The sequence below is a fragment of the Apium graveolens genome, chromosome 7 (assembly GCF_009905375.1).
Source record: "Apium graveolens cultivar Ventura chromosome 7, ASM990537v1, whole genome shotgun sequence".
NCBI classification, from domain to species: domain Eukaryota; kingdom Viridiplantae; phylum Streptophyta; class Magnoliopsida; order Apiales; family Apiaceae; genus Apium; species Apium graveolens.
The window spans coordinates 214,608,847-214,680,935 of NC_133653.1; the positions used below are offsets into that span (position 1 = coordinate 214,608,847).

Here is a 72,089-nt window from a genome sequence, read left to right on the forward strand (position 1 = left end):
TCCATAATTGGTGGAACCTACACAAATATATCAAATTTTCATTAATTTTATGAATTAACAGCTCTAATCTCATGCAAAACAAGGTTCTTTTATATATATATATATTATTTATAATTTATATTTATTTAAAATCTTGAAATTGATAATATAAATATTTTATATTAATATATATTTGAAATAATTCGAAAGTTAAATTTTTTATTAATTAATATACTTTTAGTTATTATAATTAATGTTGTTGGTGGTAACAAACCCTTGATTTTTTTATAGTACTTTTAAATTATTCATATTTTTGTATTATATTTAATATAATTTATTTGATGAGTAGGAATTGATGAATTGATGGAATTTGCGGATGCATAAAAGCTAAAAAAAGTTAATTTGTCGTGAATAGTAACTAATTCTATTGATTGAATTGAAGAATTGATACTCTTAACGGATGCATATATATGTTCCGTGAATGCCAACTAAAATTTCACATCTTTTTTAATCAAAATTCTTAGAAATTGATACATAAATTGATTTGATCAATTGTCTTTCAGTTGAAATTAGGAGAAATCTATGGGCCTGTTTGGCCATTTACTTATAAGTTACTTATCTGATTTAAGTCCTTAATTACATATCGAGAAGTATTTGTCGACCCAATCTATAAGTCGAATTTATAATTTATAAGCTGATAAGTTGAATGTTAGTAACTACGTACTTTTTCTCAACTTATTTTAATTTTCACATTTTTATTAACATTAGTTTTAAAATACATATTTTAAATGTTAATTCAATTTAAAATTCACGAATTAGCTAATTAAATTGAAAAATTATTTATTTTAGCTTATTTAATAAAAAAAATTTATGACTTATAAGTAAAATTATCCAAACATTCATGTAACTTATAAGTATTATCTATTTATCACTTATAAGTCACTTAATTAATTTAAATTATAAACTACTTATTTTAAGATTTTCAAAACGTGTACTATATAAATTTCTAACCGATTTCTAAAATTAACTAAAATGACTTGAACAAGCCACATTTTTTCAATTTTTGGAGCTACTCACAGTCTCACACACAGGATAGTGAATGTACATAATTAGTTATATGTATAATGTATGGCCAAATCCGCAAAGTCCATAGACCATGGTACTATATGGAATATAATAATTGCCAATACAAGTAGCAGGTCACTTTTCTGATCAAACAATGAAAACTTGCATACCCTAAGAACGAAATTATTGTTCATATTTTGTTTCAATTTTGTGATAGACACAAAAATAGTTAAAACTTTGAATATACAATAACGTGGATCGTGTTTGTTCCGATTAGAGCTGGTCAAATGGGCGGCTTTGAACCGCTAATTCGGGACCGGTTCGTACGGAAACCGTAAAAAATTTGGACCGAATCGTACCGGTTCAAACCCGCCCAGCTCGCTAAATTAGGTGAATCGAATACGATTACTAATTTCAGAACCCGGAACCGCACGAGCCCGCACGAGCCGCACGGACCAGGCAACTCGCACAGCCCGCACGAGCCCGCACAGCCCGCCCGCAGGTGTTCCTCACGCGCCAACATCTTCCTGCTCTGCTCTGTTTTCTGTCATGTCTATGAACTGTGTCTGTGATTCTGTGAATTACAACGTTAACCTATAAGTTAACGTTACAATCCACCTCTAAGGCTCCAACGACACTCTGATTTCCTTATAAATATATACATACAAAAAACACTTTTATTCACAGTTTCTTCAACCTCAATTTATGTTTCTCTCAATCTCAATTTCTCTGACCTCCAACTTTTTTCTCCTTTCTCCATCTACATTCTACATTCATACATACATCCATAATCATACATTAAAATTTACACTTCACAAACATAACCCCGTCGAATATAAAATTCGAATCCCCATTCGCAATTTTCAATTCAACAACAAAAATTCGAATATAAAATAAAGGTAACAAAAATAGACGAACAGAAAAATGGAGCAGGGAAGAGGGAGCATTTCTTCTCAAGGTTCACCCCGTCGGCTTCGATGCTCTCGCCTCGACCCGGATCCACGTTTAATACCGAAGAAGGTATGTTATTTTCCTGTCGATTTTAACAAAAAATTATGGGTTTCTGCTTCTGTAGTTCCGTGATGTTAGATTTTGTGTGTTTTTGATTTTGTGTGTTACATTTTGGGCTTCTGGATTCTGTTTCTATTCTATAGATTAGGTATCTCCTTCTGTTTTTTGGTTAACTGAATCTGAATTCAACTACTTTTATAAGTTTTGTTCTCTATATATTAGGAATTTAGGATAAATGTTATGTACTTGTTTATTCGTTTATTATAATATATTGTTTATTCGTTTTGTAAATTCATTTTTTTAATTGATGATTGTAAATTCCTTTACTAATTTTATTCGTTTTTAAATTTCTGTAGTGCTACGAGTTCGAGACAATCATCGCATGTGTGGACATATTTTTCGAAAGAAGCTATGTCGGATAATCCGAATAGATTTAAAGTACATTGTTTGATTTGTGTACAAAATGGTAGACCACAACCACCATTTAGTTATGCTCGAGGGACCGACACGGGAACACTAAGCCGACATTTGGAGAATATTCACTCTATTACGAAGGCGAGTCACGAAAGCGGAGAAGCACGAAGAGGTCCACAACAATCACAACTCGGTGGTTTTATGACATCAACGGGAGGTGGAGGTATGCTTTTTTCCTATAGTAGAGATAGAATGATAGAAAGTTTTGCTACTTTTGTTACACTAGACGAGTTACCATTTTCTCACGGTGAGAGTGATAATTTATAATATATAATGAAAACTACGATAAATCCGGCATTTAAAAAAATTCCTAGAAACACACTAAAACGACACACAATAACACAATATCATTGCGCTAGAGCACAATTAATTGAATTTTTTCGAGAATTTGATGGTATGGTTTCGTTAACTAGTGATTGTTGGAGTTCGAGTCAAGGTGAGCTTTATATATGTGTTACCGTTCATTGGATTGGTGTCGATTACATGTTACAAAAATGAATTATTGCATTTGATGTTATGGACGAATTATTACAAAAACGGTTATAATATTATGTCTAGAATTTTAGATACAATTAAAGAATTTAATTTGTTTAACAAGATATTCACAACTTCCTTAGATAATGCTGATAATAACAACAAATATATTAATTATATTAGGACCGAAATTCCTTTAGTTTTAGATGAAGTATTTTTACACATTAGATGCTGTGCTCACATAGTTAACTTAACGGCTCAAGTAGGAATTCAACAAATAACTAATTTATTAGAACCTATTAGGAAGGTAATTAAGTATCTATGTTTGGCGCGTAAATATAGGTCTAGGTACAAGAAATTGTGTAAAGAAAATGGACTAAGGCCGAAAAAATGGGGTATCGATTGTCCTACAAGATGGAGTTCGACATATAAATTACTTGTTGAAGCAATTAAATATAAACCCATTATTACCATCTTATATAATGACGATCCAATTCACCAATACAAAGGAGGAATTATTACCGAGGAAGATTGGGAATTAGCATCTACTGTACGTGACATACTTTATTGTTTTGTGCATGCTACTAAAGTTTTTTCTTATGTTTATGAACCAAATGTACACCATTATATCATTGAATGTGTTAGTATTGTTACTACTTTAAAGGAATACGAAGAAAATGATGATTTTAGTGATATTATTAAGGATATGAAAATTAAATGGATTGAATACTTTACCGAATTTCCGTATATTTATGGTATTGCATGTCTTCTTGATCCCGGTGTTAGGAAGGAAGGTTTAGAAAATATGTTAGAACATTATTATGCAGTGTTAGGAGTTTCATATAATCATGTTTTATATGTAAATAATTGTTTAAATTTGTTGTTTCGTCTTATAGATATGTATGCTCCAAAAACTCAAAGTACTATACCACCAAAGAGTAGTAATACTTCTAGTAGGTTTAGTAGTGCCATTTCATCTATACTAAATAAAAAACAAAAATGTAGAATTTCTGAGTCATCTACCGTACCTTCTTCTACCACTAGTATGGTTCACGAATTTTTTTCATATAGTTATGAGTTAAATGATGATTTTGATATACTAACATGGTGGAAGAATCATGAGTTACAATTTCCGGTTTTAGCAAAAATAGCAAAGGATATTTTAGTTGTCCCGAATTCTACAATTGCGTCCGAGTCCGCTTTTAGTGCAGGCAGATTAGTGTTAGATGAGAAGCGATCCAGTCTTGCGCCAGACGTTGTAAAGATTTTAGTTTGCAAAAAAGATTGAGATCAAGCCGATAAAAGACAACAAGGAAGAAAAGAAGACTCTGACGATGACGACGAGCCATGGATGACAATGGATACTTCATCCGAATCGGGAACCTCAACTAGCGAACAACTTTAGATCAAATATTTAATGTAATTTTTTTAAAGTTTTAATATCATTTGATTTGTAATTTTTTAATGTTTGATGCAGTTTGTTCCGTTTTTTTAGAGAGGAGTCCTCTCACATCATTTGTAATTTTTTAAATTAATAAAATTTATAAGAGGTACTGTTCTCTTTTTAACCAAAAATTTAAAATAATAAAATTAATTGATTACAATTATAATATTTCGAATAAATTATGTGACATAATAGAAAATAGTGTTACATTTTATTAATAATATTTTAATAAACATTGATATACTAATTTCGAATTTTATATAGTAAAAAATATTTATTATACATCTTCAATACATGAATTTAAAATTAGAATACAATTCGAATATTAGAATACAATTAAAATTATGTGACATAATAAAAATATTTATTATACATCTTCAAACATTGATATAGTGTAGCAACAGAGGGTGACGTGGTTAAACACACAACACAACTACACAAGTGCTACATATTTTAAACACACACTGACAAATTGACACACATGTGACATGAGCACATGACTGAGTACATGACACAAGTACACAAACACAACACAAGAAGGAAAAGGACAGGCTGTATCTGTTCAACCCGCCAGCCCGCGTGCCAGCCCGCGTGCCAGCCCGTGAACCGCCTGCACGCTGTGCCGAATCCGGGTTACCGTCTGTCAGCTCAAACACAGCCTGACCCGATTCGCTCGCCTTCTAGTGTCGGTTCAGTGTTCATATTTTTCGGTCTCAACTCGTTACAAATCCGGCCCGGCCCGCACGACCCGCACGGATGGCCACCTCCAGTTCCAATTATATAATCTCCATCATGCATGCGATGCTTCCCTCTTACTTCGCTATAATAATTACTACTATTCAGGAAAATCTCACTTTCAAATGTGACTCCAAGTAACTGTTTATGTTTTCTGGTCGTATTGTCATCTTCGCTACTGTACTTGCTTGCTTATTTACTTCTTAAGTGTTATAAAATTTCTTCCGATTTTTTAAATCATATTACAATCACTTTATCAAACTTCCGGGACTTTAAATCTTCGACATCAATTAGCTCAAATAAGTTAAATAATCCTTATCAATGAGATGGTTGATTAGAGTTTGAGTTGATATGTGATCCCATAGGATTCATTTAGATTTGACAGCTCGTTCTTAAGATTAAGTGATCGTCCAAAAGGCGAATTGATCGCCATCACAATAGATTTAGGATACTGATGAAAACTTCATAATTTGTTGACAAATATTTTATATAGTTCAAATGTATTAAATTGAATATTAAAATTTGGTTATAAATGACTGACTTAACAATTTTGAATAATATAATTGATAAGATTCATATGAAAATAGGGATACACTATTTTTCAATAATTTACCGGCAATATTATACGTGCTTTTTGAGATTCATTCATTATTTCTAGTATTATTCTATTTCAAATATATCACTTGCTGATATATCCAAATTATCTGCGAATATTCGGATTTAATAAATGTCTTTTTTTTATTTAATAACCCAATCTTTATAAGTAAGGCAATAATATTATATTTACGGGGAGTCTTCGGTGAGTCTAGTCTAAAATTATCTAATTATAAATGTAAAAGTATTATTGAATCTTTGACCTTGAATCTTGGTCCAAGACTTGTATAATTTTAACTTTTTTAATAATAATAAAAAATCTCTCCGGTGAATATAAATTAAAAATGATAAATTTACGAAAAAAATTGAAAATATATTTGAAACCAGTGTGCACATCGGCTGAATTGAGTGATCACCCGATGATATGAAAGCGCAATATTACACGCACGCGTGTTTCTATATGGTTCATTAGTACCGCATTAGATATGTTACAAAAAGTTGGATAAAGTGAATAAAGGACATGACCCTCTTCTCTTATCTCATTGATTTGATGGACTCCAAACCTCAGAATGCTTCCATCTAATTAATTGACTTTCTCATTGTTCTTTCACCAACTCTTAAGATCACTTTTGCCATCATGTATAGATGTCATATACCATTTTTGCTGCTCAAGAAATTATATTCTTTTCATGAATGTTATCCAGCGTCGTTAAGATTTAAAACCCCCACTCTCTAGATAAATCAGAGAATTGGTGAATGTAGGTTATGCTCGCCTATTTTGCTTATGACGGCAGAATAAGAATATAATTTAGAGGGGATCAAATTATGATGTTCAGGCATATCGATTCAAATAATATTATTTTTTTTAAAAAAAATATATTAAAATTTTAATAAGTTTTGGTTGTTGCCGGAAACAGGCTCTTCCAGTATCCGGAATTTCCCTCCAGCTCGTGTATGAATAAGTTTATATTTAATATTATATGATAAAATATATATTAAGAAGTGGTAAAGTTAAAAGCCCATTTACGGAATTATCATCGGCTACAAATAGACGTACAACTACAAGTTATGTAATGAAAATTCGCAGCAGAAATTTAATATCTGCATTGATTTTAATTTTTGTTAGTTTGCCGTTGTTCAAGTACAATGCATGTAATAATAATGGGATATTGGTAGGGTTTTAATCATTGAATATAAATAACTACTTGCATGGTATTTCTTAGGATTAGCGACACTGAATGCACAAAACCTAGCTAACATTTTTTCTAAATTTCCAATAAAAATACAAAGATCTGAAATCCAAGGTAGTGATGGACTTTTATGTCTTATCTTATTAATTAAATTTTAAATCAGTCGGATATCGCAGTGTCTAATCAAAGTTTGTTAAGAACTTACTATCATCATCTTGTGACATGTTGGAAAACAACAGTGCGGCCACAGGTTACATGCAACTGTATTGTACTCTCTGTCTATGTAATATTTGAAAACCTCCCTGAGACAGAGATTTTGAAATTCATTATGGTGTTATATATTTTCGTATATTATCGGATCAATGTCCTGAATTAAAAAAAACAGTGAATGTTAGAGAGGTGTTAATTGTCAGAAACTTATAAATCCTGGTTGTACATATATGTAAACACAGGGATGCACGTACAGCTAGATAGCAACTACTCGATAATGAGTGCATGGGAATGACTGCTACATCTTAACCACCGATGGTTCAAGTTTGACGGATAATGTTTTTCAACCTGAAGCCTGCAGTGGGTTCCTGTTTCTTAATTTTTCTTCAATATTGCATTTATTCTAGCTGGCTGTTGCAATAATGCAATAATGCAGAATGCGAGACTCCACTCGACCCACATATTTATTTAATTTAGTTTTGACAAACAATATAAGATTGTACTACATAATCTCGCTTCTTATATATAGCAGCTTCGTCATTATATGTAAATTTATATATGTATTTTATGAAGTAGGACGATTGCCCATGCATTGAACTGAAATTAGAACCATCTATTCTCCCCTTTCTTTGGGACTGTTGGAGGGTCTACTTTGAAAATTTATATTGTCTTATTGCAGTTGATGGTGAAATATTTGAATATTTGATACATAATATGCATGAAGAAGAAAAACCATGTACCAGTTAAAGCCTGCCTGTATAGGAACCGATTTCATGGATATATTTTATTTATTTACTGGGACATTCACATACATACACCACAGGTGGTATCTATGGATAAAGGTATGTAGAATATTATTATATTAACATAATTATAATATTTTAATGTAATTAACTTTGTTTAATATATGACAAAAAGAATTTGTCAGTTGGTTTGATATCTTTCTTCTCATTTTCATGATCATATGTCATCTAAGTTCTCGCAAGTTTTTTAGTGTCAAATTTGTATTTATTATCATTTTTTTTAAAAATATTTCGAAGCATAATTATCAGGAAAAATAAAACTATTTTACATAATTTCTCCCCTTTTAAAGCTGGGAGTAGGCATGGGTAAAGGCAGCTAGGTTCCGTGGCTTGTAATTTGTTGACAATACAACTACTGATGATAAGTGAGGTTATGATAAAAAAATCATCAATATATATACTCCACAAGCAAGTAGTCAGGTCAAACAAAGAATCTGCTGTCCCAGTTAAGAGCTAAACTAACAATCAAGCTTTCTTTTTCATTGAAAAATTCGACAGATTCGGAGGTGAATTATATATTTACTTAACCTGCATGCATCATATCTCATACAACATCACACTTTGACTTTTTTAAAGTTTTGAGACATTACTATTGTCAAATATTTGGACTGCATGGATATCTTTATTTTTTTTAAGTAAAATTAAAAGATAACAAAACATTCTAGAAATTATCATAAAATTGCCGTGTCGTTGAAATAATAGTATGTAATATTTTAATTGTTGATGCCAATACGAATGTACGTGGATCCATTGCCTCATGGCCAATCCAATAACATGATATGTGAAATTTTTTGTCATCAATTTAGAAATACTATCCAATTTCCTTTGAAAATAGGATGTACCAAAGATTACATCCAATTATTAATTTTATTAATTATTAATTACATTCAATTAACATGGAAAATTTAATTCTTAATTTTATCAAGTTACATAACCAATTTGTAGTTTTCTATTTCATATAAAACTTTAAAGTGTGATTTTGCAATGAAAATACGTTTTTTAAATGTGCCAAGTCAACCAATCCAATACATACATATTTAAAATAAAAGTCCAAGCCCGTTATTAAAAAAGGCCTGGCCTGGAGGGCTATTAAAAAGGTTCAAGGCCCAAACTGGCGGCTCAAATATAAGAAAGTGAACCACTCCATTTGATTCAATTTGTTTCGAGGTTGGAACACCCGCTAAACTCGTTTATTGACTCACTTTATTCGAGGCTCTTGGTTTTCAATCACTTTCTCTCAGGTAATAGTTTTGTTGTCATCGATTTGTAAATTAATTACATACATGTCTTTACATTTACATTACTAATTTATCCACTGTATGTATGTATCTATGAATTGCTCGGCTAAATTAGGTTTTCCAAATTTAAATTAACAATTCTCAGGACAGCTGTTGCAAGTAACGTGTGTGTAGTGTTTCCTGTAATTGAATTTAGTTCTGGTTACTTACTAGAGCATTGTCCTGGCCTCAAATTATATGTAGTTACTCTTTTCCGATTTCGTATTTACTGAATTGTTGCGTTTCTCATTTCGGTATATGTGTGTATCGTTGAGTGTTTTTGTTTATACGTATGAATGTGTTGGGGTATGTAGAGTAGAATCTGAGTGTTTGTGTTGTTTAATATTTTAGAAAACTTTGGTTTTTTCAGTTTAATAGAATTGGATGTTTTTGGAATTTCGTAGATGGATTTTGATGAGTACGAGTACTTAGAGAAGACTGTGGAAACTTTAGAACCTGTAAATCTGAAAGAGGAAGTGAATGGCGATGAAGAAACTGTTAAGTCTGGAGGGGGAGACGGTAGGCGTGGAGGAGGGGGAGACGGTAGGCGTGGTTCGAAGCACAAAAGTGAGAAGAATGATAGTGATACAAGTCATCGTTCGAAGCGGACAAAGACTGGGGAGGAGAAGGGTGATCGTGACAAAGCGAGGGGTCATCGGGACAGGGAGAGGGGTGATCGTGACAAGGAGAGGGATGACGGTGACAGGGAGAAGCGATCCTCACGCTATCGTTCGTCTTCAAGAGATGTAGAGAGAAGTGAGAGAAGAAAGAAAAGTAGTCGTGAACATAAAGATAGGGAAAAAGATACGGAAAAGGAGGAGAGAAATGGGAAGGACAAAGACAGACACAGGGACAGGGACCGGGGAAGAGTGAGAGAAGTAGATAAAGAGGAGAAGAGAGTGCGTGAAAGGGAAGATGATGAAGAGAAAGACAAGGGTAGTGGGAGAGAGCGGTCTCAACGGAGTAAAAGCCGCCTGGAAAGAGAAAAGGATGAGCCAGATAGAGAGAAGGATCAGAAGAGAGAGAGGAGTCGAGACAGGGAATTAAGAGAAAGAGAAATGGAGAAGAAATTAAAAGAACCAGATCCTGAGATTAGGTAATAATACCATATCATTTTTCTCCATGTTTCTATTTACTTTTTCAAATTTGAAAGTAGTTTAAATATTATTTCTATATTTCTGAGTTGTGAATGTTAATCGATAACAAATATTCTAATTGCAAAATCTGGAAATGAATTTATGTTGTTTTTAGGGAATAGTATAGTGTTACCCTGGAGGGGTGCTGGTGGAATTACATTAAGGGACGAGGGGCTGTGGCTCCTTTTATTGATTCCCATATTAGAAATGCTTTATTTTATTCCACTATCAGGTGTTTTGGTTCACTTGGTAAGTGCTTAATATGCTTGACAAGTTCAAATTTCAAACCTTCTTAAGTAACAATTTAATTTTAAATTTTTGTGGAAATCCTTAGAATAGTTGAAATGCTTTTACCACCAAACATTAAGTTTAGGCGTAACATTTGAACCATTATACAAAATGTATATTGTTAGGGTTTTATATGTCGGCCTTGCTTAATTATTTTAATTGGGTAGTATAGTTTCTAACTTCTAAGACTGGCGTCTCTAAGTATGTTTTTTTTTGGTGTAATTGTGTTTTACGTAAGAGTGATATTGTGGTACACTAGATCCGGTACAGTCTAAAATGTCAACAACTCTGCAGGTTGTCTTGTTAACTTTATTAACCTGCACCATCCTCTTTTGTTCTTGTGTTTTTTATGACCATCCTTTATAAAATGGATGTAGACTTGGGCTTTGTTTTTTTGTTTTTTATGTTCATTATTTTTTACAAGCCAGTTTTTTATACTAGGAATTAGGAAGCACTGTCCACTAATCAGAGGACTTAAGTTTTGCTGTTAAAATCTTCACTGGCTATATGATTACTCTGTTATATCTTCCAAGATGTTGCTGCAATATAACTATTTGTTACCCGCTTTAAGTCGGTCTCTGTTGACTTCACAGCATAATAAATTTCCCCTGTATTACTAATTCTAGAAATGAAATTCTTCCTATAGGTTATTTGAACCGAATTATGTGCATTATTTTCTGAATATAATTATTAAGTCTGAACTATTTGTCACAGTATATTTAGACCTAAAGCTCAATTGCTTGATTTCAAGCTTATGGTTGGATTTGTCAATCGGATGTATCTGTACATTTAAGGACATCCAAGTTACCAGTGTTATTTATGTATTTATTTTTGTGATATTTTCCCTTTTCGATTTTGTGGCCTCTTTGTGGTAAGATTGCTTAGCAGTTACTATACTGCCGTACTTGGATTTTCTACTTTATCTAGTTACTTTTAATAGTTCAAAAGATAACGAATATTGAACGTTAGATTGTGGAAAAATCGCAGATGCACTAGAGCAATCCTCAGATGGCCGTCCTGGCTTTTAGCTAGGCACAGGAACTCAGGTCACGGGCTTAAATAATCCTTCATAGACTCCATGGAATCAACTAAACAGCTTGTGTTGCAAGACTGGGTTTGCGTTTTTGAGGGGTCATATTGGTGTGGGGATGTCCTGCTATGATTTTTTTTATCCTCTCCCTCTCAGCATAGTTTCTTAATACTATTTATTCTGTTGCAGAAATGCTGGTGAGGGAGTTTTGGCTCTGATTTACAGAAGCTTTGCTTGTGGAAATTCAGTGTTCAGTTGACTACAAGATTATATTTCTTTTGCACCAGGAATTTTGTTATTAATTAGTACATATGTCTGAGCATCTCACGATGATGTACCCCTATATATATCACACAAAAAATTACCAATTTTTTTTTAATGAAAAATTCATCATTGAGTTTTGTGTGGATTTTTATTGCAACAAATCAGTGAGATACGACATAATGCTGTAATCTGTTGTCTAATATGGCCTTTGGACATTGGAGTAACTTTTGTGCTTTCTCCCATTGTGGGAACCCCTATAATTTTAGCACCTGGTTCCACCTTCATACTGTTTAAGCTTTACTGTTTCTTTTTCTCTAGGCTGTCAAACAGAATTTATCAATTTGATATATTTTAAAATAAATTAACGTAATCATCATAAATCTAAAAAGTTGAAGTAGGTTTTATATTTCAAAGTATTTCGTGCTTCAATCTTCAAGATGTCATAGGATATTAGTTTAGGATTCTATAAGCAATAGTTGTTTTACTACCAACATTCTTTCTTTCCCGGGGTGAAATAACAAATTGATATACCTTGAGCACAAATGCTGAACCCTTTTATTTATTTTAACTTGGACAGAATTGGTGAACTGGTTGTGGACATTTTTAAGGTCCCAGGCTAATCTTAGTCCACTACTTTTATTTTTGTGACTTTGTTAATATTGTTTATTATCAGTACTACTAGGCCGATGATACAATGGAAAATCCTTAGTTTAGCATTTTACCTGCTGGAAATAGTCATCCCCAGTGGATAAATGTTACTTTGGTCTCCATGTTGTTCCTTGTTACTTTCAAAGAGATGCTTCTAATTGAGTTGCTGCGTCACGCCTCTATTTTTCCAACTAACCCATATTTGCAGGACAGAAAAATGCTGTCATGCTCTTACACCCATATTAAAGATATAGTTGCCTTTCGAGATTTATCTGATTGTATTTCCATTGATTATTGTACATGTATCTATTTAGGGGACAGAAAAATTAATAGTTTATTGTTCACCTGGATAATACAGTAAATATTTTGAGATGTAGTTCTCTTGTTTCAGTTTCATGCTTAGTTTATGCTGAATACTTCTAGTCAAGCTAGGATAAATGGGTGTATTTGCAATTTGAACTGTAGGAAACATAAAGAGAAAAGGGAAGAAGTTGTTGAACCAGAGGTTGATCCCGAACGGGACCAGCGAACAGTATTTGCTTATCAGGTAACTACTTAATGCTTATTGAGTGTCTTTAGTGGTTTACTTATTAATGTGTGCTGACTCTAATTTATCTTGCTCAAAATCGAAGATATGTCTGAAGGCAGATGAGAGGGATGTCTATGAGTTCTTTTCCAGAGCTGGAAAGGTTACTTTCTTTCCTTTCAGCAAACATATTGTATATGTTTTGTAATAAATGATTTACTCAATTGTAAACAATTTCCTGTTCAATTTAGCAAAATAAAAATAAAAATTCCTGTTCAATCTAATTTCCTTTGTATTTTAGTAAAATAAATTTAGGTAGTTTATGTGTGTAGAATCATTTCCGAAGATCGAAACATAGTTACTCGAGTGATGAAATTGTAAAAGGACCCTGCTTCATTATAAATGTTTATTTACATATCTTCTTTTCTTTCAAAAAAACTAAGGAGTTTTAAAATGAAAAGATCATCTATTTAAGTTAATTACAAGTTTTGCTTGGCGAAATGTTAAGTGTCCACTCGCTCTCATGGCTTCAAACAACAACTGTAATATATGAAAGAAGTACCAGGCGACCTTTGACCCAGTAGTGTTCTAATTATGTGGGGTGTTTTGTAAGTTCAAGTCATCAAAATAACTATAAGAACTTGGTTTTTTCTGCAGAAAAATGTTTTAAACTTAGAAAGTCATCATTACATTCCAAGATCACAAAAACATAAAAATTGCTTTTATTTGACACAATATAAAAACTAAGAAATCAGCGTAACAGTCTATAAAAAGTAACAAGATTAAAAATTTTGGTAAACACAGATTGATCTAAAAAATTGAAAGAGAAAAGATTTATTGTTCTAGTAATTAGTTTAATTATATGTGAGCGTTAATTATACAAAACAAATGATATGCATCACATCTGATTGTTGTGGGTAAAAAGGAAGAAAATCATGAGGATTTAGGAATTTATTATTTTACAACATAGATTGGGAGAAACAAACATCAAGAATGGAAATACATGGTCCTTGAATGTGCATAAAGACGATAAACTATTTTTTAATAGAAAATATAGATCGCAATGTAGTGTTAGTGTATCAATGTTGTATTGCATATCATAGCAATACCTATTTGTAATTATAGTAGTTACAATTTAATGCAAATTTTTGGAGGTGATGAAATGTAAGTATAGTCTGCAAATTAATATGTAGCAGCTATACATTTAATACTATTATGAGCATTTTCCATAATTGTCATGGCGTAAAGGCGATGCTAGGTGAGAGTACACCGCCTAGGCGGTTAGGCGCTCCCTAGGCGACCATTAGACAGATTACACTTTTAGCTATATATATTGGCCCTTTATCATTTACATATACCTAGATGTTATTATACGATAGAATAACTATAGTTATATTACTGAATTATTGTAAGCAAATTACAGACACATGCATATGATATGTTTATGTGCATCAGTGCGTGTGTGTGTTTGTAAAGATTTAAAGAATAATAACTTAATAGAATAATTTTGAAGCAATTCTTTGGCAGTAGATGATTAGTTCTCCTTTTTTCTTATTAGATTGTTGTAGATGAGGTTTTACGGGTGAGTTTTGATGCACATAATGTTTACAACACAATATATATTCTTTATAACTCAGATATGGATGGATCGAGTCAAAAATATATTGGGCTGGGTTGAACTGATACTAGCCGAAAGTAAGACGGAATTAGGCGGACTTAGTCGGACCTAGGTGTCGCCTAACCCCTAAAAACTAAGGCAGGTCGAATGCCTATCCATTTTTTGCAGCCTAGTCGCCTCCTTAACAACAATGGTATTCTCATTATGTAATGAGTATGTAATCACATAAAAATGATGTAATATAGTAATTAATATATAAATATATAGGCCTAGAGTATGTAAAGTTACATGATAAGAAATAAAAGTTAAGCTTACTAATGATTAATGACTAATATAGTAATATGTGTTTATAGTAACTTCAAGGTATTAAAGTTTAAAATTCAGACAATCGGTACAGACCACCTTTTCTGCATGAAATTGCAATGTATAATTATTAAATCGTGTCATGTTTATTTATACGTTGGTTTTGCATTGCTCAGAGGAATGAAGGTTTGATCATGTGTTATAGTTCTAATTAAAATTATCTATTATCTCTGCACAATAGCTCATCTTTTTTTCTCGATGGAAACATTCTAAGTGCTTATGATGGAGATGCAAGAAATTGTGTTGATGCAGCTCTACCCTTACATATAATTCTGCCGCCAACTTTTATTTTTTAAGAAATTGGCCTGAATGGGCCATTTCTCAGTACGTCTAATTATGTTTTGTTTTTGTATCAGGTTCGAGATGTACGCCTTATAATGGACCGCAGTTCAAGACGTTCAAAAGGAGTCGGGTAATTTTAATGTGTGCAGTAATTTTGATGGTTAAATATGAATACCCATTGCTGTAGTAGAGTAGGATAGGTGTTGGTATTCTAAAAGGTCAAATCTCATTAGCAACCCACCATCTGGCAGGCAAAAAGATCCTATAAACTAGACTGGACTAGGTCATTGTTTCACAATCTTTACTTGTTTGCCTGGTTCTAGGTTCTTTATCATAGCAGATACTTCGACCGTGTTGAAGATAGTTCAAATTTGATTTGGGTATTTGTTTGAATTAATTTTAAATTATTAATATTGTTACCTTGTGATTAGTAGGATAAGTAGAAGTAAATTAGGATACTTGATTCTATAAACATTTACTTATCATTCTACCCTATACATAGGCTTGATACTTGCATTTCTATATATGAAATGCATATGCGGAATGTATATATATATATTAACACCGTTGTTCTCCATTTTCTTTTACTCTTTTCATCAATAGAAAACTAAAAGACAGAATTAATTGAGAAGGTGTAGAATGATACAAAGAAAATAAATGAGAACACTTTTCAAGTAAAGGTGAAAATGAATTGTTTGTGGTCTTCCTTGTGAACTCTTTTCCATGTGTCTGCATTAAAATGCAAAATTATTTGATATCCTCCCTCCAAAAAGAAATTTTAAAATAGTGATAGGAAACAGTGTTTTACATGAATAGAAGTTGATAAATCAACTGTAATATATATTTTTTAAATAACTTTAAATTTCTGTAATATTTGGAAATGAAATGATTGGAGTCAGCCTTCAAGTGTATATCTTAATAAGTTCATCCGTGTGTCTCTGTACAGTTATATTGAATTTTAAAATTATTTGATATCCCCCCTCCAAAAAGAAATTTTAAAATACTGATAGGAAACAGTGTTTTACATGAATAGAAGTTGATAAATCAACTGTAATATATATTTTTTAAATAACTTTAAATTTCTGTAATATTTGGAAATGAAATTATTGAAGTCAGCCTTCAAGTGTATATCTTAATAAGTTCATCCGTGTGTCTCTCTACAGTTATATTGAGTTTTACGATGCAATGTCCGTTCCCATGGCAATAGCACTCTCTGGTCAGACACTTCTCAGTCAATCAGTGATGGTTAAACCATCAGAAGCTGAAAAAAATCTTGTGCAGTCTACTACATCTGCAGCTGGCGGTCTGGGTGGGGGAATAGTTCCATATTCAGGGGGAGCTAGAAGGTTGTATATTGGTAATTTGCACAACAACATAAGAGAAGATCAACTTCGCCAGGTATGATATGAGTTTGAAAAGGAAATACATAAACTGCAGCTGGCAGGGAAGCAGAAATTGGCGTAATAAAGTAATGTGAATTTTTTATGATGATATAGGGATAGAAACCTCTAAAGCTTTGTAAATCTATACACCTGAAGTATTAGAATTGGGTTTTGGGTATTTTCTGTCACCAAGAGCGAAACGGCCGAAACCCATGCTTTATTTACTTAAAAACTAAAAATGGTAAACTTTATTTTCTGATAACAGTAGTTGTTTTTAAACTGTACCAGCTCAAAACTTGAATATCTTCCTGGTAATTTATCTGTTCTATTATTTCCTTTTATTTTGTTTTCTGGAAGAGGGGGGGGGGGATTCATTATTCAATGTAGTCCATTTTATTAAATTTTTTACTGGTTACCCTATATTTCCCCAAGCTTTTGCCTTGTCTTTACCCATGTCCTCTCAATTTTATGTATACTGCACTGCTTTTTTGACCTAGTTAGGTTATAATTTTTGTTGTACACAAGAACAATTTTTGGTTTTGAGCCCTATCCGGCAAACCTTTTTTTAAGTTATTAAATGTATATGAATACTTGGGGTATCCTTTCTTGATAGTCCAAGGGAATGGTTATGTATAATTAAATTGCATTTGTAATTATATGATAATACTTGTATTTTCTTGGGAAACTTGTTAAAGAATCAGGTTTTCTGTACATCTGTATGACATAAAGAAATGAAGGATACTAGAAAATGTCAACATCATTACATACCGGCGTCAAGAATTTATTGGCTATGTGTGCAAGAATCATTCAACATTTACAAGTTTACTTAGATACTGGTTTGAGTGGCTTAGTAACACATGCTTTTAACAAATGCCTACAAATACTTACTATGTAATTTGTGTTGATGCTGGTACGAAAAAGTTAAGGGACAATGGAATTTTTTAAATTTATAATAAAATCTAGTATTTGTTTAAGTTGGTATATTTATTTGAATTTCACACTTCATACACTAAATTTCTATATAGGCTAAGATTTATATAACTGTTTTAGCTTTGGAACCATTGTTCTGCACTTTTTGTTTGTATAGTTCTGTAAAATTTTAAATGTGGAGAATAATGGTTCTAAGTGTTCTCCTGTTCTCTATGCCCAGGCGTTTAATTGGCATCCCATATGTCAGTTTCCTTTTAACTTGCTGGAGCAACATGTTTATTATTTCCATTGTTCCTTGTGAATATGTTTGCTTTCGAGATACATATTGCAGTTCTAACCTTCATCTTCTTGCCTGTTCTGTTCCAGTCGGACATAACTTGATAAACATCTCATTTTTTTTTGTATTCAGGTTTTTGAATCATTTGGCAGTGTTGAAATGGTGCAGTTGCCTCTTGACCAGGTGACTGGGCATTGCAAAGGTTATGGTTTTGTTCAGGTGAGTATTATTGATTTCATGCTTGGTGACTGGAGGGATCCTGTTATTCTTTTACATTGTGTTGTTCAAGTTGCAAGGCAGAATAACAGTTTCGTTTTTAGGATTACACTATATCAGAGATGTTAACAGCTGTCCTTACGTGAACAGAGTGCAATCTGTACTAGTACAATTACCTATTAATTTAGAGATGTCTTTTACATTTGGATCTGATTTTATGTCTGTGGCTTTACTGCAGTTCGCACGTCTTGAAGATGCTAGAGCTGCAGAAAGTTTAAATGGACAACTGGAAATTGCAGGTCGAACAATAAAGGTGATTCCAGTATAAATTTCTGTACATACATGTATTCAAGTTTGTGGAAATATGTAGGATCTCAAATTTCATGTCTTTCTGTTGCTGTGAGATGAGTGTCATATACCAAGACGGAAACATTCCTCAGAAACTGACTTTTTCTACAAAAAAACAAATGCCTTAATACGAAGACACAGTTTTCTTTGTCAGCATATGCTCTTAATTAACTTTTGCTAACAAAATTATAATAGTTTAACTGGTTTGAAGTAATGGCTCCCGAGATGTGTATTTTTGAGATTGATGCCTGGTAAAATGAAAGGAGGAAGTGGGAAGGTCTATATTAAAAAATTTCTTACCTGCAAGTTAAAAAAACGCAACTAGCTAAAACTGTGTCATCTTGGATAATTTTCTTTTATCAGGATAAGCAGTAAGCATCCAGCAAATTGATCTAATTGGTTGACTTAAATATGGCGTTATTTGTCTCCAGAAAGCAACGACCTGGAAAGGCAGTTTCAAGTCTCAAGTGTAAAATTGTTTTTTCTTAAGAAAACTATTCCCCTAAATAAAATACATTTAACATAAGATCGTTGGATGTGAAATCTTAACCTGCATATTTGGGATCTTTGTTCCTCGGGGAAGTTTCGATCTGATATTAAAAGATTGGTCAATGTTTTATTGTATGTACATGTACAATTTTTCTAATTATCCTGGAACATTTCCAGTAAAATGTGCTTCTAGAATGTATATTTGTGTACATAATATCCGTTACTGAAGGGCGTTGATGGTCAGTGATAATCTTCAATCTCCTACTTTTTATAATTTCTTGTAAGTTTATGTTATTTTCATGTGTAGGTGTCTGCAATTACTGATCAAGCTGGCATGCAAAATGTCGGGGCTAATCCTGGCGACTTTGATGATGATGAAGGCGGTGGCTTGGTGGGTCTCTATCTTTATGTTTTTGAATGAATCGAACACTACTAGTGCGATGTGAAAGCATTATCTTGTTTGTCAGCTTTGTATATGTTTTCACGTGCTGCAATTATTTCTTAAAAATGTCATGTGCTGAACAGTGGACATTACTATTAGTTCAATGATTTCAGTATGCTGACACCTCAATATCATCTATTAACGAGTTTTATAAACTTCTGTTCATACAGAACTCTTTTTAGGGTCTCTTGATTTCTGTCACTTCATTGTTAAATATGACCCGGAGAAAATAATCAACTTATGTAAGAGTATGAGTTTTATCACTTGTTTTGTAGTTGTTTCTCAAGTTCAATGAACTTCCGTACTATGGTATGCAATCTTGTTATTCTTCATATGTTCCATCATGGTTTATGCCTTTATGGTCTTACCCTATACAGTATGTATTTTTAAGGTATTCTACACTATATCTAAAATATAAGGTATTGTTTTAAGTGTTAGTCATATGCCATTAGTCACGACCAATGCTGACTTTTTATTTCCTTCTGTTTTAGTCCCTGAATGCACACTCTCGTGCAATTCTTATGCAGAAGTTGGATCGCAGTGGGACTACCTCAAGGTTTGGAGTGGAATCTACATGACTATTGGTTATTATTAGTATTATTTCTTGTTTATTAAGTTTTCTTACAATGTTGCAGTGTAACAAGTATATTGGGAAATCCTGGTGTTACCCTTGGCTTATCACAGCCAGAAAAATCGCTACTTGGCACTGCCTCGACAGTTTCTTCCCTCGTCAATCCCAGTCTTTCAGTTCCTACAGTCACTGTTCCCTCTTTTGATGTTCTCGGTGTGCCTAGTGAATGTCTATTATTGAAGAACATGTTTGATCCAAACTCAGAGGTTGTTACAGAACAAATTTTTAATATTTCCCTATATGTTTCTAGTGTATTTCTTTCACAGGTTTTTATAGTAATGATGGAACTCTTTGCAGTCAGAACCAGATTTTGATCTGGATATAAAAGAAGACGTTCAGGAAGAAAGTTCAAAATATGGCACACTCAAGCATATATATGTGGACAAGTAAGCTTCCTTGTTGCTCCCCTCATATTGTATCCTATCTTTTGGGGTAAACAGTAGTTATGAGTTATGACTTGTGTGCTGTTTTCCGGGGAACATAAAAATATAGGCACACTTCTTAAGTACTTGTTATATGGTCTTTCAACTTTGCTACAATTAGTATATAATTTCGGACTCGCCACCAGGAAAAAAATGTAGAAAAGTGTCCATGCATTATCAGAAGTAAAATAAACTGTAGTTACTTGGCAAGAAAAGAACAGTGAAGTTAAGCTTAGCGTATTTTTTGTTTTAAAATTTATATCCAAATTTTGAAATCTTACCACCGACTGAATATTACAAGTAAAATTGCTCCAGCTCTTTTTTATAATATTTCCTGTTGCAATTACAGGAATACTGCAGGATTTGTATACTTGCGATTTGATAATACTCAAGCTGCAGTAAGTGCTCAGCGTGCTCTTCATGGAAGATGGTTTGCTGGGAAGATGATCACAGCAACATTCTTGGTAATTTAACGTTCTTTTAGCTGTCACCAATTTAATATATTTGTGCTTGCATTATTTTTTTGTCAAATAAATAAATAAATAAAATAACCTGAATTTGATTATCTTGCAGTTGCCCCAGAACTACGAATCCAGATTCCCCGAGAGCAGATAGTAAAGGAAGCACTTGTTTATCTAAATTTACTGTGTCTACAAGAATCTTGCAATATCTATGAATGCAACAGAGAACCACTTATTAGGATACTCGGAGAAGTGAAGCCTGGAAAGCTTCATGTCAGTAAAAGGAAATTTTGGTTCATTAATATATGTGTTTGTACTTTGTAGATATATTTGAAAATTAGTAAATTTGGAAACTGCCCGGCAACATGGTTCACTATAGAAATATGCAAATTAGCTATTGGTTGATGTTCCAATTTTGTTTGTCAAATCTGCGGTGATGTAAATGGTTTTGTAGCTTTGTGAATTCAAATTCTGTGCACACCCAGTTCCGTTGTATACTTAAAGCTGCGCTAAAGTCGGTGACATTCTTATTTCCCAAGTACCAAGTTTGAAATAGCATCTTCATTTTCAGATTAGTATTTTTTTCAGTGATCAAAGTGTCCTTGTATATTTCCCGTGCAGAACTGCATGGAAGGATTTGGTCTTTGGAGAATATTAGTGCAAAGCGTATGCAACGCCTTAAATTTACTAGAAAATTGGGGGGGGGGGATTAAAATAGCGGATTTAGCACCAGCCTATACATAAATTAAAATAGCAGTTCGAGGATTGCAAACATAGATTAATAGTCACCGATTGTGACTGACATATCACTAGTGGTCATGACAGAAGCGGTAGACAAATGTGATTGCCATAGTTTAGTTGATGCAACTCCTATAATTTCCTTGATAATTCAATTGCACCATACCTTGGGAACCCCTCGCCAAGTGGATTTTATTTTGGAATGCATTCTCTGTGCTGCATCAATCTTCCCCATGTAAATTTATTGACATATTAAAGTATTTAGTAACATGTTATTTATATCATTCGACTTTCATAAAAAACCTTGCTTTTGTTGTGATCATATGAAGTCCTACAACTTATTGGAGTTTTGAATCTGTCATGTATGTATTTTTTGCTAGTATATTGTTGGAGAGACTAAGCAATTATTCCTTGTACCAATCAAGTGAATCTAGTACACATTTTTAGAGGTGTTAGTTCGTATAACACATATGCATATATATGTGACTATATACTATCGGCGTAGCAATATATAATTTGATTTGCCAAAAAATATTTTTTGTGTTGTATCGATAAAATTTCATGTAATACACGTGCATGATGATTAAACATGATTATATTATTATCTATTTTGTAAGTAAGTATTTGGTGCTCATAATATGTCATAAATAATTGTATTAAAATTCAAACAGTTTTAAAAAATATTATGTTTTGCAAGTGTACTCTAAAATTAGCGAGTGATATTTTTTTATCAGCTACTTAAACCATAATTAATATGATACATGTTACTAAAAAATTTGATGTAATTTAATCATGTTTATATTAATAAATATCCGAGATATCTAATTCTTAATTAAATTAATCACTTTTTAAATGATATATATTATTAAAAATAATATATGTATACATATATATGTAAGTGTGTGTATATATATAGCTATTAATTACAAAATATTTAATATGCATTAATGAATATTAGCTATTAATGAATATTAAATACGAAATAATAAATATGATAAGGATTAAACTTGTAATTTTATATTGAATAAATTGTCTCACCCAACCCCTCATTTGTTCTATTATATATATAATAGATTTACGAAAATAGTATGCATCGGTTCCATTTTTACGCCATCAAAAATTAATGCTCAACAAGTCCATAATTGGTGGAACCTACACAAATATATCAAATTTTCATTAATTTTATGAATTAACAGCTCTAATCTCATGCAAAACAAGGTTCTTTTATATATATATATATTATTTATAATTTATATTTATTTAAAATCTTGAAATTGATAATATAAATATTTTATATTAATATATATTTGAAATAATTCGAAAGTTAAATTTTTTATTAATTAATATACTTTTAGTTATTATAATTAATGTTGTTGGTGGTAACAAACCCTTGATTTTTTTATAGTACTTTTAAATTATTCATATTTTTGTATTATATTTAATATAATTTATTTGATGAGTAGGAATTGATGAATTGATGGAATTTGCGGATGCATAAAAGCTAAAAAAAGTTAATTTGTCGTGAATAGTAACTAATTCTATTGATTGAATTGAAGAATTGATACTCTTAACGGATGCATATATATGTTCCGTGAATGCCAACTAAAATTTCACATCTTTTTTAATCAAAATTCTTAGAAATTGATACATAAATTGATTTGATCAATTGTCTTTCAGTTGAAATTAGGAGAAATCTATGGGCCTGTTTGGCCATTTACTTATAAGTTACTTATCTGATTTAAGTCCTTAATTACATATCGAGAAGTATTTGTCGACCCAATCTATAAGTCGAATTTATAATTTATAAGCTGATAAGTTGAATGTTAGTAACTACGTACTTTTTCTCAACTTATTTTAATTTTCACATTTTTATTAACATTAGTTTTAAAATACATATTTTAAATGTTAATTCAATTTAAAATTCACGAATTAGCTAATTAAATTGAAAAATTATTTATTTTAGCTTATTTAATAAAAAAAATTTATGACTTATAAGTAAAATTATCCAAACATTCATGTAACTTATAAGTATTATCTATTTATCACTTATAAGTCACTTAATTAATTTAAATTATAAACTACTTATTTTAAGATTTTCAAAACGTGTACTATATAAATTTCTAACCGATTTCTAAAATTAACTAAAATGACTTGAACAAGCCACATTTTTTCAATTTTTGGAGCTACTCACAGTCTCACACACAGGATAGTGAATGTACATAATTAGTTATATGTATAATGTATGGCCAAATCCGCAAAGTCCATAGACCATGGTACTATATGGAATATAATAATTGCCAATACAAGTAGCAGGTCACTTTTCTGATCAAACAATGAAAACTTGCATACCCTAAGAACGAAATTATTGTTCATATTTTGTTTCAATTTTGTGATAGACACAAAAATAGTTAAAACTTTGAATATACAATAACGTGGATCGTGTTTGTTCCGATTAGAGCTGGTCAAATGGGCGGCTTTGAACCGCTAATTCGGGACCGGTTCGTACGGAAACCGTAAAAAATTTGGACCGAATCGTACCGGTTCAAACCCGCCCAGCTCGCTAAATTAGGTGAATCGAATACGATTACTAATTTCAGAACCCGGAACCGCACGAGCCCGCACGAGCCGCACGGACCAGGCAACTCGCACAGCCCGCACGAGCCCGCACAGCCCGCCCGCAGGTGTTCCTCACGCGCCAACATCTTCCTGCTCTGCTCTGTTTTCTGTCATGTCTATGAACTGTGTCTGTGATTCTGTGAATTACAACGTTAACCTATAAGTTAACGTTACAATCCACCTCTAAGGCTCCAACGACACTCTGATTTCCTTATAAATATATACATACAAAAAACACTTTTATTCACAGTTTCTTCAACCTCAATTTATGTTTCTCTCAATCTCAATTTCTCTGACCTCCAACTTTTTTCTCCTTTCTCCATCTACATTCTACATTCATACATACATCCATAATCATACATTAAAATTTACACTTCACAAACATAACCCCGTCGAATATAAAATTCGAATCCCCATTCGCAATTTTCAATTCAACAACAAAAATTCGAATATAAAATAAAGGTAACAAAAATAGACGAACAGAAAAATGGAGCAGGGAAGAGGGAGCATTTCTTCTCAAGGTTCACCCCGTCGGCTTCGATGCTCTCGCCTCGACCCGGATCCACGTTTAATACCGAAGAAGGTATGTTATTTTCCTGTCGATTTTAACAAAAAATTATGGGTTTCTGCTTCTGTAGTTCCGTGATGTTAGATTTTGTGTGTTTTTGATTTTGTGTGTTACATTTTGGGCTTCTGGATTCTGTTTCTATTCTATAGATTAGGTATCTCCTTCTGTTTTTTGGTTAACTGAATCTGAATTCAACTACTTTTATAAGTTTTGTTCTCTATATATTAGGAATTTAGGATAAATGTTATGTACTTGTTTATTCGTTTATTATAATATATTGTTTATTCGTTTTGTAAATTCATTTTTTTAATTGATGATTGTAAATTCCTTTACTAATTTTATTCGTTTTTAAATTTCTGTAGTGCTACGAGTTCGAGACAATCATCGCATGTGTGGACATATTTTTCGAAAGAAGCTATGTCGGATAATCCGAATAGATTTAAAGTACATTGTTTGATTTGTGTACAAAATGGTAGACCACAACCACCATTTAGTTATGCTCGAGGGACCGACACGGGAACACTAAGCCGACATTTGGAGAATATTCACTCTATTACGAAGGCGAGTCACGAAAGCGGAGAAGCACGAAGAGGTCCACAACAATCACAACTCGGTGGTTTTATGACATCAACGGGAGGTGGAGGTATGCTTTTTTCCTATAGTAGAGATAGAATGATAGAAAGTTTTGCTACTTTTGTTACACTAGACGAGTTACCATTTTCTCACGGTGAGAGTGATAATTTATAATATATAATGAAAACTACGATAAATCCGGCATTTAAAAAAATTCCTAGAAACACACTAAACGACACACAATAACACAATATCATTGCGCTAGAGCACAATTAATTGAATTTTTTCGAGAATTTGATGGTATGGTTTCGTTAACTAGTGATTGTTGGAGTTCGAGTCAAGGTGAGCTTTATATATGTGTTACCGTTCATTGGATTGGTGTCGATTACATGTTACAAAAATGAATTATTGCATTTGATGTTATGGACGAATTATTACAAAAACGGTTATAATATTATGTCTAGAATTTTAGATACAATTAAAGAATTTAATTTGTTTAACAAGATATTCACAACTTCCTTAGATAATGCTGATAATAACAACAAATATATTAATTATATTAGGACCGAAATTCCTTTAGTTTTAGATGAAGTATTTTTACACATTAGATGCTGTGCTCACATAGTTAACTTAACGGCTCAAGTAGGAATTCAACAAATAACTAATTTATTAGAACCTATTAGGAAGGTAATTAAGTATCTATGTTTGGCGCGTAAATATAGGTCTAGGTACAAGAAATTGTGTAAAGAAAATGGACTAAGGCCGAAAAAATGGGGTATCGATTGTCCTACAAGATGGAGTTCGACATATAAATTACTTGTTGAAGCAATTAAATATAAACCCATTATTACCATCTTATATAATGACGATCCAATTCACCAATACAAAGGAGGAATTATTACCGAGGAAGATTGGGAATTAGCATCTACTGTACGTGACATACTTTATTGTTTTGTGCATGCTACTAAAGTTTTTTCTTATGTTTATGAACCAAATGTACACCATTATATCATTGAATGTGTTAGTATTGTTACTACTTTAAAGGAATACGAAGAAAATGATGATTTTAGTGATATTATTAAGGATATGAAAATTAAATGGATTGAATACTTTACCGAATTTCCGTATATTTATGGTATTGCATGTCTTCTTGATCCCGGTGTTAGGAAGGAAGGTTTAGAAAATATGTTAGAACATTATTATGCAGTGTTAGGAGTTTCATATAATCATGTTTTATATGTAAATAATTGTTTAAATTTGTTGTTTCGTCTTATAGATATGTATGCTCCAAAAACTCAAAGTACTATACCACCAAAGAGTAGTAATACTTCTAGTAGGTTTAGTAGTGCCATTTCATCTATACTAAATAAAAAACAAAAATGTAGAATTTCTGAGTCATCTACCGTACCTTCTTCTACCACTAGTATGGTTCACGAATTTTTTTCATATAGTTATGAGTTAAATGATGATTTTGATATACTAACATGGTGGAAGAATCATGAGTTACAATTTCCGGTTTTAGCAAAAATAGCAAAGGATATTTTAGTTGTCCCGAATTCTACAATTGCGTCCGAGTCCGCTTTTAGTGCAGGCAGATTAGTGTTAGATGAGAAGCGATCCAGTCTTGCGCCAGACGTTGTAAAGATTTTAGTTTGCAAAAAAGATTGAGATCAAGCCGATAAAAGACAACAAGGAAGAAAAGAAGACTCTGACGATGACGACGAGCCATGGATGACAATGGATACTTCATCCGAATCGGGAACCTCAACTAGCGAACAACTTTAGATCAAATATTTAATGTAATTTTTTTAAAGTTTTAATATCATTTGATTTGTAATTTTTTAATGTTTGATGCAGTTTGTTCCGTTTTTTTAGAGAGGAGTCCTCTCACATCATTTGTAATTTTTTAAATTAATAAAATTTATAAGAGGTACTGTTCTCTTTTTAACCAAAAATTTAAAATAATAAAATTAATTGATTACAATTATAATATTTCGAATAAATTATGTGACATAATAGAAAATAGTGTTACATTTTATTAATAATATTTTAATAAACATTGATATACTAATTTCGAATTTTATATAGTAAAAAATATTTATTATACATCTTCAATACATGAATTTAAAATTAGAATACAATTCGAATATTAGAATACAATTAAAATTATGTGACATAATAAAAATATTTATTATACATCTTCAAACATTGATATAGTGTAGCAACAGAGGGTGACGTGGTTAAACACACAACACAACTACACAAGTGCTACATATTTTAAACACACACTGACAAATTGACACACATGTGACATGAGCACATGACTGAGTACATGACACAAGTACACAAACACAACACAAGAAGGAAAAGGACAGGCTGTATCTGTTCAACCCGCCAGCCCGCGTGCCAGCCCGCGTGCCAGCCCGTGAACCGCCTGCACGCTGTGCCGAATCCGGGTTACCGTCTGTCAGCTCAAACACAGCCTGACCCGATTCGCTCGCCTTCTAGTGTCGGTTCAGTGTTCATATTTTTCGGTCTCAACTCGTTACAAATCCGGCCCGGCCCGCACGACCCGCACGGATGGCCACCTCCAGTTCCAATTATATAATCTCCATCATGCATGCGATGCTTCCCTCTTACTTCGCTATAATAATTACTACTATTCAGGAAAATCTCACTTTCAAATGTGACTCCAAGTAACTGTTTATGTTTTCTGGTCGTATTGTCATCTTCGCTACTGTACTTGCTTGCTTATTTACTTCTTAAGTGTTATAAAATTTCTTCCGATTTTTTAAATCATATTACAATCACTTTATCAAACTTCCGGGACTTTAAATCTTCGACATCAATTAGCTCAAATAAGTTAAATAATCCTTATCAATGAGATGGTTGATTAGAGTTTGAGTTGATATGTGATCCCATAGGATTCATTTAGATTTGACAGCTCGTTCTTAAGATTAAGTGATCGTCCAAAAGGCGAATTGATCGCCATCACAATAGATTTAGGATACTGATGAAAACTTCATAATTTGTTGACAAATATTTTATATAGTTCAAATGTATTAAATTGAATATTAAAATTTGGTTATAAATGACTGACTTAACAATTTTGAATAATATAATTGATAAGATTCATATGAAAATAGGGATACACTATTTTTCAATAATTTACCGGCAATATTATACGTGCTTTTTGAGATTCATTCATTATTTCTAGTATTATTCTATTTCAAATATATCACTTGCTGATATATCCAAATTATCTGCGAATATTCGGATTTAATAAATGTCTTTTTTTTTATTTAATAACCCAATCTTTATAAGTAAGGCAATAATATTATATTTACGGGGAGTCTTCGGTGAGTCTAGTCTAAAATTATCTAATTATAAATGTAAAAGTATTATTGAATCTTTGACCTTGAATCTTGGTCCAAGACTTGTATAATTTTAACTTTTTTAATAATAATAAAAAATCTCTCCGGTGAATATAAATTAAAAATGATAAATTTACGAAAAAAATTGAAAATATATTTGAAACCAGTGTGCACATCGGCTGAATTGAGTGATCACCCGATGATATGAAAGCGCAATATTACACGCACGCGTGTTTCTATATGGTTCATTAGTACCGCATTAGATATGTTACAAAAAGTTGGATAAAGTGAATAAAGGACATGACCCTCTTCTCTTATCTCATTGATTTGATGGACTCCAAACCTCAGAATGCTTCCATCTAATTAATTGACTTTCTCATTGTTCTTTCACCAACTCTTAAGATCACTTTTGCCATCATGTATAGATGTCATATACCATTTTTGCTGCTCAAGAAATTATATTCTTTTCATGAATGTTATCCAGCGTCGTTAAGATTTAAAACCCCCACTCTCTAGATAAATCAGAGAATTGGTGAATGTAGGTTATGCTCGCCTATTTTGCTTATGACGGCAGAATAAGAATATAATTTAGAGGGGATCAAATTATGATGTTCAGGCATATCGATTCAAATAATATTATTTTTTTTAAAAAAAATATATTAAAATTTTAATAAGTTTTGGTTGTTGCCGGAAACAGGCTCTTCCAGTATCCGGAATTTCCCTCCAGCTCGTGTATGAATAAGTTTATATTTAATATTATATGATAAAATATATATTAAGAAGTGGTAAAGTTAAAAGCCCATTTACGGAATTATCATCGGCTACAAATAGACGTACAACTACAAGTTATGTAATGAAAATTCGCAGCAGAAATTTAATATCTGCATTGATTTTAATTTTTGTTAGTTTGCCGTTGTTCAAGTACAATGCATGTAATAATAATGGGATATTGGTAGGGTTTTAATCATTGAATATAAATAACTACTTGCATGGTATTTCTTAGGATTAGCGACACTGAATGCACAAAACCTAGCTAACATTTTTTCTAAATTTCCAATAAAAATACAAAGATCTGAAATCCAAGGTAGTGATGGACTTTTATGTCTTATCTTATTAATTAAATTTTAAATCAGTCGGATATCGCAGTGTCTAATCAAAGTTTGTTAAGAACTTACTATCATCATCTTGTGACATGTTGGAAAACAACAGTGCGGCCACAGGTTACATGCAACTGTATTGTACTCTCTGTCTATGTAATATTTGAAAACCTCCCTGAGACAGAGATTTTGAAATTCATTATGGTGTTATATATTTTCGTATATTATCGGATCAATGTCCTGAATTAAAAAAAACAGTGAATGTTAGAGAGGTGTTAATTGTCAGAAACTTATAAATCCTGGTTGTACATATATGTAAACACAGGGATGCACGTACAGCTAGATAGCAACTACTCGATAATGAGTGCATGGGAATGACTGCTACATCTTAACCACCGATGGTTCAAGTTTGACGGATAATGTTTTTCAACCTGAAGCCTGCAGTGGGTTCCTGTTTCTTAATTTTTCTTCAATATTGCATTTATTCTAGCTGGCTGTTGCAATAATGCAATAATGCAGAATGCGAGACTCCACTCGACCCACATATTTATTTAATTTAGTTTTGACAAACAATATAAGATTGTACTACATAATCTCGCTTCTTATATATAGCAGCTTCGTCATTATATGTAAATTTATATATGTATTTTATGAAGTAGGACGATTGCCCATGCATTGAACTGAAATTAGAACCATCTATTCTCCCCTTTCTTTGGGACTGTTGGAGGGTCTACTTTGAAAATTTATATTGTCTTATTGCAGTTGATGGTGAAATATTTGAATATTTGATACATAATATGCATGAAGAAGAAAAACCATGTACCAGTTAAAGCCTGCCTGTATAGGAACCGATTTCATGGATATATTTTATTTATTTACTGGGACATTCACATACATACACCACAGGTGGTATCTATGGATAAAGGTATGTAGAATATTATTATATTAACATAATTATAATATTTTAATGTAATTAACTTTGTTAATATATGACAAAAAGAATTTGTCAGTTGGTTTGATATCTTTCTTCTCATTTTCATGATCATATGTCATCTAAGTTCTCGCAAGTTTTTAGTGTCAAATTTGTATTTATTATCATTTTTTTTAAAAATATTTCGAAGCATAATTATCAGGAAAAATAAAACTATTTTACATAATTTCTCCCCTTTTAAAGCTGGGAGTAGGCATGGGTAAAGGCAGCTAGGTTCCGTGGCTTGTAATTTGTTGACAATACAACTACTGATGATAAGTGAGGTTATGATAAAAAAATCATCAATATATATACTCCACAAGCAAGTAGTCAGGTCAAACAAAGAATCTGCTGTCCCAGTTAAGAGCTAAACTAACAATCAAGCTTTCTTTTTCATTGAAAAATTCGACAGATTCGGAGGTGAATTATATATTTACTTAACCTGCATGCATCATATCTCATACAACATCACACTTTGACTTTTTTAAAGTTTTGAGACATTACTATTGTCAAATATTTGGACTGCATGGATATCTTTATTTTTTTTAAGTAAAATTAAAAGATAACAAAACATTCTAGAAATTATCATAAAATTGCCGTGTCGTTGAAATAATAGTATGTAATATTTTAATTGTTGATGCCAATACGAATGTACGTGGATCCATTGCCTCATGGCCAATCCAATAACATGATATGTGAAATTTTTTGTCATCAATTTAGAAATACTATCCAATTTCCTTTGAAAATAGGATGTACCAAAGATTACATCCAATTATTAATTTTATTAATTATTAATTACATTCAATTAACATGGAAAATTTAATTCTTAATTTTATCAAGTTACATAACCAATTTGTAGTTTTCTATTTCATATAAAACTTTAAAGTGTGATTTTGCAATGAAAATACGTTTTTAAATGTGCCAAGTCAACCAATCCAATACATACATATTTAAAATAAAAGTCCAAGCCCGTTATTAAAAAAGGCCTGGCCTGGAGGGCTATTAAAAAGGTTCAAGGCCCAAACTGGCGGCTCAAATATAAGAAAGTGAACCACTCCATTTGATTCAATTTGTTTCGAGGTTGGAACACCCGCTAAACTCGTTTATTGACTCACTTTATTCGAGGCTCTTGGTTTTCAATCACTTTCTCTCAGGTAATAGTTTTGTTGTCATCGATTTGTAAATTAATTACATACATGTCTTTACATTTACATTACTAATTTATCCACTGTATGTATGTATCTATGAATTGCTCGGCTAAATTAGGTTTTCCAAATTTAAATTAACAATTCTCAGGACAGCTGTTGCAAGTAACGTGTGTGTAGTGTTTCCTGTAATTGAATTTAGTTCTGGTTACTTACTAGAGCATTGTCCTGGCCTCAAATTATATGTAGTTACTCTTTTCCGATTTCGTATTTACTGAATTGTTGCGTTTCTCATTTCGGTATATGTGTGTATCGTTGAGTGTTTTTGTTTATACGTATGAATGTGTTGGGGTATGTAGAGTAGAATCTGAGTGTTTGTGTTGTTTAATATTTTAGAAAACTTTGGTTTTTTCAGTTTAATAGAATTGGATGTTTTTGGAATTTCGTAGATGGATTTTGATGAGTACGAGTACTTAGAGAAGACTGTGGAAACTTTAGAACCTGTAAATCTGAAAGAGGAAGTGAATGGCGATGAAGAAACTGTTAAGTCTGGAGGGGGAGACGGTAGGCGTGGAGGAGGGGGAGACGGTAGGCGTGGTTCGAAGCACAAAAGTGAGAAGAATGATAGTGATACAAGTCATCGTTCGAAGCGGACAAAGACTGGGGAGGAGAAGGGTGATCGTGACAAAGCGAGGGGTCATCGGGACAGGGAGAGGGGTGATCGTGACAAGGAGAGGGATGACGGTGACAGGGAGAAGCGATCCTCACGCTATCGTTCGTCTTCAAGAGATGTAGAGAGAAGTGAGAGAAGAAAGAAAAGTAGTCGTGAACATAAAGATAGGGAAAAAGATACGGAAAAGGAGGAGAGAAATGGGAAGGACAAAGACAGACACAGGGACAGGGACCGGGGAAGAGTGAGAGAAGTAGATAAAGAGGAGAAGAGAGTGCGTGAAAGGGAAGATGATGAAGAGAAAGACAAGGGTAGTGGGAGAGAGCGGTCTCAACGGAGTAAAAGCCGCCTGGAAAGAGAAAAGGATGAGCCAGATAGAGAGAAGGATCAGAAGAGAGAGAGGAGTCGAGACAGGGAATTAAGAGAAAGAGAAATGGAGAAGAAATTAAAAGAACCAGATCCTGAGATTAGGTAATAATACCATATCATTTTTCTCCATGTTTCTATTTACTTTTTCAAATTTGAAAGTAGTTTAAATATTATTTCTATATTTCTGAGTTGTGAATGTTAATCGATAACAAATATTCTAATTGCAAAATCTGGAAATGAATTTATGTTGTTTTTAGGGAATAGTATAGTGTTACCCTGGAGGGGTGCTGGTGGAATTACATTAAGGGACGAGGGGCTGTGGCTCCTTTTATTGATTCCCATATTAGAAATGCTTTATTTTATTCCACTATCAGGTGTTTTGGTTCACTTGGTAAGTGCTTAATATGCTTGACAAGTTCAAATTTCAAACCTTCTTAAGTAACAATTTAATTTTAATTTTTTGTGGAAATCCTTAGAATAGTTGAAATGCTTTTACCACCAAACATTAAGTTTAGGCGTAACATTTGAACCATTATACAAAATGTATATTGTTAGGGTTTTATATGTCGGCCTTGCTTAATTATTTTAATTGGGTAGTATAGTTTCTAACTTCTAAGACTGGCGTCTCTAAGTATGTTTTTTTTTGGTGTAATTGTGTTTTACGTAAGAGTGATATTGTGGTACACTAGATCCGGTACAGTCTAAAATGTCAACAACTCTGCAGGTTGTCTTGTTAACTTTATTAACCTGCACCATCCTCTTTTGTTCTTGTGTTTTTTATGACCATCCTTTATAAAATGGATGTAGACTTGGGCTTTGTTTTTTTGTTTTTTATGTTCATTATTTTTTACAAGCCAGTTTTTTATACTAGGAATTAGGAAGCACTGTCCACTAATCAGAGGACTTAAGTTTTGCTGTTAAAATCTTCACTGGCTATATGATTACTCTGTTATATCTTCCAAGATGTTGCTGCAATATAACTATTTGTTACCCGCTTTAAGTCGGTCTCTGTTGACTTCACAGCATAATAAATTTCCCCTGTATTACTAATTCTAGAAATGAAATTCTTCCTATAGGTTATTTGAACCGAATTATGTGCATTATTTTCTGAATATAATTATTAAGTCTGAACTATTTGTCACAGTATATTTAGACCTAAAGCTCAATTGCTTGATTTCAAGCTTATGGTTGGATTTGTCAATCGGATGTATCTGTACATTTAAGGACATCCAAGTTACCAGTGTTATTTATGTATTTATTTTTGTGATATTTTCCCTTTTCGATTTTGTGGCCTCTTTGTGGTAAGATTGCTTAGCAGTTACTATACTGCCGTACTTGGATTTTCTACTTTATCTAGTTACTTTTAATAGTTCAAAAGATAACGAATATTGAACGTTAGATTGTGGAAAAATCGCAGATGCACTAGAGCAATCCTCAGATGGCCGTCCTGGCTTTTAGCTAGGCACAGGAACTCAGGTCACGGGCTTAAATAATCCTTCATAGACTCCATGGAATCAACTAAACAGCTTGTGTTGCAAGACTGGGTTTGCGTTTTTGAGGGGTCATATTGGTGTGGGGATGTCCTGCTATGATTTTTTTTATCCTCTCCCTCTCAGCATAGTTTCTTAATACTATTTATTCTGTTGCAGAAATGCTGGTGAGGGAGTTTTGGCTCTGATTTACAGAAGCTTTGCTTGTGGAAATTCAGTGTTCAGTTGACTACAAGATTATATTTCTTTTGCACCAGGAATTTTGTTATTAATTAGTACATATGTCTGAGCATCTCACGATGATGTACCCCTATATATATCACACAAAAAATTACCAATTTTTTTTTAATGAAAAATTCATCATTGAGTTTTGTGTGGATTTTTATTGCAACAAATCAGTGAGATACGACATAATGCTGTAATCTGTTGTCTAATATGGCCTTTGGACATTGGAGTAACTTTTGTGCTTTCTCCCATTGTGGGAACCCCTATAATTTTAGCACCTGGTTCCACCTTCATACTGTTTAAGCTTTACTGTTTCTTTTTCTCTAGGCTGTCAAACAGAATTTATCAATTTGATATATTTAAAATAAATTAACGTAATCATCATAAATCTAAAAAGTTGAAGTAGGTTTTATATTTCAAAGTATTTCGTGCTTCAATCTTCAAGATGTCATAGGATATTAGTTTAGGATTCTATAAGCAATAGTTGTTTTACTACCAACATTCTTTCTTTCCCGGGGTGAAATAACAAATTGATATACCTTGAGCACAAATGCTGAACCCTTTTATTTATTTTAACTTGGACAGAATTGGTGAACTGGTTGTGGACATTTTTAAGGTCCCAGGCTAATCTTAGTCCACTACTTTTATTTTTGTGACTTTGTTAATATTGTTTATTATCAGTACTACTAGGCCGATGATACAATGGAAAATCCTTAGTTTAGCATTTTACCTGCTGGAAATAGTCATCCCCAGTGGATAAATGTTACTTTGGTCTCCATGTTGTTCCTTGTTACTTTCAAAGAGATGCTTCTAATTGAGTTGCTGCGTCACGCCTCTATTTTTCCAACTAACCCATATTTGCAGGACAGAAAAATGCTGTCATGCTCTTACACCCATATTAAAGATATAGTTGCCTTTCGAGATTTATCTGATTGTATTTCCATTGATTATTGTACATGTATCTATTTAGGGGACAGAAAAATTAATAGTTTATTGTTCACCTGGATAATACAGTAAATATTTTGAGATGTAGTTCTCTTGTTTCAGTTTCATGCTTAGTTTATGCTGAATACTTCTAGTCAAGCTAGGATAAATGGGTGTATTTGCAATTTGAACTGTAGGAAACATAAAGAGAAAAGGGAAGAAGTTGTTGAACCAGAGGTTGATCCCGAACGGGACCAGCGAACAGTATTTGCTTATCAGGTAACTACTTAATGCTTATTGAGTGTCTTTAGTGGTTTACTTATTAATGTGTGCTGACTCTAATTTATCTTGCTCAAAATCGAAGATATGTCTGAAGGCAGATGAGAGGGATGTCTATGAGTTCTTTTCCAGAGCTGGAAAGGTTACTTTCTTTCCTTTCAGCAAACATATTGTATATGTTTTGTAATAAATGATTTACTCAATTGTAAACAATTTCCTGTTCAATTTAGCAAAATAAAAATAAAAATTCCTGTTCAATCTAATTTCCTTTGTATTTTAGTAAAATAAATTTAGGTAGTTTATGTGTGTAGAATCATTTCCGAAGATCGAAACATAGTTACTCGAGTGATGAAATTGTAAAAGGACCCTGCTTCATTATAAATGTTTATTTACATATCTTCTTTTCTTTCAAAAAAACTAAGGAGTTTTAAAATGAAAAGATCATCTATTTAAGTTAATTACAAGTTTTGCTTGGCGAAATGTTAAGTGTCCACTCGCTCTCATGGCTTCAAACAACAACTGTAATATATGAAAGAAGTACCAGGCGACCTTTGACCCAGTAGTGTTCTAATTATGTGGGGTGTTTTGTAAGTTCAAGTCATCAAAATAACTATAAGAACTTGGTTTTTTCTGCAGAAAAATGTTTTAAACTTAGAAAGTCATCATTACATTCCAAGATCACAAAAACATAAAAATTGCTTTTATTTGACACAATATAAAAACTAAGAAATCAGCGTAACAGTCTATAAAAAGTAACAAGATTAAAAATTTTGGTAACACAGATTGATCTAAAAAATTGAAAGAGAAAAGATTTATTGTTCTAGTAATTAGTTTAATTATATGTGAGCGTTAATTATACAAAACAAATGATATGCATCACATCTGATTGTTGTGGGTAAAAAAGGAAGAAAATCATGAGGATTTAGGAATTTATTATTTTACAACATAGATTGGGAGAAACAAACATCAAGAATGGAAATACATGGTCCTTGAATGTGCATAAAGACGATAAACTATTTTTAATAGAAAATATAGATCGCAATGTAGTGTTAGTGTATCAATGTTGTATTGCATATCATAGCAATACCTATTTGTAATTATAGTAGTTACAATTTAATGCAAATTTTTGGAGGTGATGAAATGTAAGTATAGTCTGCAAATTAATATGTAGCAGCTATACATTTAATACTATTATGAGCATTTTCCATAATTGTCATGGCGTAAAGGCGATGCTAGGTGAGAGTACACCGCCTAGGCGGTTAGGCGCTCCCTAGGCGACCATTAGACAGATTACACTTTTAGCTATATATATTGGCCCTTTATCATTTACATATACCTAGATGTTATTATACGATAGAATAACTATAGTTATATTACTGAATTATTGTAAGCAAATTACAGACACATGCATATGATATGTTTATGTGCATCAGTGCGTGTGTGTGTTTGTAAAGATTTAAAGAATAATAACTTAATAGAATAATTTTGAAGCAATTCTTTGGCAGTAGATGATTAGTTCTCCTTTTTTCTTATTAGATTGTTGTAGATGAGGTTTTACGGGTGAGTTTTGATGCACATAATGTTTACAACACAATATATATTCTTTATAACTCAGATATGGATGGATCGAGTCAAAATATATTGGGCTGGGTTGAACTGATACTAGCCGAAAGTAAGACGGAATTAGGCGGACTTAGTCGGACCTAGGTGTCGCCTAACCCCTAAAAACTAAGGCAGGTCGAATGCCTATCCATTTTTTGCAGCCTAGTCGCCTCCTTAACAACAATGGTATTCTCATTATGTAATGAGTATGTAATCACATAAAAATGATGTAATATAGTAATTAATATATAAATATATAGGCCTAGAGTATGTAAAGTTACATGATAAGAAATAAAAGTTAAGCTTACTAATGATTAATGACTAATATAGTAATATGTGTTTATAGTAACTTCAAGGTATTAAAGTTTAAAATTCAGACAATCGGTACAGACCACCTTTTCTGCATGAAATTGCAATGTATAATTATTAAATCGTGTCCTGTTTATTTATACGTTGGTTTTGCATTGCTCAGAGAATGAAGGTTTGATCATGTGTTATAGTTCTAATTAAAATTATCTATTATCTCTGCACAATAGCTCATCTTTTTTTTCTCGATGGAACATTCTAAGTGCTTATGATGGAGATGCAAGAAATTGTGTTGATGCAGCTCTACCCTTACATATAATTTCTGCCGCCAACTTTTATTTTTTAAGAATTGGCCTGAATGGGCCATTTCTCGTACGTCTAATTATGTTTGTTTTTGTATCAGGTTCGAGATGTACGCCTTTAATGGACCGCAGTTCAAGACGTTTCAAAAGGAGTCGGGTAATTTTAATGTGTGCAGGTAATTTTGATGGTTAAATATGAATACCCATTGCTGTAGTAGAGTAGGATAGGTGTTGGTATTCTAAAAGGTCAAATCTCATTAGCAACCCACCACCTGGCAGGCAAAAAGATCCTATAAACTAGACTGGACTAGGTCATTGTTTCACAATCTTTACTTGTTTGCCTGGTTCTAGGTTCTTTATCATAGCAGATACTTCGACCGTGTTGAAGATAGTTCAAATTTGATTTGGGTATTTGTTTGAATTAATTTTAAATTATTAATATTGTTACCTTGTGATTAGTAGGATAAGTAGAAGTAAATTAGGATACTTGATTCTATAAACATTTACTTATCATTCTACCCTATACATAGGCTTGATACTTGCATTTCTATATATGAAATGCATATGCGGAATGTATATATATATAACACCGTTGTTCTCCATTTTCTTTTACTCTTTTCATCAATAGAAAACTAAAAGACAGAATTAATTGAGAAGGTGTAGAATGATACAAAGAAAATAAATGAGAACACTTTTCAAGTAAAGGTGAAAATGAATTGTTTGTGGTCTTCCTTGTGAACTCTTTTCCATGTGTCTGCATTAAAATGCAAAATTATTTGATATCCTCCCTCCAAAAAGAAATTTTAAAATAGTGATAGGAAACAGTGTTTTACATGAATAGAAGTTGATAAATCAACTGTAAATATATTTTTTAAATAACTTTAAATTTCTGTAATATTTGGAAATGAAATGATTGGAGTCAGCCTTCAAGTGTATATCTTAATAAGTTCATCCGTGTGTCTCTGTACAGTTATATTGAATTTTAAAATTATTTGATATCCCCCCTCCAAAAAGAAATTTTAAAATACTGATAGGAAACAGTGTTTTACATGAATAGAAGTTGATAAATCAACTGTAATATATATTTTTTAAATAACTTTAAATTTCTGTAATATTTGGAAATGAAATTATTGAAGTCAGCCTTCAAGTGTATATCTTAATAAGTTCATCCGTGTGTCTCTCTACAGTTATATTGAGTTTTACGATGCAATGTCCGTTCCCATGGCAATAGCACTCTCTGGTCAGACACTTCTCAGTCAATCAGTGATGGTTAAACCATCAGAAGCTGAAAAAATCTTGTGCAGTCTACTACATCTGCAGCTGGCGGTCTGGGTGGGGGAATAGTTCCATATTCAGGGGGAGCTAGAAGGTTGTATATTGGTAATTTGCACAACAACATAAGAGAAGATCAACTTCGCCAGGTATGATATGAGTTTGAAAAGGAAATACATAAACTGCAGCTGGCAGGGAAGCAGAAATTGGCGTATAAAGTAATGTGTTTTATGATGATATAGGGATAGAAACCTCTAAAGCTTTGTAAATCTATACACCTGAAGTATTAGAATTGGGTTTTGGGTATTTTCTGTCACCAAGAGCGAAACGGCCGAAACCCATGCTTTATTTACTTAAAAACTAAAAATGGTAAACTTTATTTTCTGATAACAGTAGTTGTTTTTAAACTGTACCAGCTCAAAACTTGAATATCTTCCTGGTAATTTATCTGTTCTATTTCCTTTTATTTTGTTTTCTGGAAGAGGGGGGGGGGGATTCATTATTCAATGTAGTCCATTTTATTAAATTTTTTACTGGTTACCCTATATTTCCCCAAGCTTTTGCCTTGTCTTTACCCATGTCCTCTCAATTTTATGTATACTGCACTGCTTTTTTGACCTAGTTAGGTTATAATTTTTGTTGTACACAAGAACAATTTTTGGTTTTGAGCCCTATCCGGCAAACCTTTTTTAAGTTATTAAATGTATATGAATACTTGGGGTATCCTTTCTTGATAGTCCAAGGGAATGGTTATGTATAATTAAATTGCATTTGTAATTATATGATAATACTTGTATTTTCTTGGGAAACTTGTTAAAGAATCAGGTTTTCTGTACATCTGTATGACATAAAGAAATGAAGGATACTAGAAAATGTCAACATCATTACATACCGGCGTCAAGAATTTATTGGCTATGTGTGCAAGAATCATTCAACATTTACAAGTTTACTTAGATACTGGTTTGAGTGGCTTAGTAACACATGCTTTTAACAAATGCCTACAAATACTTACTATGTAATTTGTGTTGATGCTGGTACGAAAAAGTTAAGGGACAATGGAATTTTTTAAATTTATAATAAAATCTAGTATTTGTTTAAGTATATTTATTTGAATTTCACACTTCATACACTAAATTTCTATATAGGCTAAGATTTATATAACTGTTTTAGCTTTGGAACCATTGTTCTGCACTTTTTGTTTGTATAGTTCTGTAAAATTTTAAATGTGGAGAATAATGGTTCTAAGTGTTCTCCTGTTCTCTATGCCCAGGCGTTTAATTGGCATCCCATATGTCAGTTTCCTTTTAACTTGCTGGAGCAACATGTTTATTATTTCCATTGTTCCTTGTGAATATGTTTGCTTTCGAGATACATATTGCAGTTCTAACCTTCATCTTCTTGCCTGTTCTGTTCCAGTCGGACATAACTTGATAAACATCTCATTTTTTTTTGTATTCAGGTTTTTGAATCATTTGGCAGTGTTGAAATGGTGCAGTTGCCTCTTGACCAGGTGACTGGGCATTGCAAAGGTTATGGTTTTGTTCAGGTGAGTATTATTGATTTCATGCTTGGTGACTGGAGGGATCCTGTTATTCTTTTACATTGTGTTGTTCAAGTTGCAAGGCAGAATAACAGTTTCGTTTTTAGGATTACACTATATCAGAGATGTTAACAGCTGTCCTTACGTGAACAGAGTGCAATCTGTACTAGTACAATTACCTATTAATTTAGAGATGTCTTTTACATTTGGATCTGATTTTATGTGGCTTTACTGCAGTTCGCACGTCTTGAAGATGCTAGAGCTGCAGAAAGTTTAAATGGACAACTGGAAATTGCAGGTCGAACAATAAAGGTGATTCCAGTATAAATTTCTGTACATACATGTATTCAAGTTTGTGGAAATATGTAGGATCTCAAATTTCATGTCTTTCTGTTGCTGTGAGATGAGTGTCATATACCAAGACGGAAACATTCCTCAGAAACTGACTTTTTCTACAAAAAAACAAATGCCTTAATACGAAGACACAGTTTTCTTTGTCAGCATATGCTCTTAATTAACTTTTGCTAACAAAATTATAATAGTTTAACTGGTTTGAAGTAATGGCTCCCGAGATGTGTTGAGATTGATGCCTGGTAAAATGAAAGGAGGAAGTGGGAAGGTCTATATTAAAAAATTTCTTACCTGCAAGTTAAAAAAACGCAACTAGCTAAAACTGTGTCATCTTGGATAATTTTCTTTTATCAGGATAAGCAGTAAGCATCCAGCAAATTGATCTAATTGGTTGACTTAAATATGGCGTTATTTGTCTCCAGAAAGCAACGACCTGGAAAGGCAGTTTCAAGTCTCAAGTGTAAAATTTTTTTCTTAAGAAAACTATTCCCCTAAATAAAATACATTTAACATAAGATCGTTGGATGTGAAATCTTAACCTGCATATTTGGGATCTTTGTTCCTCGGGGAAGTTCGATCTGATATTAAAAGATTGGTCAATGTTTTATTGTATGTACATGTACAATTTTTCTAATTATCTGGAACATTTCCAGTAAAATGTGCTTCTAGAATGTATATTTGTGTACATAATATCCGTTACTGAAGGGCGTTGATGGTCAGGATAATCTTCAATCTCTACTTTTATATTTCTTGTAAGTTTATGTTATTTCATGTGTAGGTGTCTGCAATTACTGATCAAGCTGGCATGCAAAATGTGCGGAAATCTGGCGACTTGATGATGATGAGGCGTGCTTGGTGGGTCTCTATCTTTATGTTTTTGAATGAATCGAACACTACTAGTGCGATGTGAAAGCATTATCTTGTTTGTCAGCTTGTGTATATGTTTTCACGTGCTGCAATTATTTCTTAAAAATGTCATGTGCTGAACAGTGGACATTACTATTAGTTCAATGATTTCAGTATGCGACACCTCATATCATCTATTAACGAGTTTTATAAACTTCTGTTCATACAGAACTTTTTAGGGTCTCTTGATTTCTGTCACTTCATTGTTAAATATGACCGGAGAAATAATCAACTTATGTAAGAGTATGAGTTTTATCACTTGTTTTGTAGTTGTTTCTCAAGTTCAATGAACTTCCGTACTATGGTATGCAATCTTGTTATTCTTCATATGTTCCATCATGGTTTATGCCTTATGGTCTTACCCTATACAGTATGTATTTTAAGGTATTCTACACTAATCTAAAATATAAGGTATTGTTTTTTAAGTGTTAGTCATATGCCATTAGTCACGACCAATGCTGACTTTTTATTTCCTTCTGTTTTAGTCTGAATGCACACTCTCGTGCAATTCTTTGCAGAAGTTGGATGCAGTGGGACTACCTCAAGGTTGGAGTGGAATCTACATGATAGGTTATTATTAGTATTATTTCTGTTTATTAAGTTTCTTACAATGTTGCAGGTAACAAGTATATTGGGAAATCTGGTGTTACCCTGGCTTATCACAGCCAGAAAATCGCTACTTGGCACTGCCTCGACAGTTTCTTCCCTCGTCAATCCCAGTCTTCAGTTCCTACAGTCACTGTTCCCTCTTTGATGTTCTCGGTGTGCCTAGTGAATGTCTATTATTGAAGAACATGTTTGATCCAAACTCAGAGGTTGTTACAGAACAAATTTTTAATATTTCCCTATATGTTTCATAGTGTATTTCTTTCACAGGTTTTTATAGTAATGATGGAACTCTTTGCAGTCAGAACCAGATTTTGATCTGGATATAAAGAAGACGTTCAGGAAGAAAGTTCAAAAATATGGCACACTCAAGCATATATAATGTGGACAAGTAAGCTTCCTTGTTGCTCCCCTCATATTGTATCCTATCTTTGTGGGTAAACAGTAGTTATGAGTTATGACTTGTGTGCTGTTTCCGGGGAACATAAAAATATAGGCACACTTCTTAAGTACTTGTTATATGGTTTTCAACTTTGCTACAATTAGTATATAATTTCGGACTCGCCACCAGGAAAAAAATGTAGAGAAAAGTGTCCATGCATTATCAGAAGTAAATAAACTGTAGTTACTTGGCAAGAAAAGAACAGTGAAGTTAAGCTTAGCGTATTTTTTGTTTTAAAATTTATATCCAAATTTTGAATCTTACCACCGATGAATATTACAAGTAAAATTGCTCCAGCTCTTTTTTATAATATTTCCTGTTGCAATTACAGGAATACTGCAGGATTTGTATACTTGCGATTTGATCGCAAGCTGCAGTAAGTGCTCAGCGTGCTCTTCATGGAAGATGGTTTGTGGGAAGATGATCACAGCAACATTCTTGGTAATTTAACGTTCTTTTAGCTGTCACCAATTTAAATATTTGTGCTTGCATATTTTTTTGTCAAATAAATTAAAAAAAATAAAATAACCTGAATTTGATATCTTGCAGTTGCCCCAGAACTACGAATCGATTCCCGAGAGCAGATAGTAAAGGAAGACACTTGTTATCTAATATTACTGTGTCTACAAGAATCTTGCAATATCTATGAATGCAACAGAGAACCACTTATTAGGATACTCGGAGAAGTGAAGCCTGGAAAGCTCATGTCAGTAAAGGAACTTTTGGCATTAATATATGTGTTTGTACTTGTAGATATATTTGAAAATTAGTAAATTTGGAAAAACTGCCCGGCAACATGGTCACTATAGAAATATGCAAACTTAGCTATTGGTTGATGTTCCAATTTTGTTTGTCAAATCTGCGGTGATGTAAATGGTTTTGTAGCTTTGTGAATTCAAATTCTGTGCACACCCAGTTCCGTGTATACTTAAAGCTGCGCTAAAGTCGGGGGACATCTTATTCCCACGTACCAAGTTTGAAATAAGCTTCATTTTCAGATTAGTATTTTTTTCAGTGATCAAAGTGTCCTTGTATATTTCCCGTGCAGAACTGCATGGAAGGATTTGGTCTTTGGAGAATATTAGTGCAAAGCGTATGCAACGCCTTAAATTTACTAGAAAATTGGGGGGGGGGGGATTAAAATAGCGGATTTAGCACCAGCCTATACATAATTAAAATAGCAGTTCGAGGATTGCAAACATAGATTAATAGTCACCGATTGTGACTGACATATCACTAGTGGTCATGACAGAAGCGGTAGACAAATGTGATTGCCATAGTTTAGTTGATGCAAACTCCTATAATTTCCTTGATAATTCAATTTGCACCATACCTTGGGAACCCCCTCGCCAAGTGGATTTTATTTTGGAATGCATTCTCTGTGCTGCCATCAATCTTCCCCATGTAAATTTATTGACATATTAAAGTATTTAGTAACATGTATTTATATCATTCGACTTTCATAAAAAACCTTGCTTTTGTTGTGATCATATGAAGTCCTACAACTTATTGAGTTTTGAATCTGTCATGTATGTATTTTTTGCTAGTATATTGTTGGAGAGACTAAGCAATTATTCCTTGTACCAATCAAGTGAATCTAGTACACATTTTTAGAGGTGTTAGTTCGTATAACACATATGCATATATATGTGACTATATACTATCGGCGTAGCAATATATAATTTGATTTGCCCAAAAAATATTTTTGTGTTGTATCGATAAAATTTCATGTATACCACGTGCATGATGATTAAACATGATTATATTATTATCTATTTTGTAAGTAAGTATTTGGTGCTCATAATATGTCATAAATAATTGTATTAAAATTCAAACAGTTTTAAAAAATATTATGTTTTGCAAGTGTACTCTAAAATTAGCGAGTGATATTTTTTTATCAGCTACTTAAACCATAATTAATATGATACATGTTACTAAAAAATTTGATGTCATTTAATCATGTTTATATTAATAAATATCCGAGATATCTAATTCTTAATTAAATTAATCACTTTTTAAATGATATATATTATTAAAAAATATATGTATACATATATATGTAAGTGTGTGTATATATATAGCTATTAATTACAAAATATTTAATATGCATTAATGAATATTAGCTATTAATGAATATTAAATACGAAATTAATAAATATGATAAGGATTAAACTTGTAATTTTATATTGAATAAATTGTCTCACCCAACCCCTCATTTGTTCTATTATATATATAATAGATTTACGAAAATAGTATGCATCGGTTCCATTTTTACGCCATCAAAAATTAATGCTCAACAAGTCCATAATTGGTGGAACCTACACAAATATATCAAATTTTCATTAATTTTATGAATTAACAGCTCTAATCTCATGCAAAACAAGGTTCTTTTATATATATATATATATTATTTATAATTTATATTTATTTAAAATCTTGAAATTGATAATATAAATATTTATATTAATATATATTTGAAATAATTCGAAAGTTAAATTTTTTATTAATTAATATACTTTTAGTTATTATAATTAATGTGTTGGTGTAACAAACCCTTGATTTTTTTATAGTACTTTTAAATTATTCATATTTTTGTATTATATTTAATATAATTTATTTGATGAGTAGGAATTGATGAATGATGGAATTTGCGGATGCATAAAAGCTAAAAAAAGTTAATTTGTCGTGAATAGTAACTAATTCTATTGATTGAATTGAAGAATTGATACTCTTAACGGATGCATATATAGTTCCGTGAATGCCAACTAAATTTCACATCTTTTTTAATCAAAATTCTTAGAAATTGATACATAAATTGATTTGATCAATTGTCTTTCAGTTGAAATTAGGAGAAATCTATGGGCCTGTTTGGCCATTTACTTATAAGTTACTTATCTGATTTAAGTCCTTAATTACATATCGAGAAGTATTTGTCGACCCAATCTATAAGTCGAATTTATAATTTATAAGCTGATAAGTTGAATGTTAGTAACTACGTACTTTTTCTCAACTTATTTTAATTTTCACATTTTTATTAACATTAGTTTTAAAATACATATTTTAAATGTTAATTCAATTTAAAATTCACGAATTAGCTAATTAAATTGAAAAATTATTTATTTTAGCTTATTTAATAAAAAAAATTTATGACTTATAAGTTAAAATTATCCAAACATTCATGTAACTTATAAGTATTATCTATTTATCACTTATAAGTCACTTAATTAATTTAAATTATAAACTACTTATTTTAAGATTTTCAAAACGTGTACTATATAAATTTCTAACCGATTCTAAAATTAACTAAAATGACTTGAACAAGCCACATTTTTTCAATTTTTGGAGCTACTCACAGTCTCACACACAGGATAGTGAATGTACATAATTAGTTATATGTATAATGTATGGCCAAATCCGCAAAGTCCATAGACCATGGTACTATATGGAATATAATAATTGCCAATACAAGTAGCAGGTCACTTTTCTGATCAAACAATGAAAACTTGCATACCCTAAGAACGAATTATTGTCATATTTTGTTTCAATTTTGTGATAGACACAAAAATAGTTAAAACTTTGAATATACAATAACGTGGATCGTGTTTGTTCCGATTAGAGCTGGTCAAATGGGCGGCTTTGAACCGCTAATTCGGGACCGGTTTCGTACGGAAACCGTAAAAAATTTGGACCGAATCGTACCGGTTCAAACCCGCCCAGCTCGCTAAATTAGGTGAATCGAATACGATTACTAATTTCAGAACCCGGAACCGCACGAGCCCGCACGAGCCGCACGGACCAGGCAACTCGCACAGCCCGCACGAGCCCGCACAGCCCGCCCGCAGGTGTTCCTCACGCGCCAACATCTTCCTGCTCTGCTCTGTTTTCTGTCATGTCTATGAACTGTGTCTGTGATTCTGTGAATTACAACGTTAACCTATAAGTTAACGTTACAATCCACCTCTAAGGCTCCAACGACACTCTGATTTCCTTATAAATATATACATACAAAAAACACTTTTATTCACAGTTTCTTCAACCTCAATTTATGTTTCTCTCAATCTCAATTTCTCTGACCTCCAACTTTTTTCTCCTTTCTCCATCTACATTCTACATTCATACATACATCCATAATCATACATTAAAATTTACACTTCACAAACATAACCCCGTCGAATATAAAATTCGAATCCCCATTCGCAATTTTCAATTCAACAACAAAAATTCGAATATAAAATAAAGGTAACAAAAATAGACGAACAGAAAATGGAGCAGGGAAGAGGGAGCATTTCTTCTCAAGGTTCACCCCGTCGGCTTCGATGCTCTCGCCTCGACCCGGATCCACGTTTAATACCGAAGAAGGTATGTTATTTTCCTGTCGATTTTAACAAAAAATTATGGGTTTCTGCTTCTGTAGTTCCGTGATGTTAGATTTTGTGTGTTTTTGATTTTGTGTGTTACATTTTGGGCTTCTGGATTCTGTTTCTATTCATAGATTAGGTATCTCCTTCTGTTTTTTGGTTAACTGAATCTGAATTCAACTACTTTTATAAGTTTTGTTCTCTATATATTAGGAATTTAGGATAAATGTTATGTACTTGTTTATTCGTTTATTATAATATATTGTTTATTCGTTTTGTAATTCATTTTTTTAATTGATGATTGTAAATTCCTTTACTAATTTTATTCGTTTTTAAATTTCTGTAGTGCTACGAGTTCGAGACAATCATCGCATGTGTGGACATATTTTTCGAAAGAAGCTATGTCGGATAATCCGAATAGATTTAAAGTACATTGTTTGATTTGTGTACAAAATGGTAGACCACAACCACCATTTAGTTATGCTCGAGGGACCGACACGGGAACACTAAGCCGACATTTGGAGAATATTCACTCTATTACGAAGGCGAGTCACGAAAGCGGAGAAGCACGAAGAGGTCCACAACAATCACAACTCGGTGGTTTTATGACATCAACGGGAGGTGGAGGTATGCTTTTTTCCTATAGTAGAGATAGAATGATAGAAAGTTTTGCTACTTTTGTTACACTAGACGAGTTACCATTTTCTCACGGTGAGAGTGATAATTTATAATATATAATGAAAACTACGATAAATCCGGCATTTAAAAAAATTCCTAGAAACACACTAAAACGACACACAATAACACAATATCATTGCGCTAGAGCACAATTAATTGAATTTTTTCGAGAATTTGATGGTATGGTTTCGTTAACTAGTGATTGTTGGAGTTCGAGTCAAGGTGAGCTTTATATATGTGTTACCGTTCATTGGATTGGTGTCGATTACATGTTACAAAAATGAATTATTGCATTTGATGTTATGGACGAATTATTACAAAAACGGTTATAATATTATGTCTAGAATTTTAGATACAATTAAAGAATTTAATTTGTTTAACAAGATATTCACAACTTCCTTAGATAATGCTGATAATAACAACAAATATATTAATTATATTAGGACCGAAATTCCTTTAGTTTTAGATGAAGTATTTTTACACATTAGATGCTGTGCTCACATAGTTAACTTAACGGCTCAAGTAGGAATTCAACAAATAACTAATTTATTAGAACCTATTAGGAAGGTAATTAAGTATCTATGTTTGGCGCGTAAATATAGGTCTAGGTACAAGAAATTGTGTAAAGAAAATGGACTAAGGCCGAAAAAATGGGGTATCGATTGTCCTACAAGATGGAGTTCGACATATAAATTACTTGTTGAAGCAATTAAATATAAACCCATTATTACCATCTTATATAATGACGATCCAATTCACCAATACAAAGGAGGAATTATTACCGAGGAAGATTGGGAATTAGCATCTACTGTACGTGACATACTTTATTGTTTTGTGCATGCTACTAAAGTTTTTTCTTATGTTTATGAACCAAATGTACACCATTATATCATTGAATGTGTTAGTATTGTTACTACTTTAAAGGAATACGAAGAAAATGATGATTTTAGTGATATTATTAAGGATATGAAAATTAAATGGATTGAATACTTTACCGAATTTCCGTATATTTATGGTATTGCATGTCTTCTTGATCCCGGTGTTAGGAAGGAAGGTTTAGAAAATATGTTAGAACATTATTATGCAGTGTTAGGAGTTTCATATAATCATGTTTTATATGTAAATAATTGTTTAAATTTGTTGTTTCGTCTTATAGATATGTATGCTCCAAAAACTCAAAGTACTATACCACCAAAGAGTAGTAATACTTCTAGTAGGTTTAGTAGTGCCATTTCATCTATACTAAATAAAAAACAAAAATGTAGAATTTCTGAGTCATCTACCGTACCTTCTTCTACCACTAGTATGGTTCACGAATTTTTTTCATATAGTTATGAGTTAAATGATGATTTTGATATACTAACATGGTGGAAGAATCATGAGTTACAATTTCCGGTTTTAGCAAAAATAGCAAAGGATATTTTAGTTGTCCCGAATTCTACAATTGCGTCCGAGTCCGCTTTTAGTGCAGGCAGATTAGTGTTAGATGAGAAGCGATCCAGTCTTGCGCCAGACGTTGTAAAGATTTTAGTTTGCAAAAAAGATTGAGATCAAGCCGATAAAAGACAACAAGGAAGAAAAGAAGACTCTGACGATGACGACGAGCCATGGATGACAATGGATACTTCATCCGAATCGGGAACCTCAACTAGCGAACAACTTTAGATCAAATATTTAATGTAATTTTTTTAAAGTTTTAATATCATTTGATTTGTAATTTTTTAATGTTTGATGCAGTTTGTTCCGTTTTTTTAGAGAGGAGTCCTCTCACATCATTTGTAATTTTTTAAATTAATAAAATTTATAAGAGGTACTGTTCTCTTTTTAACCAAAATTTAAAATAATAAAATTAATTGATTACAATTATAATATTTCGAATAAATTATGTGACATAATAGAAAATAGTGTTACATTTTATTAATAATATTTTAATAAACATTGATATACTAATTTTCGAATTTTATATAGTAAAAAATATTTATTATACATCTTCAATACATGAATTTAAAATTAGAATACAATTCGAATATTAGAATACAATTAAAATTATGTGACATAATAAAAATATTTATTATACATCTTCAAACATTGATATAGTGTAGCAACAGAGGGTGACGTGGTTAAACACACAACACAACTACACAAGTGCTACATATTTTAAACACACACTGACAAATTGACACACATGTGACATGAGCACATGACTGAGTACATGACACAAGTACACAAACACAACACAAGAAGGAAAAGGACAGGCTGTATCTGTTCAACCCGCCAGCCCGCGTGCCAGCCCGCGTGCCAGCCCGTGAACCGCCTGCACGCTGTGCCGAATCCGGGTTACCGTCTGTCAGCTCAAACACAGCCTGACCCGATTCGCTCGCCTTCTAGTGTCGGTTCAGTGTTCATATTTTTCGGTCTCAACTCGTTACAAATCCGGCCCGGCCCGCACGACCCGCACGGATGGCCACCTCCAGTTCCAATTATATAATCTCCATATGCATGCGATGCTTCCCTCTTACTTCGCTATAATAATTACTACTATTCAGGAAAATCTCACTTTCAAATGTGACTCCAAGTAACTGTTTATGTTTTCTGGTCGTATTGTCATCTTCGCTACTGTACTTGCTTGCTTATTTACTTCTTAAGTGTTATAAAATTTCTTCCGATTTTTTAAATCATATTACAATCACTTTATCAAACTTCCGGGACTTTAATCTTCGACATCAATTAGCTCAATAAGTTTAAATAATCCTTATCAATGAGATGGTTGATTAGAGTTTGAGTTGATATGTGATCCCATAGGATTCATTTAGATTTGACAGCTCGTTCTTAAGATTAAGTGATCGTCCAAAAGGCGAATTGATCGCCATCACAATAGATTTAGGATACTGATGAAACTTCATAATTTGTTGACAAATATTTTATATAGTTCAAATGTATTAAATTGAATATTAAAATTTGGTTATAAATGACTGACTTAACAATTTTGAATATATAATTGATAAGATTCATATGAAAATAGGGATACACTATTTTTCAATAATTTACCGGCAATATTATACGTGCTTTTTGAGATTCATTCATTATTTCTAGTATTATTCTATTTCAAATATATCACTTGCTGATATATCCAAATTATCTGCGATATTCGGATTTAATAAATGTCTTTTTTTTATTAATAACCCAATCTTTATAAGTAAGGCAATAATATTATATTTACGGGGAGTCTTCGGTGAGTCTAGTCTAAAATTATCTAATTATAAATGTAAAAGTATTATTGAATCTTGACCTTGAATCTTGGTCCAAGACTTGTATAATTTTAACTTTTTTAATAATAATAAAAAATCTCTCCGGTGAATATAAATTAAAAATGATAAATTTACGAAAAAAATTGAAAATATATTTGAAACCAGTGTGCACATCGGCTGAATTGAGTGATCACCCGATGATATGAAAGCGCAATATTACACGCACGCGTGTTTCTATATGGTTCATTAGTACCGCATTAGATATGTTACAAAAAGTTGGATAAAGTGAATAAAAGGACATGACCCTCTTCTCTTATCTCATTGATTTGATGGACTCCAAACCTCAGAAATGCTTCCATCTAATTAATTGACTTTCTCATTGTTCTTTCACCAACTCTTAAGATCACTTTTGCCATCATGTATAGATGTCATATACCATTTTTGCTGCTCAAGAAATTATATTCTTTTCATGAATGTTATCCAGCGTCGTTAAGATTTAAAACCCCACTCTCTAGATAAATCAGAGAATTGGTGAATGTAGGTTATGCTCGCCTATTTTGCTTATGACGGCAGAATAAGAATATAATTTAGAGGGATCAAATTATGATGTTCAGGCATATCGATTCAAATAATATTATTTTTTTTAAAAAAAATATATTAAAATTTTAATAAGTTTTGGTTGTTGCCGGAAACAGGCTCTTCCAGTATCCGGAATTTCCCCTCCAGCTCGTGTATGAATAAGTTTATATTTAATATTATATGATAAAATATATATTAAGAAGTGGTAAAGTTAAAAGCCCATTTACGGAATTATCATCGGCTACAAATAGACGTACAACTACAAGTTATGTAATGAAATTCGCAGCAGAAATTTAATATCTGCATGATTTTAATTTTTGTTAGTTTGCCGTTGTTCAAGTACAATGCATGTAATAATAATGGGATATTGGTAGGGTTTTAATCATGAATATAAATAACTACTTGCATGGTATTTCTTAGGAGTAGCGACACTGAATGCACAAAACCTAGCTAACATTTTTCTAAATTTCCAATAAAAATACAAAGATCTGAAATCCAAGGTAGTGATGGACTTTTATGTCTTATCTTATTAATTAAATTTTAAATCAGTCGGATATCGCAGTGTCTAATCAAAGTTTGTTAAGAACTTACTATCATCATCTTGTGACATGTTGGAAAACAACAGTGCGGCCACAGGTTACATGCAACTGTATTGTACTCCTCTGTTCTATGTAATATTTGAAAACCTCCCTGAGACAGAGATTTTGAAATTCATTATGGTGTTATATATTTCGTATATATCGATCATGTCCTGAATTAAAAAAACAGTGAATGTAGAGAGGTGTTAATGTCAGAACTTATAAATCCTGGTTGTACATATATGTAAACACAGGGATGCACGTACAGCTAGATAGCAACTACTCGATAATGAGTGCATGGGAATGACTGCTACATCTTAACCACCGATGGTTTCAAGTTTGACGGATAATGTTTTTCAACCTGAAGCCTGCAGTGGGTTCCTGTTTCTTAATTTTTTCTTCAATATTGCATTTATTCTAGCTGGCTGTTGCAATAATGCAATAATGCAGAATGCGAGACTCCACTCGACCCACATATTTATTTAATTTAGTTTTGACAAACAATATAAGATTGTACTACATAATCTCGCTTCTTATATATAGCAGCTTCGTCATTATATGTAAATTTATATATGTATTTTATGAAGTAGGACGATTGCCCATGCATTGAACTGAAATTAGAACCATCTATTCTCCCCTTTCTTGTGGGACTGTTGGAGGGTCTACTTTGAAAATTTATATTGTCTTATTGCAGTTGATGGTGAATATTTGAATATTTGTACATAATATGCATGAAAGAAGAAAAACCATGTACCAGTTAAAGCCTGCCTGTATAGGAACCGATTTCATGGATATATTTTATTTATTACTGGGACATTCACATACATACACCACAGTGGGTATCTATGGATAAAAGGTATGTAGAATATTATTATATTAACATAATTATAATATTTTAATGTAATTAACTTTGTTTAATATATGACAAAAAGAATTTGTCAGTTGGTTTGATATCTTTCTTCTCATTTTCATGATCATATGTCATCTAAGTTCTCGCAAGTTTTTTAGTGTCAAATTTGTATTTATTATCATTTTTTTTAAAAATATTTCGAAGCATAATTATCAGGAAAAATAAAACTATTTTACATAATTTCTCCCCTTTTAAAGCTGGGAGTAGGCATGGGTAAAGGCAGCTAGGTTCCGTGGCTTGTAATTTGTTGACAATACAACTACTGATGATAAGTGAGGTTATGATAAAAAAATCATCAATATATATACTCCACAAGCAAGTAGTCAGGTCAAACAAAGAATCTGCTGTCCCAGTTAAGAGCTAAACTAACAATCAAGCTTTCTTTTTCATTGAAAAATTCGACAGATTCGGAGGTGAATTATATATTTACTTAACCTGCATGCATCATATCTCATACAACATCACACTTTGACTTTTTTAAAGTTTTGAGACATTACTATTGTCAAATATTTGGACTGCATGGATATCTTTATTTTTTTTAAGTAAAATTAAAAGATAACAAAACATTCTAGAAATTATCATAAAATTGCCGTGTCGTTGAAATAATAGTATGTAATATTTTAATTGTTGATGCCAATACGAATGTACGTGGATCCATTGCCTCATGGCCAATCCAATAACATGATATGTGAAATTTTTTGTCATCAATTTAGAAATACTATCCAATTTCCTTTGAAAATAGGATGTACCAAAGATTACATCCAATTATTAATTTTATTAATTATTAATTACATTCAATTAACATGGAAAATTTAATTCTTAATTTTATCAAGTTACATAACCAATTTGTAGTTTCTATTTCATATAAAACTTTAAAGTGTGATTTTGCAATGAAAATACGTTTTTTAAATGTGCCAAGTCAACCAATCCAATACATACATATTTAAAATAAAAGTCCAAGCCCGTTATTAAAAAAGGCCTGGCCTGGAGGGCTATTAAAAAGGTTCAAGGCCCAAACTGGCGGCTCAAATATAAGAAAGTGAACCACTCCATTTGATTCAATTTGTTTCGAGGTTGGAACACCCGCTAAACTCGTTTATTGACTCACTTTATTCGAGGCTCTTGGTTTTCAATCACTTCTCTCAGGTAATAGTTTTGTTGTCATCGATTTGTAAATTAATTACATACATGTCTTTACATTTACATTACTAATTTATCCACTGTATGTATGTATCTATGAATTGCTCGGCTAAATTAGGTTTTCCAAATTTAAATTAACAATTCTCAGGACAGCTGTTGCAAGTAACGTGTGTGTAGTGTTTCCTGTAATTGAATTTAGTTCTGGTTACTTACTAGAGCATTGTCCTGGCCTCAAATTATATGTAGTTACTCTTTTCCGATTTCGTATTTACTGAATTGTTGCGTTTCTCATTTCGGTATATGTGTGTATCGTTGAGTGTTTTGTTTATACGTATGAATGTGTTGGGGTATGTAGAGTAGAATCTGAGTGTTTGTGTTGTTTAATATTTTAGAAAACTTTGGTTTTTTCAGTTTAATAGAATTGGATGTTTTGGAATTTCGTAGATGGATTTTGATGAGTACGAGTACTTAGAGAAGACTGTGGAAACTTTAGAACCTGTAAATCTGAAAGAGGAAGTGAATGGCGATGAAGAAACTGTTAAGTCTGGAGGGGGAGACGGTAGGCGTGGAGGAGGGGGAGACGGTAGGCGTGGTTCGAAGCACAAAAGTGAGAAGAATGATAGTGATACAAGTCATCGTTCGAAGCGGACAAGACTGGGGAGGAGAAGGGTGATCGTGACAAAGCGAGGGGTCATCGGGACAGGGAGAGGGGTGATCGTGACAAGGAGAGGGATGACGGTGACAGGGAGAAGCGATCCTCACGCTATCGTTCGTCTTCAAGAGATGTAGAGAGAAGTGAGAGAAGAAAGAAAAGTAGTCGTGAACATAAAGATAGGGAAAAAGATACGGAAAAGGAGGAGAGAAATGGGAAGGACAAAGACAGACACAGGGACAGGGACCGGGGAAGAGTGAGAGAAGTAGATAAAGAGGAGAAGAGAGTGCGTGAAAGGGAAGATGATGAAGAGAAAGACAAGGGTAGTGGGAGAGAGCGGTCTCAACGGAGTAAAAGCCGCCTGGAAAGAGAAAAGGATGAGCCAGATAGAGAGAAGGATCAGAAGGAGAGAGGAGTCGAGACAGGGAATTAAGAGAAAGAGAAATGGAGAAGAAATTAAAAGAACCAGATCCTGAGATTAGGTAATAATACCATATCATTTTTCTCCATGTTTCTATTTACTTTTTCAAATTTGAAAGTAGTTTAAAATTATTTCTATATTTCTGAGTTGTGAATGTTAATCGATAACAAATATTCTAATTGCAAAATCTGGAAATGAATTTATGTTGTTTTTAGGGAATAGTATAGTGTTACCCTGGAGGGGTGCTGGTGGAATACATTAAGGGACGAGGGGCTGTGGCTCCTTTTATTGATTCCCATATTAGAAATGCTTTATTTTATTCCACTATCAGGTGTTTTGGTTCACTTGGTAAGTGCTTAATATGCTTGACAAGTTCAAATTTCAAACCTTCTTAAGTAACAATTTAATTTTAATTTTTTGTGGAAATCCTTAGAATAGTTGAAATGCTTTTACCACCAAACATTAAGTTTAGGCGTAACATTTGAACCATTATACAAAATGTATATTGTTAGGGTTTTATATGTCGGCCTTGCTTAATTATTTTAATTGGGTAGTATAGTTTCTAACTTCTAAGACTGGCGTCTCTAAGTTTTTTTTGGTGTAATTGTGTTTTACGTAAGAGTGATATTGTGGTACACTAGATCCGGTACAGTCTAAAATGTCAACAACTCTGCAGGTTGTCTTGTTAACTTTATTAACCTGCACCATCCTCTTTTGTTCTTGTGTTTTTTATGACCATCCTTTATAAAATGGATGTAGACTTGGGCTTTGTTTTTTGTTTTTTATGTTCATTATTTTTTACAAGCCAGTTTTTTATACTAGGAATTAGGAAGCACTGTCCACTAATCAGAGGACTTAAGTTTTGCTGTTAAAATCTTCACTGGCTATATGATTACTCTGTTATATCTTCCAAGATGTTGCTGCAATATAACTATTTGTTACCCGCTTTAAGTCGGTCTCTGTTGACTTCACAGCATAATAAATTTCCCCTGTATTACTAATTCTAGAAATGAAATTCTTCCTATAGGTTATTTGAACCGAATTATGTGCATTATTTTCTGAATATAAATTAAGTCTGAACTATTTGTCACAGTATATTTAGACCTAAAGCTCAATTGCTTGATTTCAAGCTTATGGTTGGATTTGTCAATCGGATGTATCTGTACATTTAAGGACATCCAAGTTACCAGTGTTATTTATGTATTATTTTTGTGATATTTTCCCTTTTCGATTTTGTGGCCTCTTTGTGGTAAGATTGCTTAGCAGTTACTATACTGCCGTACTTGGATTTTCTACTTTATCTAGTTACTTTTAATAGTTCAAAAGATAACGAATATGAACGTTAGATTGTGGAAAAATCGCAGATGCACTAGAGCAATCCTCAGATGGCCGTCCTGGCTTTAGCTAGGCACAGGAACTCAGGTCACGGGCTTAAATAATCCTTCATAGACTCCATGGAATCAACTAAACAGCTTGTGTTGCAAGACTGGGTTTGCGTTTTTGAGGGGTCATATTGGTGTGGGATGTCCTGCTATGATTTTTTTTATCCTCTCCCTCTCAGCATAGTTTCTTAATACTATTTATTCTGTTGCAGAAATGCTGGTGAGGGAGTTTTGGCTCTGATTTACAGAAGCTTTGCTTGTGGAAATTCAGTGTTCAGTTGACTACAAGATTATATTTCTTTTGCACCAGGAATTTTGTTATTAATTAGTACATATGTCTGAGCATCTCACGATGATGTACCCCTATATATATCACACAAAAAATTACCAATTTTTTTTAATGAAAAATTCATCATTGAGTTTTGTGTGGATTTTTATTGCAACAAATCAGTGAGATACGACATAATGCTGTAATCTGTTGTCTAATATGGCCTTTGGACATTGGAGTAACTTTTGTGCTTTCTCCCATTGTGGGAACCCCTATAATTTTAGCACCTGGTTCCACCTTCATACTGTTTAAGCTTTACTGTTTCTTTTTCTCTAGGCTGTCAAACAGAATTTATCAATTTGATATATTTTAAAATAAATTAACGTAATCATCATAAATCTAAAAAGTTGAAGTAGGTTTTATTTCAAAGTATTTCGTGCTTCAATCTTCAAGATGTCATAGGATATTAGTTTAGGATCTATAAGCAATAGTTGTTTTACTACCAACATCTTTCTTTCCCGGGGTGAAATAACAAATTGATATACCTTGAGCACAAATGCTGAACCCTTTTATTTATTTTAACTTGGACAGAATTGGTGAACTGGTTGTGGACATTTTTAAGGTCCCAGGCTAATCTTAGTCCACTACTTTATTTTTGTGACTTTGTTAATATTGTTTATTATCAGTACTACTAGGCCGATGATCAATGGAAAATCCTTAGTTTAGCATTTTACCTGCTGGAAATAGTCATCCCCAGTGGATAAATGTTACTTTGGTCTCCATGTTGTTCCTTGTTACTTTCAAAGAGATGCTTCTAATTGAGTTGCTGCGTCACGCCTCTATTTTTCCAACTAACCCATATTTGCAGGACAGAAAAATGCTGTCATGCTCTTACACCCATATTAAAGATATAGTTGCCTTTCGAGATTTATCTGATTGTATTTCCATTGATTATTGTACATGTATCTATTTAGGGGACAGAAAAATTAATAGTTTATTGTTCACTGGATAATACAGTAAATATTTTGAGATGTAGTTCTTTGTTCATTTCATGCTTAGTTATGCTGAATACTTCTAGTCAAGCTAGGATAAATGGGTGTATTTGCAATTTGAACTGTAGGAAACATAAAGAGAAAAGGGAAGAAGTTGTTGAACCAGAGGTTGATCCCGAACGGGACCAGCGAACAGTATTTGCTTATCAGGTAACTACTTAATGCTTATTGAGTGTCTTTAGTGGTTTACTTATTAATGTGTGCTGACTCTAATTTATCTTGCTCAAAATCGAAGATATGTCTGAAGGCAGATGAGAGGGATGTCTATGAGTTCTTTTCCAGAGCTGGAAAGGTTACTTTCTTTCCTTTCAGCAAACATATGTATATGTTTTGTAATAATGATTTACTCAATTGTAAACAATTTCCTGTTCAATTTAGCAAAATAAAAATAAAAATTCCTGTTCAATCTAATTTCCTTTGTATTTTAGTAAAATAAATTTAGTAGTTTATGTGTGTAGATCATTTCCGAAGATCGAACATAGTTACTCGAGTGATGAAATTGTAAAAGGACCCTGCTTCATATAAATGTTTTATTACATATCTTCTTTCTTTCAAAAAAACTAAGGAGTTTTAAAATGAAAAGATCATCTATTTAAGTTAATTACAAGTTTTGCTTGGCGAAATGTTAAGTGTCCACTCGCTCTCATGGCTTCAAACAACAACTGTAATATATGAAAGAAGTACCAGGCGACCTTTGACCCAGTAGTGTTCTAATTATGTGGGGTGTTTTGTAAGTTCAAGTCATCAAAATAACTATAAGAACTTGGTTTTTTCTGCAGAAAAATGTTTTAAACTTAGAAAGTCATCATTACATTCCAAGATCACAAAACATAAAAATTGCTTTTTTGACACAATATAAAAACTAAGAAATCAGCGTAACAGTCTATAAAAAGTAACAAGATTAAAAATTTGGTAAACACAGATTGATCTAAAAATTGAAAGAGAAAAGATTTATTGTTCTAGTAATTAGTTTAATTATATGTGAGCGTTAATTATACAAAACAATGATATGCATCACATCTGATTGTTGTGGGTAAAAAGGAAGAAAATCATGAGGATTTAGGAATTTATTATTTTACAACATAGATTGGGAGAAACAAACATCAAGAATGGAAATACATGGTCCTTGAATGTGCATAAAGACGAAAACTATTTTTTAATAGAAAATATAGATCGCAATGTAGTGTTAGGTATCAATGTGTATTGCATATCATAGCAATACCTATTTGTAATTATAGTAGTTACAATTTAATGCAAATTTTTGGAGGTGATGAAATGTAAGTATAGTCGCAAATTAATATGTAGCAGCTATACATTTAATACTATTATGAGCATTTTCCATAATTGTCATGGCGTAAAGGCGATGCTAGGTGAGAGTACACCGCCTAGGCGGTTAGGCGCTCCCTAGGCGACCATAGACAGATTACACTTTTAGCTATATATTGGCCCTTTATCATTTACATATACCTAGTTTATTATACGATAGAATAACTATAGTATATTACTGAATTATTGTAAGCAAATTACAGACACTGCATATGATAGTTATGTGCATCAGTGCGGTGTGTGTTTGTAAAGATTTAAAGAATAATAACTTAATAGAATTTTGAAGCAATTCTTTGGCAGTAGATGATTAGTTCTCCTTTTTTCTTATTAGATGTGTAGATGAGGTTTACGGGTGAGTTTGATGCACATAATGTTTACAACACAATATATATTCTTTATAAACTCAGATATGGATGGATCGAGTCAAAAATATATTGGGCTGGGTTGAACTGATACTAGCCGAAAGTAAGACGGAATTAGGCGGACTTAGTCGGACCTAGGTGTCGCCTAACCCCTAAAAAAACTAAGGCAGGTCGAATGCCTATCCATTTTTTGCAGCCTAGTCGCTCCTTAACAACAATGGTATTTCATTATGTAATGAGTATGTAATCACATAAAAATGATGTAATATAGTAATTAATATAAATATAGGCCTAGAGTATGTAAAGTTACATGATAAGAAATAAAAGTTAAGCTTACTAATGATTAATGACTAATATAGTAATATGTGTTATAGTAACTTCAAGGTATTAAAGTTTAAAATTCAGACAATCGGTACAGACCACCTTTTCTGCATGAAATTGCAATGTATAATTATTAAATCGTGTCATGTTATTTATACGTTGGTTTTGCATTGCTCAGAGGAATGAAGGTTTGATCATGTGTTATAGTCTAATTAAAATTATCTATTATCTCTGCACAATAGCTCATTTTTTCTCGATGGAAACATTTAAGTGCTTATGATGGAGATGCAAGAAATTGTGTTGATGCAGCTCTACCCTTACATATAATTCTGCCGCCAACTTTTATTTTTTAAGAAATTGGCCTGAATGGGCATTTCAGTACGTCTAATTATGTTTTGTTTTTGTATCAGGTTCGAGATGTACGCCTTATAATGGACCGCAGTTCAGACGTTCAAAAGGGTCGGGTAATTTTAATGTGTGCAGTAATTTGATGGTAAATATGAATACCCATGCTGTTAGAGTAGGATAGGTGTTGGTATTCTAAAAGGTCAAATCTCATTAGCAACCCACATCTGGCAGGCAAAAAGATCCTATAAACTAGCTGGACTAGGTCATTGTTTCACAATCTTTACTTGTTTGCCTGGTTCTAGGTTCTTTATCATAGCAGATACTTCGACCGTGTTGAAGATAGTTCAAATTTGATTTGGGTATTTGTTTGAATTAATTTTAAATTATTAATATTGTTACCTTGTGATTAGTAGGATAAGTAGAAGTAAATTAGGATACTTGATTCTATAAACATTTACTTATCATTCTACCCTATACATAGGCTTGATACTTGCATTTCTATATATGAAATGCATATGCGGAATGTATATATATATTAACACCGTTGTTCTCCATTTTCTTTTACTCTTTTCATCAATAGAAAACTAAAAGACAGAATTAATTGAGAAGGTGTAGAATGATACAAAGAAAATAAATGAGAACACTTTTCAAGTAAAGGTGAAAATGAATTGTTTGTGGTCTTCCTTGTGAACTCTTTTCCATGTGTCTGCATTAAAATGCAAAATTATTTGATATCCTCCCTCCAAAAAGAAATTTTAAAATAGTGATAGGAAACAGTGTTTTACATGAATAGAAGTTGATAAATCAACTGTAATATATTTTTAAATAACTTTAAATTTCTGTAATATTTGGAAATGAAATGATTGGAGTCAGCCTTCAAGTGTATATCTTAATAAGTTCATCCGTGTGTCTCTGTACAGTTATATTGAATTTTAAAATTATTTGATATCCCCCCTCCAAAAAGAAATTTTAAAATACTGATAGGAAACAGTGTTTTACATGAATAGAAGTTGATAAATCAACTGTAATTATATTTTTTAAATAACTTTAAATTTCTGTAATATTTGGAAATGAAATTATTGAAGTCAGCCTTCAAGTGTATATCTTAATAAGTTCATCCGTGTGTCTCTCTACAGTTATATTGAGTTTTACGATGCAATGTCCGTTCCCATGGCAATAGCACTCTCTGGTCAGACACTTCTCAGTCAATCAGTGATGGTTAAACCATCAGAAGCTGAAAAAAATCTTGTGCAGTCTACTACATCTGCAGCTGGCGGTCTGGGTGGGGGAATAGTTCCATATTCAGGGGGAGCTAGAAGGTTGTATATTGGTAATTTGCACAACAACATAAGAGAAGATCAACTTCGCCAGGTATGATATGAGTTTGAAAAGGAAATACATAAACTGCAGCTGGCAGGGAAGCAGAAATTGGCGTAATAAAGTAATGTGAATTTTTTATGATGATATAGGGATAGAAACCTCTAAAGCTTTGTAAATCTATACACCTGAAGTATTAGAATTGGGTTTTGGGTATTTTCTGTCACCAAGAGCGAAACGGCCGAAACCCATGCTTTATTTACTTAAAAACTAAAAATGGTAAACTTTATTTTCTGATAACAGTAGTTGTTTTTAAACTGTACCAGCTCAAAACTTGAATATCTTCCTGGTAATTTATCTGTTCTATTATTTCCTTTTATTTTGTTTTCTGGAAGAGGGGGGGGGGGATTCATTATTCAATGTAGTCCATTTTATTAAATTTTTTACTGGTTACCCTATATTTCCCCAAGCTTTTGCCTTGTCTTTACCCATGTCCTCTCAATTTTATGTATACTGCACTGCTTTTTTGACCTAGTTAGGTTATAATTTTTGTTGTACACAAGAACAATTTTTGGTTTTGAGCCCTATCCGGCAAACCTTTTTTTAAGTTATTAAATGTATATGAATACTTGGGGTATCCTTTCTTGATAGTCCAAGGAATGGTTATGTATAATTAAATTGCATTTGTAATTATTGATTAATACTTGTATTTTCTTGGGAAACTTGTTAAAGAATCAGGTTTTCTGTACATCTGTATGACATAAAGAAATGAAGGATACTAGAAAATGTCAACATCATTACATACCGGCGTCAAGAATTTATTGGCTATGTGTGCAAGAATCATTCAACATTTACAAGTTTACTTAGATACTGGTTTGAGTGGCTTAGTAACACATGCTTTTAACAAATGCCTACAAATACTTACTATGTAATTTGTGTTGATGCTGGTACGAAAAAGTTAAGGGACAATGGAATTTTTTAAATTTATAATAAAATCTAGTATTTGTTTAAGTGGTATATTTATTTGAATTTCACACTTCATACACTAAATTTCTATATAGGCTAAGATTTATATAACTGTTTTAGCTTTGGAACCATTGTTCTGCACTTTTTGTTTGTATAGTTCTGTAAAATTTTAAATGTGGAGAATAATGGTTCTAAGTGTTCTCCTGTTCCTCTATGCCCAGGCGTTTAATTGGCATCCCATATGTCAGTTTCCTTTTAACTTGCTGGAGCAACATGTTTATTATTTCCATTGTTCCTTGTGAATATGTTTGCTTTCGAGATACATATTGCAGTTCTAACCTTCATCTTCTTGCCTGTTCTGTTCCAGTCGGACATAACTTGATAAACATCTCATTTTTTTTGTATTCAGGTTTTGAATCATTTGGCAGTGTTGAAATGGTGCAGTTGCCTCTTGACCAGGTGACTGGGCATTGCAAAGGTTATGGTTTTGTTCAGGTGAGTATTATTGATTTCATGCTTGGTGACTGGAGGGATCCTGTTATTCTTTTACATTGTGTTGTTCAAGTTGCAAGGCAGAATAACAGTTTCGTTTTTAGGATTACACTATATCAGAGATGTTAACAGCTGTCCTTACGTGAACAGAGTGCAATCTGTACTAGTACAATTACCTATTAATTTAGAGATGTCTTTACATTTGGATCTGATTTATGTCTGTGGCTTTACTGCAGTTCGCACGTCTTGAAGATGCTAGAGCTGCAGAAAGTTTAAATGGACAACTGGAAATTGCAGGTCGAACAATAAAGGTGATTCCAGTATAAATTTCTGTACATACATGTATTCAAGTTTGTGGAAATATGTAGGATCTCAAATTTCATGTCTTTCTGTTGCTGTGAGATGAGTGTCATATACCAAGACGGAACAATCCTCAGAAACTGACTTTTTCTACAAAAAAACCAAATGCCTTAATACGAAGACACAGTTTTCTTTGTCAGCATATGCTCTTAATTACTTTTGCTAACAAAATTATAATAGTTTAACTGGTTTGAAGTAATGGCTCCCGAGATGTGTATTTTTGAGATTGATGCCTGGTAAAATGAAAGGAGGAAGTGGGAAGGTCTATATTAAAAAATTTCTTACCTGCAAGTTAAAAAACGCAACTAGCTAAAACTGTGTCATCTTGGATATTTTCTTTTATCAGGATAAGCAGTAAGCATCCAGCAAATTGATCTAATTGGTTGACTTAAATATGGCGTTATTTGTCTCCAGAAAAGCAACGACCTGGAAAGGCAGTTTCAAGTCTCAAGTGTAAAATTGTTTTTTCTTAAGAAAACTATTCCCCTAAATAAAATACATTTAACATAAGATCGTTGGATGTGAAATCTTAACCTGCATAGTTGGGATCTTTGTTCCTCGGGGAAGTTTCGATCTGATATTAAAAGATTGGTCAATGTTTTATTGTATGTACATGTACAATTTTTCTAATTATCCTGGAACATTTCCAGTAAAATGTGCTTCTAGAATGTATATTTGTGTACATAAGATCCGTTACTGAAGGGCGTTGATGGTCAGTGATAATCTTCAATCTCCTACTTTTTATAATTTCTGTAAGTTTATGTTATTTTCATGTGTAGGTGTCTGCAATTACTGATCAAGCTGGCATGCAAAATGTCGGGGCTAATCCTGGCGACTTTGGATGATGATGAAGGCGTGGCTTGGTGGGTCTCTATCTTTATGTTTTTGAATGAATCGAACACTACTAGTGCGATGTGAAAGCATTATCTTGTTTGTCAGCTTTGTATATGTTTTCACGTGCTGCAATTATTTCTTAAAAAATGTCATGTGCTGAACAGTGGACATTACTATTAGTTCAATGATTTCAGTATGCTGACACCTCAATATCATCTATTAACGAGTTTATAAACTTCTGTTCATACAGAACTCTTTTTAGGGTCCTCTTGATTTCTGTCACTTCATTGTTAAATAGGACCCGGAGAAAATAATCAACTTATGTAAGAGTATGAGTTTTATCACTTGTTTTGTAGTTGTTTCTCAAGTTCAATGAACTTCCGTACTATGGTATTGCAATCTGTTATTCTTCATATGTTCCATCATGGTTTATGCTTTATGGTCTTACCCTATACAGTATGTATTTTTAAGGTATTCTACACTATATCTAAAATATAAGGTATTGTTTTAAGTGTTAGTCATATGCCATTAGTCACGACCAATGCTGACTTTTTATTTCCTTCTGTTTTAGTCCCTGAATGCACACTCTCGTGCAATTCTTATGCAGAAGTTGGATCGCAGTGGGACTACCTCAAGGTTTGGAGTGGAATCTACATGACTATTGGTTATTATTAGTATTATTTCTTGTTTATTAAGTTTTCTTACAATGTTGCAGTGTAACAAGTATATTGGGAAATCCTGGTGTTACCCTTGGCTTATCACAGCCAGAAAAATCGCTACTTGGCACTGCCTCGACAGTTTCTTCCCTCGTCAATCCCAGTCTTTCAGTTCCTACAGTCACTGTTCCCTCTTTTGATGTTCTCGGTGTGCCTAGTGAATGTCTATTATTGAAGAACATGTTTGATCCAAACTCAGAGGTTGTTACAGAACAAATTTTTAATATTTCCCTATATGTTTCTAGTGTATTTCTTTCACAGGTTTTTATAGTAATGATGGAACTCTTTGCAGTCAGAACCAGATTTTGATCTGGATATAAAAGAAGACGTTCAGGAAGAAAGTTCAAAATATGGCACACTCAAGCATATATATGTGGACAAGTAAGCTTCCTTGTTGCTCCCCTCATATTGTATCCTATCTTTTGGGGTAAACAGTAGTTATGAGTTATGACTTGTGTGCTGTTTTCCGGGGAACATAAAAATATAGGCACACTTCTTAAGTACTTGTTATATGGTCTTTCAACTTTGCTACAATTAGTATATAATTTCGGACTCGCCACCAGGAAAAAAATGTAGAAAAGTGTCCATGCATTATCAGAAGTAAAATAAACTGTAGTTACTTGGCAAGAAAAGAACAGTGAAGTTAAGCTTAGCGTATTTTTTGTTTTAAAATTTATATCCAAATTTTGAAATCTTACCACCGACTGAATATTACAAGTAAAATTGCTCCAGCTCTTTTTTATAATATTTCCTGTTGCAATTACAGGAATACTGCAGGATTTGTATACTTGCGATTTGATAATACTCAAGCTGCAGTAAGTGCTCAGCGTGCTCTTCATGGAAGATGGTTTGCTGGGAAGATGATCACAGCAACATTCTTGGTAATTTAACGTTCTTTTAGCTGTCACCAATTTAATATATTTGTGCTTGCATTATTTTTTTGTCAAATAAATAAATAAATAAAATAACCTGAATTTGATTATCTTGCAGTTGCCCCAGAACTACGAATCCAGATTCCCCGAGAGCAGATAGTAAAGGAAGCACTTGTTTATCTAAATTTACTGTGTCTACAAGAATCTTGCAATATCTATGAATGCAACAGAGAACCACTTATTAGGATACTCGGAGAAGTGAAGCCTGGAAAGCTTCATGTCAGTAAAAGGAAATTTTGGTTCATTAATATATGTGTTTGTACTTTGTAGATATATTTGAAAATTAGTAAATTTGGAAACTGCCCGGCAACATGGTTCACTATAGAAATATGCAAATTAGCTATTGGTTGATGTTCCAATTTTGTTTGTCAAATCTGCGGTGATGTAAATGGTTTTGTAGCTTTGTGAATTCAAATTCTGTGCACACCCAGTTCCGTTGTATACTTAAAGCTGCGCTAAAGTCGGTGACATTCTTATTTCCCAAGTACCAAGTTTGAAATAGCATCTTCATTTTCAGATTAGTATTTTTTTCAGTGATCAAAGTGTCCTTGTATATTTCCCGTGCAGAACTGCATGGAAGGATTTGGTCTTTGGAGAATATTAGTGCAAAGCGTATGCAACGCCTTAAATTTACTAGAAAATTGGGGGGGGGGGATTAAAATAGCGGATTTAGCACCAGCCTATACATAAATTAAAATAGCAGTTCGAGGATTGCAAACATAGATTAATAGTCACCGATTGTGACTGACATATCACTAGTGGTCATGACAGAAGCGGTAGACAAATGTGATTGCCATAGTTTAGTTGATGCAACTCCTATAATTTCCTTGATAATTCAATTGCACCATACCTTGGGAACCCCTCGCCAAGTGGATTTTATTTTGGAATGCATTCTCTGTGCTGCATCAATCTTCCCCATGTAAATTTATTGACATATTAAAGTATTTAGTAACATGTTATTTATATCATTCGACTTTCATAAAAAACCTTGCTTTTGTTGTGATCATATGAAGTCCTACAACTTATTGGAGTTTTGAATCTGTCATGTATGTATTTTTTGCTAGTATATTGTTGGAGAGACTAAGCAATTATTCCTTGTACCAATCAAGTGAATCTAGTACACATTTTTAGAGGTGTTAGTTCGTATAACACATATGCATATATATGTGACTATATACTATCGGCGTAGCAATATATAATTTGATTTGCCAAAAAATATTTTTTGTGTTGTATCGATAAAATTTCATGTAATACACGTGCATGATGATTAAACATGATTATATTATTATCTATTTTGTAAGTAAGTATTTGGTGCTCATAATATGTCATAAATAATTGTATTAAAATTCAAACAGTTTTAAAAAATATTATGTTTTGCAAGTGTACTCTAAAATTAGCGAGTGATATTTTTTTATCAGCTACTTAAACCATAATTAATATGATACATGTTACTAAAAAATTTGATGTAATTTAATCATGTTTATATTAATAAATATCCGAGATATCTAATTCTTAATTAAATTAATCACTTTTTAAATGATATATATTATTAAAAATAATATATGTATACATATATATGTAAGTGTGTGTATATATATAGCTATTAATTACAAAATATTTAATATGCATTAATGAATATTAGCTATTAATGAATATTAAATACGAAATAATAAATATGATAAGGATTAAACTTGTAATTTTATATTGAATAAATTGTCTCACCCAACCCCTCATTTGTTCTATTATATATATAATAGATTTACGAAAATAGTATGCATCGGTTCCATTTTTACGCCATCAAAAATTAATGCTCAACAAGTCCATAATTGGTGGAACCTACACAAATATATCAAATTTTCATTAATTTTATGAATTAACAGCTCTAATCTCATGCAAAACAAGGTTCTTTTATATATATATATATATTATTTATAATTTATATTTATTTAAAATCTTGAAATTGATAATATAAATATTTTATATTAATATATATTTGAAATAATTCGAAAGTTAAATTTTTTATTAATTAATATACTTTTAGTTATTATAATTAATGTTGTTGGTGGTAACAAACCCTTGATTTTTTTATAGTACTTTTAAATTATTCATATTTTTGTATTATATTTAATATAATTTATTTGATGAGTAGGAATTGATGAATTGATGGAATTTGCGGATGCATAAAAGCTAAAAAAAGTTAATTTGTCGTGAATAGTAACTAATTCTATTGATTGAATTGAAGAATTGATACTCTTAACGGATGCATATATATGTTCCGTGAATGCCAACTAAAATTTCACATCTTTTTTAATCAAAATTCTTAGAAATTGATACATAAATTGATTTGATCAATTGTCTTTCAGTTGAAATTAGGAGAAATCTATGGGCCTGTTTGGCCATTTACTTATAAGTTACTTATCTGATTTAAGTCCTTAATTACATATCGAGAAGTATTTGTCGACCCAATCTATAAGTCGAATTTATAATTTATAAGCTGATAAGTTGAATGTTAGTAACTACGTACTTTTTCTCAACTTATTTTAATTTTCACATTTTTATTAACATTAGTTTTAAAATACATATTTTAAATGTTAATTCAATTTAAATTCACGAATTAGCTAATTAAATTGAAAAATTATTTATTTTAGCTTATTTAATAAAAAAAATTTATGACTTATAAGTAAAATTATCCAAACATTCATGTAACTTATAAGTATTATCTATTTATCACTTATAAGTCACTTAATTAATTTAAATTATAAACTACTTATTTTAAGATTTTCAAAACGTGTACTATATAAATTTCTAACCGATTTCTAAAATTAACTAAAATGACTTGAACAAGCCACATTTTTTCAATTTTTGGAGCTACTCACAGTCTCACACACAGGATAGTGAATGTACATAATTAGTTATATGTATAATGTATGGCCAAATCCGCAAAGTCCATAGACCATGGTACTATATGGAATATAATAATTGCCAATACAAGTAGCAGGTCACTTTTCTGATCAAACAATGAAAACTTGCATACCCTAAGAACGAAATTATTGTTCATATTTTGTTTCAATTTTGTGATAGACACAAAAATAGTTAAAACTTTGAATATACAATAACGTGGATCGTGTTTGTTCCGATTAGAGCTGGTCAAATGGGCGGCTTTGAACCGCTAATTCGGGACCGGTTCGTACGGAAACCGTAAAAATTTGGACCGAATCGTACCGGTTCAAACCCGCCCAGCTCGCTAAATTAGGTGAATCGAATACGATTACTAATTTCAGAACCCGGAACCGCACGAGCCCGCACGAGCCGCACGGACCAGGCAACTCGCACAGCCCGCACGAGCCCGCACAGCCCGCCCGCAGGTGTTCCTCACGCGCCAACATCTTCCTGCTCTGCTCTGTTTTCTGTCATGTCTATGAACTGTGTCTGTGATTCTGTGAATTACAACGTTAACCTATAAGTTAACGTTACAATCCACCTCTAAGGCTCCAACGACACTCTGATTTCCTTATAAATATATACATACAAAAAACACTTTTATTCACAGTTTCTTCAACCTCAATTTATGTTTCTCTCAATCTCAATTTCTCTGACCTCCAACTTTTTTCTCCTTTCTCCATCTACATTCTACATTCATACATACATCCATAATCATACATTAAAATTTACACTTCACAAACATAACCCCGTCGAATATAAAATTCGAATCCCCATTCGCAATTTTCAATTCAACAACAAAAATTCGAATATAAAATAAAGGTAACAAAAATAGACGAACAGAAAATGGAGCAGGGAAGAGGGAGCATTTCTTCTCAAGGTTCACCCCGTCGGCTTCGATGCTCTCGCCTCGACCCGGATCCACGTTTAATACCGAAGAAGGTATGTTATTTTCCTGTCGATTTTAACAAAAAATTATGGGTTTCTGCTTCTGTAGTTCCGTGATGTTAGATTTTGTGTGTTTTTGATTTTGTGTGTTACATTTTGGGCTTCTGGATTCTGTTTCTATTCTATAGATTAGGTATCTCCTTCTGTTTTTTGGTTAACTGAATCTGAATTCAACTACTTTTATAAGTTTTGTTCTCTATATATTAGGAATTTAGGATAAATGTTATGTACTTGTTTATTCGTTTATTATAATATATTGTTTATTCGTTTTGTAAATTCATTTTTTTAATTGATGATTGTAAATTCCTTTACTAATTTTATTCGTTTTTAAATTTCTGTAGTGCTACGAGTTCGAGACAATCATCGCATGTGTGGACATATTTTTCGAAAGAAGCTATGTCGGATAATCCGAATAGATTTAAAGTACATTGTTTGATTTGTGTACAAAATGGTAGACCACAACCACCATTTAGTTATGCTCGAGGGACCGACACGGGAACACTAAGCCGACATTTGGAGAATATTCACTCTATTACGAAGGCGAGTCACGAAAGCGGAGAAGCACGAAGAGGTCCACAACAATCACAACTCGGTGGTTTTATGACATCAACGGGAGGTGGAGGTATGCTTTTTTCCTATAGTAGAGATAGAATGATAGAAAGTTTTGCTACTTTTGTTACACTAGACGAGTTACCATTTTCTCACGGTGAGAGTGATAATTTATAATATATAATGAAAACTACGATAAATCCGGCATTTAAAAAAATTCCTAGAAACACACTAAAACGACACACAATAACACAATATCATTGCGCTAGAGCACAATTAATTGAATTTTTTCGAGAATTTGATGGTATGGTTTCGTTAACTAGTGATTGTTGGAGTTCGAGTCAAGGTGAGCTTTATATATGTGTTACCGTTCATTGGATTGGTGTCGATTACATGTTACAAAAATGAATTATTGCATTTGATGTTATGGACGAATTATTACAAAAACGGTTATAATATTATGTCTAGAATTTAGATACAATTAAAGAATTTAATTTGTTTAACAAGATATTCACAACTTCCTTAGATAATGCTGATAATAACAACAAATATATTAATTATATTAGGACCGAAATTCCTTTAGTTTTAGATGAAGTATTTTTACACATTAGATGCTGTGCTCACATAGTTAACTTAACGGCTCAAGTAGGAATTCAACAAATAACTAATTTATTAGAACCTATTAGGAAGGTAATTAAGTATCTATGTTTGGCGCGTAAATATAGGTCTAGGTACAAGAAATTGTGTAAAGAAAATGGACTAAGGCCGAAAAAATGGGGTATCGATTGTCCTACAAGATGGAGTTCGACATATAAATTACTTGTTGAAGCAATTAAATATAAACCCATTATTACCATCTTATATAATGACGATCCAATTCACCAATACAAAGGAGGAATTATTACCGAGGAAGATTGGGAATTAGCATCTACTGTACGTGACATACTTTATTGTTTTGTGCATGCTACTAAAGTTTTTTCTTATGTTTATGAACCAAATGTACACCATTATATCATTGAATGTGTTAGTATTGTTACT

General features: G+C 32.4%; 1 protein-coding gene and 2 pseudogenes across 2 annotated transcripts; all 3 read left to right on the top strand.

Annotated features, from left to right (window-relative positions):
* Positions 1-9,120: 9,120 nt before the first annotated feature.
* LOC141671375 (uncharacterized) lies at positions 9,121-21,596 on the top strand. Of its 2 annotated transcripts, none has more exons than XM_074477595.1 (14): positions 9,121-9,220; positions 9,661-10,352; positions 13,088-13,169; positions 13,255-13,311; positions 15,486-15,541; positions 16,575-16,809; positions 18,133-18,219; positions 18,455-18,529; positions 19,361-19,444; positions 19,987-20,051; positions 20,131-20,332; positions 20,424-20,512; positions 20,898-21,012; positions 21,122-21,596. In XM_074477595.1, the coding sequence occupies exons 2-14, from the start codon at positions 9,661-9,663 to the stop codon at positions 21,161-21,163; spliced, it is 1,881 nt and encodes a 626-aa protein (XP_074333696.1). In that variant the 5' UTR covers positions 9,121-9,220; the 3' UTR covers positions 21,164-21,596. The 2 variants fall into 2 exon arrangements, with proteins under 2 accessions (XP_074333696.1, XP_074333697.1); XM_074477596.1 differs by lacking the exon at positions 9,121-9,220 and adding an exon at positions 9,309-9,456.
* A 10,403-nt stretch (positions 21,597-31,999) lies between these two features.
* On the top strand, positions 32,000-43,250 carry LOC141674463 (uncharacterized; annotated as a pseudogene).
* Positions 43,251-55,309: 12,059 nt separating this feature from the next.
* On the top strand, positions 55,310-67,147 carry LOC141674464 (uncharacterized; annotated as a pseudogene).
* Positions 67,148-72,089: the final 4,942 nt, after the last annotated feature.

Coding starts and splice junctions, on each gene's coding strand:
- LOC141671375 (XM_074477595.1), top strand. CDS start 9,661: ATGGATTTTGATGAGTACGAGTACTTAGAGAAGACTGTGGAAACTTTA. Junction 13,312..15,485: donor TCTTTTCCAGAGCTGGAAAG/GTTACTTTCTTT, acceptor TTTTTGTATCAG/GTTCGAGATGTACGCCTTAT. Junction 18,530..19,360: donor TTGCAGGTCGAACAATAAAG/GTGATTCCAGTA, acceptor TTTCATGTGTAG/GTGTCTGCAATTACTGATCA.